General features: G+C 36.5%; 2 protein-coding genes and 1 long non-coding RNA gene across 3 annotated transcripts; 2 read left to right on the forward strand and 1 right to left on the reverse strand.

Moving 5' to 3' along the window:
* The first annotated feature begins 1,679 nt into the window (after nucleotides 1–1,679).
* On the forward strand, nucleotides 1,680–5,517 carry LOC145563942 (uncharacterized). Its single transcript, XR_014094690.1, has 2 exons — nucleotides 1,680–1,959; nucleotides 5,314–5,517. It is a non-coding gene; the product is annotated as an uncharacterized LOC145563942 (long non-coding RNA).
* A 6,250-nt stretch (nucleotides 5,518–11,767) lies between these two features.
* Nucleotides 11,768–16,809, forward strand: LOC145563943 (uncharacterized). Its single transcript, XM_081624327.1, has 4 exons — nucleotides 11,768–12,285; nucleotides 15,491–16,202; nucleotides 16,286–16,377; nucleotides 16,483–16,809. The coding sequence occupies exons 1-2, from the start codon at nucleotides 11,933–11,935 to the stop codon at nucleotides 16,053–16,055; spliced, it is 918 nt and encodes a 305-aa protein (XP_081480453.1). The 5' UTR covers nucleotides 11,768–11,932; the 3' UTR covers nucleotides 16,056–16,202; nucleotides 16,286–16,377; nucleotides 16,483–16,809.
* Nucleotides 16,810–51,420: 34,611 nt separating this feature from the next.
* On the reverse strand, nucleotides 51,421–52,310 carry LOC145565210 (uncharacterized). The gene is made up of 2 exons (XM_081625282.1): nucleotides 51,724–52,310; nucleotides 51,421–51,577 (listed from the first exon to the last, which is right to left on the reverse strand). Exons 1-2 carry the CDS (start codon nucleotides 52,308–52,310, stop codon nucleotides 51,421–51,423), a joined length of 744 nt encoding a protein of 247 aa, XP_081481408.1.
* Nucleotides 52,311–72,089: the final 19,779 nt, after the last annotated feature.

The raw sequence follows: 72,089 nt of genomic DNA on the forward strand, positions 1-72,089 counted from the left end.
ACATACAATCAATATATTAATCCTAAACCTGTTTAATCTATGTTGGTTGAATATTAATGCACAAACAAATCTATTATTGGTGATCACTTGAATCAAAATCATGTTAGCCTAAACAAGATTATCAATTATCTTATTAAGCGTGATTACAAGTACAAATTCCCTTTAATCCTGCAAGAGAGGGCGTGATCAAGCAATAACAATAATATATCAAGCAAACATAATAAGAACAACAACAATCATCATAACAATCAATCTCAATCTCATCAAAGCATAACAATAGCAAGATCCTAGGCATGATACTAACAAGATTAATAACAAACCCTAGCATGTCACTAAACATTAAAGATCAAATCTTTAGCCCTAACTTGATACTAACATGATAGAAGAAATAGTAACTAACCTAATCATGATACTAGAAAGCAATAAAGACATCCTAACATGATACTAGGAATTAATATAATCTAAGCATGATTTCTATATCAAAAGAATAATTAAGCAATTAAATTACTTACTTCGATGTCTCGTATCTCTTTCTATCAAAACAATACACACGTTAGTAACTTCAAGGAAAATATTAAATCAAATAATTAATTTAAATAATTGAAATAGGGATTTGGGACCAAACCCTCAGAAATTATCAACCTCTCACGTCTAGGGCGAAGACAACTTCGAGCTTGGCTAGGTGTGTCTAGAACTTGTGAATGCGGTATTATATTTGAAAAGGGAAGGCTTAGAAAAAGGGAGAAAGAATAAGCTTCTATCTTGAGAGAAAAGAGAATAGAATTAGATGATTGTTGATGATTTAAAAACGGATAATATCAACCCTATTTATAGAGAAAATAGCCCGAAAACGATCAGAAAAAGACCAAATCCTATTAGGAGTAAAACTGCCTCTGTCGCAGAACGACAGAGTCCAGTGAGATGCGACAGACCTGTCGCTGTGTGACAGGCTTGTCGTTCAGCGCCAGCTTTGTCGTTCCATGTTGATTCACGCGTTTTCTAAAAACTTGTACGGAATCCTTAATCTAATTAAATTCGATTAACAACGTTCATACTTATCTTTAAAAACCAGATTTAATCTTTTTAAAACACATTTGTTTTAATCCAAATAGAATTCTTATTTCCTAAAAGATATAATTATTATTCCTAATCCCATTAGAACTCAAAACAACCTCCTAGATTATTCAAGAAGATCAAAATCAATCCTAAAAAATTTAGGAATATTAATTAATGGATCATCCACTAGATCATTGGGCCATAAAACCATTTCAGGTCCAATTTAGTATTTTGGCCATAACTTCCTCATTATTCATCGAAATTGAGCTTATAATATATTGTTGGAAAGCTCTTTTCGAGCCTAATCCAACTACACTAATATTGGACATTTATCATAGACCAAACTAAATTGGACTGGACATTTTCATAAATAGAGTTCATTTTTAAAAACAGAAAAAAGAGTTATTTTTAATAAAAACAACTGCATCACAAGACTTTTCACACTTTCATTTCGTTCGAATAATCAAATGGCGTGAAAGATACTCATCACTACTTTTAATTTTGGGGAGACACATAGGTGTCTAGTAGAGCACTCGTCACTTTCGTTAGAATTTCTTCAATTTGGTTGAATTTGCCTCCCAAAACCACATAAAAATTCAGCGAATCGGGCTACAATTGTGGTAATATCCTTCCTCTACTCGTTGCTATTATCTTCTTGATCTTTATCATAATTTTGTTGCATTTTCCCATTTTGCTAATATATCATTCGAATTTCTCTACTATGTCTTAATCATCAGCTTTTTCTTTGATTTTTTTTTCTATAATTGTTCTTTGAATTTTGCTTCCATTTCCTCTTTCTTTTTCATCTTTCTGCTTCCAGATCTACCACAAATTAGGGGGAAAAAATTTGATGATTTTTCCAATTACCTATCTCAATTCTTTCGGCAATCTAAGCATTAAAAGGTATATTCTTTTCTTTTAAGTTTCCATACTTGCAAGTTGCAATTACCCAATTTTACTTATTTCAAAACCCTAGGTTATAGATCGATCTTGTTGAATTTCTATTCTTCAATTAAATCTCCTAGTTTCTACATATTTTTTTTATACATTAGTGGATTGCAAATTTCATTTGTTTAGATCAATTTCATTATGGTATAAAAAACTTGACATTGAAATTTTTTGCCTATTAGAGTTTAAAAAAAACATTACTCTTAGATGTCAAAGCGTCCATTGTTAAGGTCTCACATAAAACAACTAATTTAATTTATATATAACAAGAATTTGATATGAATATTATCCATTTAATAAGCTACACTCTAGAGTATTTTCAACTAATTACTGGTGAATTTTAGTAGCATTAGTGATTAACCTTTGTAGCCTGGTTTCTATTCATTCATGATTGTTATACTTGGTGTTTGTAATCAATTTACTGTCAAATGTCATTTCTCACTATTTTTTAATTGGTGTTACTCGTCTTTATTTTGTTTTTCTCGAAGCTCTAGCATTTTATTGTGGTTAATTATTGTTAGAAAAATTAACTGATCTTTTTTTCAAAAGAGCCAATGCCTATTAACTCAAATACAACTTAGCTTTAAGTAAACAAGCTCTTGATGACTTTTTATGCTTCATAGCCGAGAAAAAAAGCTTTCTCTAATTCATTGGGTTTAAGGTTGATTTTATCCTATTCCTATCACTCTATTAGCTATACCTTTGTACGTAGTTAGTTCCATGTTTCAATATTAATATAAATAAGAGAGAAAACGTTTGTTTAATGTTGAGTTATACTCTGAAGTTGCAATGAGTTAGCTTAAATTGAACTTTGTGACACACTATTATAATTTGTACTCTTCAACTGAATTTTGAGACTGTTTTGCTAGAGGTGTATGCTGAAACAATTTTGTGTGGGCCTTATTTTTGAGTGTCTTTATAATTGTACATATTGAATATCATGAATGTCAGTCTATGTTGTGACTTTAAAAGTTATGTTTTATAATAGAATGGATAATTTAGAAGGGTGTCTATCTCAGCACATTTGTCAATAAGGTAATTTTAATTAATATTTTATGTGAAAAGTTTGGTCTTTGATATGAAAAGCCGGTTTCAGTATTTTTTTTCCTGTTGTTGCCAGGTCTCTTCTCTGCCAATTCTCTCTTGGGTAATTTTTCCCTCAAAAGTTGGTTTTTCATGCTAATATTGGACTAATTGTTTCTTGGATCTTCAATTTTTCTTGAAAGTTAAAATTACCTGGATATTGGACTCTGTCCAGCTCCTCTCCTTAAATTGACATGTAATGTTAGTGATATTTTGTGAGATATCTTAACTTAGAGTGTTGAATATAAAAGTTTGGAATTATATGCTTGAGCTTGCATGACAATTGTGTAGGTAATGACTCCAGTGTATGTCGTCCTGAGGCTATAGAGTCATCTTAGTGTAAAAGCGATCATATGTTGAATTATATTTTCTAGTATAAATTCAAACTCATGACATTTGTTGTTGGGTAGTTGATTAAAATTTTATGAAACCTTAATTAACTGTGTACAACATGTGAAATGCATATGCTATAGAAGTTGTAGAACATAACTGTTGTTTTAAAACACTGATTTCTTGTTTACAATCTAGTTTAAGAGGGGCAGCAACTCTGAAGGCAAAGACATGTAGTCGTTTTCAGCCCCTAGTCCCTTCATGAAAATTATAGGTCTCAAAAAGTTATCCAATCTAGGCTCAAGAATTTCTCAATTTGGAATTTTTTGCTAGGAGTTATGCCTTCTGGAAATTTCACTGGTATGCTGGCTTAATTCTATTGCAGCGGGGCTAATTTTTGTACTTGACGCTTGTTTGGGTTGTTGTGTTGAGTTGGGTAGGCTTTAGACCTGGCAAATGGGTCATTTGGGTCGGGTCACTTTCGGGTCGGGTCATATTCGGGTCGGGTCGATTTGAGTTTCGGGTCAACATCGGGTCAGGAATCGGGTCTAGTTCGGGTCGGGTATGCTCACGTCGAGTCAATTTCGGGTTAAGTATGTTCGGGTCAGGTCAAAATCTGGTCGGGTCATGTTCTGGTTGTTTAATTTGTAAATCAAGCTCAAATCAATAATATTATACACAGTATATATTTTGTTATTGTTATAACAAACACTACCAATTCAGTTTATGAGTTTATCTACGATTAAAGATGAACAATTTGAGTTATTTTTGGTACAAGACATTTTAACTTCAATTATAAGGTAATTTTAGTTCAGGACATTTCGGGTATCGGGTTTGTTCGGGTCAATTTCGGGTATCGGGTCTGTTCGAGTCAAACAATTCGGGTCAATTTCGGGTTGGGTCAGTTCAGGTGTCGGGTCAGGATCGGGTCAACTCCATTTTCGGGTCGATTCGGGTCAATTTTGGGTTTCGGGTCAATGATTTTGGGTCAATTTCGGGTCATGGGTTAGGTCATTCTGGTCGGGTCATCAGGTTTGGGTCAGGATTTCCAGGTCTAGTAGGCTTGTTGTAATGAATACTCTAGCTTTTCGTATTTCTTTTAGTCTTTTTCCTCCAATTAATTTTATATGGTTGTGTTCTTGCATTGTAAACAAATGCTTGATGATTTTTTGTGCTTTACTGAATATTAAGTGACTGGCAATAGGGGAAGGATTTGTTTGTTCGTTACATTTTATACTGAGGTAAGAGTTTTATCAGTAAGAGGTAAGAGGAATTTTTTTCAGCAAGAGGTCAAAACAACAAGTGTTGGCTGCTTACTTGGGTTCTTCACAGGTTTTCAATCCTAGCCAGTAATAATTGTTTTATATAAAATCATATTATTATAAACAATTGCAGGTTTCTGTTAATCAATTTATGTTCCTAAATATACACTCATATGTATAAGCTCACTATACCTTCCACAACTTCAAATAAAACTAGTTCTCTATTGAACACACACCAACAAGGTAAAGGTAGTAAGGTACTAGTTTTTCCATGCATATCCTTATGAATTACTATTAAAATATCTTTGTTAATTTGAATGAATGATTTATATCTATGTTTAGTTGAGAATAAACATGTTAATTTTTCTTTTATGGTTTAGTACCTATTTTGAAGCTTTGAATTTGGTAGTATAATTATTTAATATATATAATCGTAGAGGATAAATTGTTGTTCAGCTGGGTTGCAATCTATTAACTATCTTTTAAGCTCTGATTTTTTTAGTGTAGTATATAATGTATAACTGTTGTTCTGTTAGGGACTATAATCTACTAGCTAATTACATGTTTTACTCAACTAGCAAAAATATATAGCAAATTTTAACTTCAAGCTTTGACATGCTTGTTATTGGTGCAGGATATGATGTGGTTATTTTATATGTCCTAGTCTACGTCAAAGTTATTAATCAAGCGGTTCTATGAAGACATTTTAGTAGTTCCAAACTCGATTTTGAGAAGTTGCAATTTTTTCAATATAGGTGGAGAATGGCAATTAAACATTTTTATTTAATTTTAGCTACTGTTTAAGATATTATGCGTTATACATAAAAAGTTTTTGTACTTTTCTTTTATTATTCTAGCTTAGATCAATAATGGTAGAATATATTGGTTTTTGCTTTTTGGCACTATATATTGTACATATACTAAATTATTCTCTTCTTTGATTATGAATAAAATAATTATATTTGAGTAAACTTTTCTTTTAATTCTTTTAAATACTTTGATAGAATATCTTTACTACTGAATTAAATTTTATTTTTGTTGGAAAACTAATGTCCACACTAGATATATTTACAAATAGGGACTATAAAAAGCGTCGCCATATTTGAAAATAAGGACAGAAAAAGCGTCGACAATTGAACTAAACTAAATTCAACTGAACTGAACTTATTGGAGCTAAATTGAATTGAATTGAACTGAATATTTTATAAGAGAAAGAAATTCAGATAATTAAACTGAACTGAACTTATTGGAGCTGAACTAAACTTATTGGAACTGAACTGAATTGAATATTTTATGAGAGAAGGAAATTAAGATAAGAACTGAACTGAAGTGAACTTATTGGAGCTGAACTGAAAATAAGCTGAAGAGAATAGGCCCTTAATTACAAGTTTGTCACTTGATATACAATCGATGTTATTAAGGATGTCAAAAATTTATTCCACTCGAAAAATTTATTTGAAACTAAATTTTTTTTTGAACTTATTTGACCTAAATGTTAAATTTTGGGAAAACTCCTCAATATATGGTATAAACTATTGATCATTATATATAGTGTTTACAAGACAAGCCCTAATTACGTTAGGAAACCTAGTGCGATAAGGATGCAAAATATATCCTAGATCTATGACAGATTTTATTATAATATAATATCTATCACACACCCGCAGTCATAACGGGAGAAGGTCACACGCTAAGAGTGGATCTCAATCTAGAAAAAAGTCTCGTGGAAGGCCATTTGTGAAAATGTTTGCAAACTGATACTATAAGGAGGGTGTACCCATCGTAGGGGAACTTCTCCTTATATGCCCATGGCCCTTTAAAAGCCTAGGACTTTACACTTATTAGGGTGTATTAGGATTTGAATTCCTGACCGTTTGGGGGACCTTGAATTAGAGTTGATCCAATCATTATGCTTTTTATAAGAAACTAGTAAGGAGTCGCCAATGAGTTTTAGGAAAACTCATAAACCTCGTTCATGCCTTTCTCCCAAGTAGAGTTCAAGGGATATTTAGCACGAATCGTAAGTTTACCCATGCCCAAATTGGTCTACTTATACCAGAAATGAGTTCGGGAGCGAGGGTACTAAAATAACGTTTCCTTTAGGGGGGAATCGTTATTCTAGCCCTAGTGCGGCCTCTACTAGCTCTTCCTTTTTTACAATTTCATCACCAAACAATATATGCAACATGATATCTAAAAACTAAGTTAGTTGATTTTATTTACAAGCATTTAATCATGTAGGAATTACATTGCAAAGTCGTTATTCTTTATTTAATTAATATTCGTGAAAAGAACGATAAATAAACAATATTCGCCTTGTCTTAAGTGATCAAACAACAATTAATCATTCAATTCTATTCTTTATTTAACTCAAGATACTATGTGAAATTAATTAATTAAAATTTTGTTTAAAGTGGTCAAACAACACTAATTAATCAATTAAAGGTTTGTTTAAACAAAAAAAAGAAAAGACAATTGATCTAAGTGCTCGGGAATTACCACTTTTCCTTGCTAGATCTTTGTTTAGAATAACTATGGACTCCTTCTTGTTCGGGAACCTCCACCGTAGTAACAAGTAATAAAGGGGGTGAGTGTTTAGGACAAGAGGGTTGAGAGTACACAATTTCACAAAGTTTCTGCCAGAGTTTCGGGTTATTTTCTGTCTGTTTAAGCCTCGTACTAAGCCTCTATTTATAAGGAATGGGTGCATTTAGGGTTTCGAGTGTTCTGCCACAACAAGTGTCATGCGCATCTGAATGGGTTGCGCGCGACTGCCCATCACAAGTGATTTGGATGCGCTGCTAAGGGCAGCGCAACTGAATGTCTTGTGCGCGGTATTATGGTAAGATTCGATTTTATATTTTTATGAAATTCTGAATCTTCTGCGAGCGCATCACTAGAGGTTGCGCTGGGTGTCACTCGCAACTTTGTGAGTTGCGCGCGCCAGACCAGCGCGACTCATTGAGATGCGCGCGGATTTTTCTGCGGTAGCTTTTATTTTTAACCTAGGCGCCTCTAGATCCGTCAAAATTAGGTTTGAACCTCAGATTTAAGCCTAATTATGATCGGGCTTAGTTAATTTGGACTTTAATTTATTTTGTTTTGGGTTAGGCTTGTCATTTTGTATTCTTGTGACTTAATCAGTTGTCCATAAGTATTCTTCACATTGATCCAACACAAAGATTGTTTTATTTATTGTCATAGCACTTCCTGTCGGGACAAGTGGCCAAAAGTAGATGTCTACAGATACCCAGTAGGAACATGTAGAACTCAAATATGACCCAAAGTAACCTTTTCTTGAACAAAATGAATATCCATCTCCATATGTTTGGTGCAGTTGTGTTGAACTGGATTGTTAGAAAGATAGATAGTGCCTGACATTATCACAAATAAACTATAGTAGCCTAACAAAGAGGACAATATAGCTCAAGTAAGAAATTAGGAAGCCAACAAGCCTTAGCGGCTCTCTCTCCAAAAGCCCTCACCGCCTCACTCTCTATCGCCCTCCCTTCCCCGTTTTCTCGCCAGCGACCATCGTTTCTTCTCTTAGCTATCGCCGGCAAGGCCTATTATCTTTGCTCTCTGTTTTTGTTGTTTCTCTTTGCCTTTTTCAAGTTACGGCTGACGAGGGAGATTGATTTGGAGCTGTGATGATGACAAATTCATTTCTAGGTGTTTTGTTCCTGCTTTCCATACCTCATATCACCGCTGTGGTATCTTTCCTTTTTCAGTTATTAATCATAGTAGTAAAAATTGTAGACACCTGATTGTGTCTCCCCAAAAACCAAATCCAATGATGAGTACTTTTCACGTCTTTGATTATTGAGTTAGGTGAACAGTTGAACAGTCTCGTGAATTTCCCCTTTTCTAACCTTTCTTTAATTGTTTTAAAAACAAAATAATTCATTTCATGTCCTTCAAATCATTTATTTCATGTCCTTTTTATAAAATCGTCCAAACCAGTTGATTTTGGTCCATAATCTGGGTCCAATAATTGTGTAGTTGGATGGAGTTTGAAAATCTTTCTAACGATATATTATAAGCCCAAATCCTAGTTATAATGAGGAAGTTATGGCTAAAATACTAAACTAGGCCCAAACCGAGTCTTGCCTACGGACCCAATGATCATGTGGAGGGTCTATTAACCTTAACCTTATTCCTAAATTCATTAGAATTTATTACAAGCTTCTAGAACTATCTAAAAGATTGTTTTGAGTCCTAAATCCATTAGGATTGATTATTATCTTCTAGAATCTTCTAGAAGGTTCTATTTTATCCTCTTCTAAAAAGATAAAAACTAAGGATTTTATATCGGATAAAATACTTGTTTTTAATAGATTTAATTATGATAAAATAAGGATAAGTACGGATATACAACTAACCAAATTTGATTGGAAGTCGAAATGTGTATGGATCTTATCTTCTGAAAAACATCGCGCAGCTCATCACACAACGATGCTAATATCACGCAGCGATATAAGCATCGCGTCGTGATGTAACCATCACCACGCGATGAAAGTTGGTCTCCAGGGGGAGTATATCCTTGAGAGACATGTGTGTTTCGGTGGGGTTAGTCATCGACGACCCTTTGACCGTCTCTGGGGCCTCATAGCCGGCGTCCGCATGGTTTAAGGTTAGGGATGTCAATGGGTCGGGTCCACCCAGACCCAGACCCGAAATTTTGGAGGTTGACCAAGATCCGACCTAGACCCACTGGGTCCTATAAAATTAGACCCAGATCCAGATCCATCGAGTCTAGCAGGTCTCGGGTCTAAAACAGGTTCAAAATAGGTCTAACTATAATTTTTATTAATTTTTTATAATCTTTTATAAATGTATTATAAATTTATAACTATACTAATACTTGAAAATAATTAAAGATACTAAAAAGATTTGTTCATAATTTTGACACACAAATAATTTGTTCTTTAAAAAGTAAAGACAATGCATGAAATTTTTATTTTAAAAACTAAATTTCTTGGCTTTACCGACTTTCTCTAAAGTCTATTATCTCATCCTCTAATTACGCAGTATATTATTAAAGTATATCTGATTAAGTGGTTTTTTTTAATAATAATATATCTGAATATATTATTATTTATTAAAAAAATAAAAAATATAAAAAAACGGGTCCATGGGTTGGATTTGGGTCTACTTTGTTGGACCTAGACCGAGACTCGACCCATTAAACTTAGACCCAGACCCATCGGGTCTAAAATTTAAGGAAATAGATCCTAAAATATGGATAGGGTCCAACCAGGTCTGGGTCGGGTCTAGGACCCATTCCCATCCCTATTAAAGGTTGACTCTTCAGAGCCAAACTGACAGGCAGCCGCTTCGCCGCCTTATTCAAATTCCTCTAATGAACCAGAGATAAAGGCGACCTCTTCACCGTCTCCATGGTCTGACTCATTTAAAATCCTATCACTGGGAGTGGAGGGTGAGCCCTGAGAGGACTTCGACTCTTGCTCATCCGGCGCATCATATTCCCCATCTGGCGTAATTTCATCCGTCAGCACTTCCAAAGTGCGCCTTCTTCTCTTTGGCTATGTAGCCCTTTGTTTCACCCTCACCATTGTGTCCTGTATAGACATAGAGACGGTGGGATTTGGGGATAAGCAAGGCAGATCCAAACACCTAGAGACAACACCCCCAGTCCTAGACTCAGCCGTACCAGGAGACCGGCTGATTGCTAACCTAGGTTGTGCCGTGTGTGTTGATGGTGAATCCATTTAATATATATATATATATATATATATACATATATATATATATATATATATATATATATATAAAAATGGAAAAAAGTTTAAAAGAGCTGAGAAGAGGAGAGGCGGTTACCATTATGTAGTTTGCTGAAACAAGTCTCGAACGGTGACCGGCTATGTCAACAAAAAAGCAGACGAAGTTTTTCACGAAAGCTTCTATAGGCGGTGATCAGAGTCTCTCTCTAGAAATTTCTCTCTTTCACTCTCTCTCGAGACTTATGTAAATGTCAAAGATGAGAGAGGATGGAGGGGAGGGGGGTAAAAGCTTATTTATAGAGGGGTAAAACGGGGGGCATCCCCGTACTTTCCTTAGAAGGTGAACAGTAATAACTGTTCACCAATCCCAGAGTGACGCGTGTCACAGGTGCCACGTGGCACGCCACGTCACCCCTGTGAGGGGTAAATGTTTTGGGTAAAAATACCCTTGCTACGTGGCCCAATTAGAGAGGGACATGTGTCATCCCAAGATAGGTCCAACATGGACCACTCACCGGTTGACACGTGGCACCCTCAGATGGCAAAGGAAATTGTGGCCTTTAGGGACCAATTCCCAAGAACGCCGCAAAATGTTGCAGCCCATTAGGTCAGGGTGACCTAATAAAGGGCACATTTTCCAACGACCTTATAAATAGGGAGATTTCCCCCATTTTTGGGACACATTCATTCACATCATTTATTACCACACCTGAATTCTCTCACATCAGAGAAAACATTTGATCTCGGAATCTAAGAAGATCTCACTTTTACCTTTTCCACACCTTTTTACATTCTCCGAACACATTCTAACTTGATCGTCAGATCCAACCACCCGGAGTCTCCGTTATTTTGAGGGTACATACAACAGAATTCCAGTCTTGGCGATGTAACTCTCCCGAGGGACTAGAAAAACCCCAAAACAGGGGTAGTGAAGGGGGATTGTTGTTCGGCAGAAAGGAGGGTTGCTCTGGCAGTGGAGGGGGTTGCTTCGATTGGTGTTAGTTTGGAGTGGGATCGGTGAAGGAGGGGTTGGATTGCTAATTGTTATTTTTATTTTTTATTAATTAAAATTTAAAAACCCAATCAAAAGATGACACGTGGCTAGTAACTTTCTCTAATAGATTACCGACTTAATTATCCGGTTAAAAGCCTGTTTTGAGAAGATGGTGTTAAAAGGTGATATTGTTTCCAGATTTTTAAAAGATGGGCTTTTTTGAACAACATAGACAAAGGTGAGATTATTAGTTTCCATTTTTTTTTCCAAAAGAATCCATGATAATGTTAGACTTTCTCGTATTAATATCTATTATGCACTCAAAACCAAAAAAAACTTCAACCAAAATGTCCAACACTCCCAAAAACCCCAACGACCAAGAACACAACAACAACAATCCTACAAATTCCAATCCAAAACCTCCATCAATCTACTACGACATACACATACCATTGCAAGAATCCTCCTCAACCTTCAACCTCCAAAACGCAGTTTGCAGCCATGGCCTCTTCCTCATGGCACCCAACCATTGGGACCCACTTACTAAATCCCTATTCCGACCCCTCCATCTTTCTCTCTCCCCCTCTAACGCTGCCACTGCCTCCGTCCTCGTCCGCATATCCTCCGGGCAGTGCCGTGACACGGTCCTCGTCCGCGTCTACGGCGTGCCGTGTCTCTCTCTAGAAGAAAAGGAAGCTGTTGTGTGTCAAGTGCAGAGAATGCTGAGATTGTCGGAGAAAGAAGAGAGGAAAGTGAGGGAATTCCATGAATTGCATTGTGAAGCTAAGATGGTGGGTTTTGGTAGGGTTTTTAGGTCACCCACTTTGTTTGAAGATATGGTTAAGGCCATTCTCTTTTGCAATTGTCAGTATGTTTCTTTCTTCTCTCTTAATTTTTATTTTTTACAATCAAATTTTTTTCGTAAATATATTGCATAGTTTTTCTCATATTGAAAATTGAAATCATAGTGTTAGGAAAAGTTGTTCTGGTCTTCAATTCTATATATGAACTATTTTGTAGCTTGTGAAATGGTGTGTGATCATTTGCTATTAACCAACTTCACTGACTGCGGCGCCGCGGTTGTTTGAACATCATTTGGATTCCATGTGTGTTTCCTCTGTTTTAAAACTTTTGAACTTGGGGTCGGATTTAAAAGAGGATGAAAAATTGAAAAGCCACACAATGTGCACTTGGTATAATCATATTGATCATCAACATGCTTTTTCCATTAGTTTTCTGTTTTACTTTCACTAACCTGCCACATATGATATTAACAACAACCTTATGAATCCTTCCATTGTATATTTGTTTTCTTGTTTTGTATTGTTTTTTCTTTTTTTTTTTTTTTTTTGGCCTTCCTTTCTTGTCATTCCTTCTTGTTAAAATTATCAATGTTACTTGTGTAGCGTAGTTCTCCATCTTGGATTTGATTGTATCGATTAAACAATGAAAATGTGTGACTATCTCTGGTTTTTTGTTTATAATCAAGTTTTTCCATCTGATGCTTAGTGTGCCTAGAACCTTGTGGTTTGTCATCTTTTTCAAGTGATCAATCATTTGAGTAGCATTTTGGCTCCATGCTTATTGTAGCCATCTAAGTCTTCAGTGATAGCTTTTTTAAAGTTCATGCTGATTTGTGATTTAGAAACTTTAAACACACTATCCAACCTTGTATCAATACTGTCACCCTACATATTAGCTATTTTGTTTAGATTACACCAAGATATTACATTAACAAGCCAGCCATTTTGTATAGGAAAGATATTTTATTATTGGTAATGCTTTGGAGATAGATGTGTCACTACTCCATGGTGAAGTTTTAGATGGTTAGAATTGTGTATTAAATAATTGGCAACATATGAGTTTAAGATTGAAAAGAGAATTATAGCCTGTACTCTGTAGCCCTGTAATATTTTTTAGTGCTCTGAGTTTTAGAACCAACTGTGTTGGCTGTAGTGTTGTTTGCCAAAAGTAGCAAGTTCATTTTCAAAGAACAAATTTTCTCTGTGTCCTAAATTATAAGTAGTGGAAATGAGGGCAGCAAATCGGGTGGCCACATGGGAAGGTTGTAGTTAGGGGTGTTGTTAAGCTGTGCCGAGACTGAGCCTAGGTGTAGGCTCGGCTCGAGCTAAGCTTCAATCTTGATTTTTCAGGCTTTTAGGCTCAACAACCTTCGTCGAGACTCCTAAAGGCTCGACTTGGCTCGATTCTATTCCATTCGGCTCAAAGTTCGATCAAGGCTTGTCAAGCTCAACAAAATTTAGATAAAGTTATTTTTTTTTTATTATTTTTTTATTTATTTATTTTTTAATATCATAATACAACTAGACTTTAGTATTTAGTCCATTTAACCAAGGTCCAAATGGTGCCCATAGTCATTAACTCTAAGACAATCAAAGTTTCTTTTTATAACTCTCATATTATATCATTTGCTCCTATCTTTCAATGAGGGACTACTTGTTTTCCCTCCTTTTTTTTTTTGGGTTCTCCTATATAAACAACCAAAATCATCAACGGAAGCTCCAACACTTAGCTCCAACACTAAAGTTTTGAAGATTAATTTGAGTCCCTAAGTCTTAAAAATGATGAAAAGTTTATGCTAATAATTACTTTATTACAAAAAATAATATTACGTCCTTTGTTTTTTTTAATATTGACCATATAGTTTAGGCACACTTTTTTTATAGTGTAAAAAAAGAAGAGTGAGAGGGGTAAAAGCACAAAAGTATCCATATGATGTAAACATAAACTATAGAATCAAGTGTTAAAAGTTAGGGTATATTGGGTATTTGCAGTGTGAACACATATATTTTATTTCCTAAAATAGATATGGTGCAATATTTGTGAAACTTCTATAAAAGGTAAATGGTGTAATAATTAAAAAACGGAGGAAGTATACAAAAAATAAAAAACTAGAGCTTGCTCAGGAGCTTTCGAGCCCAAATTGTGCCCAAGCTCAAGTCAAGCCTATGCAGAGCTTTGATCAAGTCGAGTCTCGAGTAGTTCACGAGCAGGCATAGGTCGTTAACACCCCTAGTTGTAGTAGTCTGATTCATTGCACCCATCTAATCGTGCTTAGATGCTTCTAATTATGAGCAAGGTGAAAAGGTAAATTAGAGGGCCAAGAAGTGGGGATATGTGTGTTAAGAAATCTCAGTGAGGTTTAGCTAAATTTCAGTGTATGCAGATGTGATTGATTAAATTTTTTTGGTTCATTTCCTATGAAGTGAACCAAATAAATTTTGATTGCAAGTTCAAATAGGAATTGGGCCAATGATTGGAGATATATGGTCCATTTTCTTGCTAAATGCCTGCAGAGTTATTCCGTCTGTGGCTGAAAATTTGACTCACTTTCCATTTTAAGGTGTTTTAGATAGGTTGACTCAATGTTGTGTTATTCCATTTTTTGTTAATTGTGGAGTATTTATTTAACTATTGCACTAATGTCAAGGGAATTCCACATAATTGTTTGGAACTCAGGCAAAGTTATAGCATAGTAAAATTTGTGAAAGATGATCGATCATATTTAAATGCATTTAAGTAAAGTGGACTACAAATTGGACAAAGCAAATTAGTATAAAGTGAGTATTATCATTCAATTTACGAGTGAACTGACTATTTGCTCTTAGTGGCTAACTCGTTTTTAATTATGATCTAGCAGAACTGACCCAGCCCATCTAATAACCAAGCTTATTTTCTATAAATGATTCTGTGTTTTTTTTTTTTTTTACTTTTTTTAAATTGATACTCCATTTTTGCAAGGCATTGACTGTATCTTCTTTTGAGCCGTTATCTGATCATAGGCTTCGTAGCCCCTGTGTTTTGCAGAGCTACTGAAAACTAAAGCTCAGTTATGCTGCTACCATGAAATGAAGTACAGTAGCATATTGAGATTTCCCAATAAATACTCCATGCTGATACAGAATGTGACTGACACCTTATCATAGAATTATCTACATTCTGTATTTCTGTTCTCTTGAAATCAAATATCAGTGTGACAGATGTCTGTTAGTATATCTTGTTTTTATTGAGAGTTATTTACATTTTACATTAAGCTTCCCTACTCCTTGTAGGTGGCCTAGAACCCTAAGCATGGCTAAAGCTCTTTGTGATCTTCAGCTGGAACTGCAGCGTTGTTCATCCACAGTATCTGTGAATTTTGGTGATACAAAATCAGAAGTTGCTACAAACAGGCCTGAAGGCTTTGCTCCAGGAACACCAGCAGTAAAAGAGTCAGTGAGAAAGCGCAAAATGAATGAAATTGTAAGCAAGGAAAATGCAGGTGCTGTGTATGATTCCAATGATTCTGTAACTGCAAAGGTAAATGCTGCCCATACAGCAAATGGGATTCAGGTTGAGGGAATTGTGGTAACAACTCTTGGTTCATCAACTAGAGATGAGATTAATGAGTCGTCTACTCTTGGTCTTGGTCTTATTGAAAGTTCTGGAGTTGCTTCTGAAGAAATAGTGATGTCCATAGGAAACTTTCCTAGCCCAATAGAATTAGCTTGCTTAGATGAGAAGTATCTAGCAAAGCGTTGTGGTCTCGGGTACAGAGCTGGTCGTGTAGTAAAACTTGCACAGGGTGTTATTGAGGGCAGGATCCAACTTGACCAACTTGAAGAGCTCTGCGAGTAGGCTAGCTTGTCCAACTACAGTAAAGTGGATGAGAAGCTGAAAGAGATTGAGGGTTATGGTCCATTTACACGTGCGAATGTGCTGATGTGCTTAGGGTTTTATAATGTTGTACCGAGTGATTCTGAAACTATTAGGCATCTGAAACAGGCACAGCTCCTTTAATTTCTACTCACCTATTCCTGCTGTTGATTTACAGGTATCCATTAATCTCAACTTTTTCTTTACTGCAGGTTCATGGGAAAACCACCACTGTCCAGAACATTCAAAAAGTTGTTGAAGAGATGTATAGAAGATACGAGCCATATCAATTCTTGGCATACTGGTACTCATTCTTTTTCCCAATCGAGGGATTTTAGTTTTCTTATTCCCAAGCGGGTGTTCAAAGACACTGATTGGAATTGTTTCTTTCGTGTGCTGCTGTTATCAGGTGGGAAATTTGGAATTTCTATGAGCGACGCTTTGGTAAATTCAGTGAAATGCCATCCTCTGACTACAAGCTTATAACAGCAAGTAACATGAAGGTTAAGAAAACAAAGCAAAAAGCTGCGTGATATCTTTTGATTAGGAATAGTTTCTGATACAGTGACTATTTTAGGATAAGAAAATTCTAACCTGTAAAATTTATCTATATTTTTTGACTCGCACAACACAACAATAAGCCATTTTTGGGTTCCTCGCAAGTTTTATCTGTATAAAGTAATGTACTATTGGTCTATTGCCCCAATTAGGCTTGAATTATGGCTTAATCTTCCTGATTGATATAACTGTTCACTTGATGTGCAGTCTTAGAATAGAATAAGTTGCTTAGAGGTTGCAATTAGGTCATTTGGATTAGATTTTAGTTGAGTCATGTTTGGATGAACATTTATGTTCAATTTGGTTTTGGATAGAATATATCCGATTTTTTTTTTTTTTTTTTTTTTTTTTTTTTTTTTTTTTTTTTTAATTATTATTTTTTTTGACAACGGACAGAAAAGGAGGCTAGATTCCAATAGACTCGAGATTACAAGATAAACAAGAAGAGAGTTTAGCTCTCTTTACTAAACTAACACAAGAACTATACCAGGGAGAGGGGATACATCTTTTATAACTTGCTGAACGATATAAATACGAACAATTCCTTTTGCATGGCTCCGGCTTACAATAAATTTATTGTAAATCGGCGGCGGCGCACGTGAGAAGTAATTTACACTTTTTTTTTCCCATAACAAAACACGCGAAATGTGAGACCTTAAAGTTACAAATCGCAGAACAACAATAGAGGAGAAAGAAAGTGAGAAAACGCAGAGAGAAAACGCGAAAACGAGTACCTTGAGGATTCGATCATCAATGGAGAATTCGTTATCGAACTTCAATACCTCACATTGCAGTAATCTTATCCACGAATTGCTACAAAAACAGAGGCAAATTGAAACTCCATTGTTAGGTGATTTTGAGAACTCGAATTCTTATGTTGAAATGGATTTAAATCGATCGATTATAGAAGAAGAAGAAATAAAGAGTTTTGGAGATGAATTTGTTCCAATTTTTGACGATAATAACAATCCTGACACTGGAGGTATTCAAATTTTTGGAGGTAATCAAATTGACGATGTAGAAGAAGCAATTGACAATGCAGAAAATCAGGTGGTTCCTTGTAAATCAATTGATTCAAATTCAGAACAAACATCCAAATCAAATGCAACTGTAGGTAATTTCTATACACGATCTATAATTGTTATTTTTTATATGAACTTATGTTACCTATATGAATGCAACATTGATAAAAATTATCACGAATTAGTCTTGAGAAAATTCAGATTGTATGCAAAAAGTAACCCTTTGATCGAATGCACAAATGTTACCCTTTTCATGCATAAAAGTGACCCTATCTACGCACAAATGTTACCCTTTTGTATGCACGGATATTACCCTTTGTATGCAAAAACGTAACCCTTTGAATGCACAAATGTTACCCTTTTCATGCATAAAAGTGACCCTATTTACGCACAAATGTTACCCTTTTGTATGCACAGATGTTACCCTTTGTATGCAAAAACGTAACCCTTTGTATGAACAGATGTTACCCTTTTTATGCATAAAAGTGACCCATATAAAACATAGTATTACTCCCCTCCAATTTGAATGATATGCTGCCTCTAGTTATCTGATATGTCTGTATTAAATCACAGAAGCAAATCCAATTGATGCTTCTGGTTTAGATCTTAGAGGATCATTTGTTGGTGTGGTAAGAGAAACTTTTGAAGAAATTTTGGAATTGTATGAAAAACATGCTGCTATACTGGGGTTTTCAATAAGAAAGCATACAACTAGATACATCACAAACACAAAAATATTGAGTGAGAAAAATTATGTGTGTTATGCTGAAGGAAAGAGAAATTCGGGTGACAAGAAAACAAAGTTAGTTGAAATGGTTGATGAAGAGAATGTAAATGTAAAAACAAGAAATCCAAGACAAGTAGCCATTACAAGATCGAATTGCAAGGCATGCATAAGAGCAAAAGTGAATAAAGGACAGTTTGAGGTGGTGGCTCATGTTATTCAGCATAACCACAAGCTAACAAGGTCACAGTGGCATTATTTGCATCGTTCTAAAAGAAAAATGACAGAAGAAATAGTTGAAGCAATCAAAACAATGAAATCTTCAGGTCTAACTACAATGGACACTTTCAATTACATGGCTACAGAAGCGGGAGGAGAACATAATGTAGGTCATAGTGTTGTAGATCACCTGAATTTCTTCTCAAGGTTAAGAATGGAACAAATTGAGGCTGGAGATGCTCAAACTTTAGTGAACATTTTAAATCAGGAACAATCAGAGGATTCAAACTTTTTTTTTAGAGTGAAGTTTGACAATGAAGGAAGAACTTTCAATATCTTTTGGAGGGGTTCAATGATGCTAGAAGACTATAGGTTATATGGAGATGTGCTTGTCTTTGATACAACATACAGAACCAACAGATATAATCACTGGCATAATTGTATGTTTGCATGTGCTTTTATTGGGGATGAAAAAACAGAATCGTTTGTGTGGATAAAGGGGTTGAAACTTTTCCAAAACGTTGTTTCCACCCAAAATTCACTATTTTTGGGCGAAATTCTGGTTTCGGGAGCCAAAATTCTAATTAAAACTAGAATAAAATTAATAAAACCGAGCTACTAATCTAATTAGCAACTAAAACTAGAAATTAAAGCCATTTTAACACCTTGAAAATATTAGTTACAAAAAATAAATGAGCAAGGCTTCGATACCGCTGTTGGGTTTTGGAAAGTCCGACTTTTCGCCGAAACAAAACCCGACCCCAAGAACCACCCACAATTAATATAACTAATAAGCATAATTAACAAGACAAGGAGAAAGACAATATTACCCTTGGCACGTGCTTCGCTCACTTTAACGAGCTCTTACTTTAAAAGCCGAGTCCCGCAAGCGCGTAGACCTCCCTCGGAAATCCACCCGCAACAACGACCCGAATGGTCTCTACTCGGAGTTTAGCCGAGATAGAACAAAAATCAACTACTCGAGTTTTATGTGAACTTAAAGGTTTTCTCATTTTTTAGGAGATGCCTTATTGGGTTCCAACTCAAGTGAAATTCTCAAATCCCAAGAATGGTATTTATAGAGAATTTCATATGAGCACTCCACTCTCCTGTCAATGTGTCAAGCAAAGTAATAATTAATCAATAAGTGTAAAGCAAGGAGGGAGAGAGTAGGTAAGGACCACAAGGGGGGGGGGGGGGGGGGAGGACCAAAGCCTTGCCCCCCAAGGATCCTTAAACCGCCTCCAACAAGCTCTCACCCGGAGCCACTAAGCGCGCGCAGCTGGCTTACTGGCCCCTTGGATGGGCCTAGTAGCTGGTCGCAAGGGCCAGCAGCACGCACCAGTATTCCTCGTAATGATGCGGGCTGCTGGGCACTGCTGCTAGCATCTCTCGCACGCTAGCCCACCAAGCAAAGCTTGCTCCTTGCTGTTGGGCGTGGTGCCTTATGATGATGCGCCCCGTGCTAGCTAACCATCGATCCTAACATCGCTGTTGGCTAGTGATGCTAGCACACGCATGCTAGCACGCTGCGCACTTCGCACCAGCCTAGTGTTGCGAGCACCCTTGGCTTGGTGCGGTGCACATGCTAGCTTCTATGCTAGCACCATTGCCCCTAGCACTCGGTTTGCTCGGGGCATTCCGATGCTAGGGGTATTTTGGTACTTTGTTGATTAATTGATTTTTACCGTCTCGTCGTCTTATTAATTCGACTCGACTTGCAACGCTCGGTCTCGACGCTCCTAGCTCGATATCCGACGTCTATGCTCATAATACTCGAGTGACTCATTAATTCCTTTCGGATTAATTCGTCGTGACGGATCGTCTGTGTTGCTTGGGTGTGACCTGAAGGGTTCAGTCAAGATTAAGCTGTAATATAAAATATTAATAATATATTAATATTACTGATAGGAAGCGGCCTCCAACTAGGCATTCCGATCACTTGACCTCACTGAATAATAAGCTTTCTAATAATTCCGAACCCTCTATCGGAATAATACACTTGTTCGAAGGACACCATTCCTATGAAAAATTTCAACACTAACTTGTGTAAACTTTGAAAAATTACATTTTCTAATATGAAGAGTAATCAAATTTCAATCACAAGTTTGAACCTTTAAGACTTTAATCAACTTGAAAAATGATTAAATAAAAAATAGTTCAATTATGGAATCTAGAAAGTTAAGATCCAACCAAATAAATAATTAAAGATCAGATCTTTAAAACTTTAGGGGCTTCAAAAATACAAAATCACCATAAACATTCACACTTGAAGCAATTAATTTGCAGAAATGTGAAATTGCAAGTTTATGTTAAAAAGAGCCAACTAAATTAAGCACCTATTATAACTTATAATCATGCTTAAAAGGGGTTATAATTGTAGTAGATTAATGATGTAAGTATGTAATCATACACATAAACTAACATTAACATGCAATAATTAATCAAGGTTTAAAGATTTAAAATTTTTCGTCAAAAACGAAAAACTCCTCGAAAAATATGTTTCTGGGTGGATTTTGGCTTCTAGACAACCATCAAAGAAGAGGATCAAAACTGATTTAAAACATCGATTCCACCCAAAATTCACTAGTTTTGGGTCGAAATCTGGGTTCTTGAGCCAAAATTAGCATTACAACGAGATTAAACCTAATTAAAACGAGCTTCTAATCTAATTGGCAAGCATAACCAGAAATTTAAATCCATTTTAAATCACCTAAATTAATTATTAGTTACAATAATTAAATGAGCGTGGCTCCGATACTACTATTGGGTTTTGTGATGTTCGACATCACGCGGAACAAAACCTTCCCAAATCCGCACACAAATTAAAGTAACTTATAAGAGTATTAATTAACAATAACCATATAATTAATTAACTAAGAGAGAGAAAAAGGAAAGACGATTATACCTTTGACGCGTGGTTCGCTCTTTCTAAGAGCTTTTACTTGAAAGCCTAAAGCTCCGACATGCGCAAGCCTCCAACGGCTCTCACCCTCGAGACCCAACCTAAACGGCCCCTACCTCGAAGCTTAGTTGGGGTTAGACCAAAAGTACTTAGAGAATTAGAACGAAAGTGTTCTCGCTTGTGGAGATCCTTTCAAGTTCACAACTCAAGTGCCCTTTCCCAATGCCAAGTGATTGGTATTTATAGGGAAAGGTGCCCCTTGAATTCCAATCTCCCATCAATGTGGGAGAGTTGGTAAAAGGCATTTTATAAATTAATTTAAATTAAAAATCAAATTAAAAAGCAAATGAATCAACAAACAAGTGTCAAGTGGTGAGCAAGGGGTTAGGTGAGGACCAAAAAGGGGGGACCACCCACCCCTTTCTCCCCAAGCAAATCCCCTTGACACAAACCGGCTCCCACGCGGCCTACTCACAGCGCGCCAGCTGGCTGCCCAGCCTTAGGCACCAAGGCGCGCCACGCTAGCGGCCTGGTGCTCGGTTGGGCCTGCCAGTGAGCCCGCGCATGCTCGCGGCCCAGCAAGCGATATATGCTTGCTCATTGCGGGCTGCTGGGCGCGAAGCGCTAGCAGCAGCATGCGAGGCCCAGCGAGCTGTTAGCTGCTGGCCTTGCTAAGTTGCTAGTGCTGCTAGCTTGCTAACACTCTAGCACGCCTCGCTCGCCAGCATGGCTGGCCATGCCACACCAGCTAGCTAGCCAGCGCTGCTAGCTTGGCATGGTGCGGTTTCCATGGCTAGCTATGTATGGCCTTTAGCCCTCGGATTGCTCGGGGTATTCCGAGGCTGGGGCTATATTTGCGACTTGTTGTTTGCTTGATTTTTTGTTTTGTCGATTCCTAAATTCGACTCGACTTGCGACGCTCGGTTTGACGTTCTAAGCTCGGAATTCGACATCTTTGTTCGCAATACTTTAATGACTCATTTAATCCTTCGGATTAATTCGTCGTTTCAGTTCGGATACTTGATTGGGTGTGACCCGAAGGGTTCAGTCAAGATTAAGCTGTAATATTAATTATGCATTAATATTACTAATAGGAAGCGGCCTTCAGCTAGGCATTCCGATCACTTGACCTCACTGAATAATTAGCTTTCTAATAATTCCTAACCCTCTATCGGAATAATACATTTGTTCGAAGGATACCATTCCTTTCAGCAATAATTGAAATACTAACTTCCGTTAATTGTTATCTACAACATTGGGGGTATTATTTATCAGATATAAAATATTCCAAAGTTGCATATAACAATTAACGGAGGTAGTAACTAGTTTTTGGGCCTAGGCGATGCCCCAATTTATTAGATGTATTATAGTTATTGTGAATGGCATCAAAGATATATATTAAGACATGTTTTACAATACGGAGTAGTAATTTTTTTTGGCTATTAAAGACACATATGAAGACATAGTTCAATGGTTAACTTCCTACCAGAGTTCGACCCTTATGTAAATCATGTTTCTAAATTTTTTTAATTTGTGTATTATACATGGAATGATAGCCAATAAATAAAGTCATGAAAGTGCCACGTGACATGTAATCTTGATTCGAAACACTTTTGAGAGTGCCACATGGCGTGTCGACTTGATTAGAAACACCTTTTAATATATATTGTGTATGTAGTATAGATTATATTAAAACCAAATTCTAATTCGGAAACCCTAAGTTGCAAAATTCTAAAGCCCTTAAACTACATTATATCTAAAAGAAATCATTACATCAATACAAATTATCACCTAATTTTGGAAACCGATACAAAATCATGAAACAATAAAACTACATTGCATCTAATTTCTTACTTTTTAACCAAAATTTGCAAGTACAACCAAGCTCAACCATTTATCTTCAATACGAAAAATTATCTACATGTATGCTCGTCCTAATTTAGTAACTCTAACTTCGATATAAATTTTTTTTTTCAAATAATCCAATTTAGAAACACTAGAAATTTAATTTAATTAATTAACACTTCAATTGATACTAACAAAAACACCACTTAAATTAACATAACATTACCTAATTTTAATTGGCTGTTTTTGAGTTTAGTAAAAATTTTAGGAGCTTAGTGGAATTTTTAGTTGAGCATCTTTCTCTGGATTTTTTTGAATTGTTGAATTATTTTCAGAACGTTCACTTTCCTCCTTTTCTATCAAACTAGTTGTGGCCCCGCGAGCTGTGTGCGCGGTCCCTCATTGGCGGTGATAAGTGTCTGTAAATTATGTATACGTTGGTATTGTTACATGTTAATTATATTTACAAAGTGTCTAAATTTTTTATGCATTTAAATTATTACAGCTAATGTAATAGGGAAACATTGAAATCTAAATTATCATATTAGAAATATGTAACTTAAATCATCAAATTAGAAAGAACATAAATCATCATATTAGAAAAAGTGACCTAAATCATGCTAAATTTGATTTTGTTATTTGTTTGTCACGAATTATGAAGTTATGTGTTGTTATTCATTTATGCTTTAGTCTTCTTAGACTTGTTTGTGTTTGTTTTAATAAATGGGCTTGACCCTCATTTGCATAAAAAAAAAATCATTTATGCTTTAGTCCTTAGACTTGTTTAATATTACACGTCAAATAGTAATAAAAGAGGTTAAAAAACTTATAGCTATTCTTTCAAAAAAATTTATAGCTAGTAATTTTAAATACATACATTGACTAAGATTTTTAATATGGAATAAAAGGTTGATACAATTTCTCTAATACATAGTATTTACAATGAGAACTATAAATAGTTATAATTCTTCTATTATTTATATTGATTAAAAAGTAATGATCTAAGGACATAATAAAATTTCAATGAAAATTTCTATTACAATAGTTTCGTTGAAATATGGTCATTTCATATTAGAGTGGAGGGCCCCTCAAAAAAATAATTGGAGTGGAGGGAGCTCTATATAGAAATTTTGTTAGGGAAATTTCTATTCAAATATTACTCTTCATTCAATTGAAAACAATATTGCAGATGTATTGGAAAGAGATATCAAACAAATCCAACATTTCAGCAAACTTGAACATCAATTTCTTCCAATAATCTTTTTCTTTGCCTTCTCCTTGAAAGCTTTTTCCTCAGTTCAACAAACTTGAACATCAGTTTCTTCCAAAAAAAAAAAAAAACTTGAACATTAGTTTATAACACTACAACAGGGATACTTATGAAAAATGTTACACATTCAAAACCCGATACAAACTACCATAATCACACCAATTTGGATCAAAATTGTGTTTCCTCATTGTCATCATCATCATCATCATCATCATCATCATCATCATCATCATCATCATCATCATCATACTAGTCAACATTCTCGTTGCGTAACTTCTGCATGTTCATCAATTCTTCCCTAAAGTCCTGGTAGACCCTATAATGCTGAAAACTATTGGTTTCGGAAGAGGTAGAAGAAAAATAGGAGTAAATGGCAAAGGATGACTTACCTACATGGAACTCATCATTTTTTTCCATTTCAGCCTCTTTTTCTAGGCTGAATGTTTATTCCTGAAACCGTTTCCTATACAGAAGTTTATAAAGATTCAAACAGTCTAAATATGTGCAAATGATGTTAAAACTATTAGCACGGTTAAATTTAGTGCAATAAGCTTGGTTTTGCTATGAATTTGTTCTTTGAGTTCTCTCTTCTATTTTTTTTAGTTATTTTGTAGGTGGGTGTGACATTTGAGTCTCCTATAATCATTTTTTTTTTGCCATCAAGGGCACCGGTTCTGAACAGGAACCGGTGCCAATAACCCCTTAAAAAAAGTGGTAAGGTTTTTTTAACCGGTGCCAATTTAAGAAATTGCCATCGGTTTTGAACCGGTGGCATTTTTTTGATAAAATGGCATCCCTCAAATACTCAACGGTTCAAAACCGGTGCCATAAGGAGGTTTTGAATTGGTGCCATTCTATATTTTTCTACTAGTGTTAATTTTACTAATGAAACATCTCACAATTCGTATAAAACACCCTAAAATCTGAGAAAGGAAGGGCCAAAAATTTATATGGCAAATCAACATAGTAGTTGTATTTCGTGAAGACTACTCTGAGAAAAAAGGAACTACCTACTTAAACAACCCACATTTTAAATGAACTCCCTTAGCCTTTCTTCTCTTCGTACTTTTTCCTTTCCCTTTCTGTTTTCCCCTCCTCGACCCCCTACTTGCTCCTTCCACAATTTTAAAGAACCCCAAAGCAAACTTACTCTTCTAACTTGCTCCTTCCCAAAGCAAAACTACTCTTCTAACTTGCTCCTTCCCCCTCCCCCTCTCTCTAGCTCTCCTTCTTTTCCCTGTCATTTCTTTGCTTCTCCCTAAACATAAGAACTATCATTTATTAGTTAAATTTATCTCTGTAAACTTAGAAATACAACTTTATAGTCCTAAATCCTAATATAAAAAATTGCATTAACCCCATGTCTAGTGTAATTTAGCATTATAGAATCCCTAAATTGTAAAAAAATCAAGCGTTAAAATCAAGCATTATTAAACCTAATTACCATTTGTTTCCCTAATGTCTAGTCCTCTATGGCAAACAAAACTGTTCAAACTTTTTTTACAAAAATCCTAGAATAATGTACAAGTAAAAACAAAACCTCACAAATAATCTAAAATCATTTAAAAAAAAAACAATACTTCCATCCAGAAAACATGAGATTAACACAATTTTACAGGTATTTCTTGTTCTAAGCAGAGCCATAAAACAATTCTTCGTGTCCAGGTTGTAATCAACTCATTTTTTGGTGTATGAGAAGTAAATGGACACATCAAGGGTGAGACTATGCAGAATTTGGGATCAAAGGCATCAATTCCATTGACCACTCAAAACAATCCCGGAAGAGTGAATGCCACGTGAGACTCATATTGTCCTAGCTACTTTGTTCTTACTATGAAAAAAAAAATATGGATGTTATGATCTAGATTAATATAAACTTTGATACAAAAAAAAAATGCTCAGATATGCAAGAAATGAGAGCATTATAATCAAAACTTTTAATTTCATAAAAAAGGACATCCAGTTACAAATAATCATATGGTATGGTACTTTTGTCAGAAAGCCAACAAACATCTTCAATACTTTGTCTAAAGTGACAGCAGTAACAAGGTGTTGACTGAGAAATTAATCATAGCATAAAAATAATAAGAATGCCAAGCTTTAAATTTCTACGTATGAAAGCAGAGACAATTCGTTCTAAATTTTCTGAAATTAAACTCTGACTAGTTTGACGGGTTCCACACTTAGGTCTTGATGGAACTCAAGTGGCTACTACATCTAAATCTAACGCCCAGTGGTGGAACCTTACCACAATATATACAGGTGATATTGTTAGCATTACCATGGTTAAAAGCACTCTCGTTAATTCCAAATTTCCAAGCAGTTGTTTCAGGTTCTTCCTCTGCCCAAGCACTAGAAACAACATCCTGACCGCAAAGCAAGCATAAATAATTCAAGCTAATTGATAGAAAAAACTGAATATAATCTGATGCAAAATCAATAGGAGACACAACATTAGCGAGCTAATGGAAATTCAATACAACTCATTCACATACTCATATACTTCCTCTGTTCCAATAATATTGCAACAAGGATGAAATTACGCATCCCAAAACACAATTAATATGTTAAATATCTATAATTATATAAGAGTAAATTTTATAAAAAGTTGATATTGTATAAGTATTTTACGAGACAAATCTAACAAGATCCCACATGATCTTTATCTCTTACCCTATTTCACTTTTGATGTAGATTTTTAAAAGTGCTCTCACTTTCTCTAATTCTCTTACTATCTACATTCTTCCTTTTTTTTTTTTAATTAATATGCAAATATCATAGTCAATTCATACTTGCATATTCCTAATTACCTCTCATTCTCCCCCTTTTTTTTTTATGTTTTTGGAATTTTATTAAAAGTCTATAAAAGAGTACTTTATTTCTTTCTAATAATTTAAAGTGATCTTTTATCTTTCTCTTTATCTCTTCCTTTTCCAGTACAACGTATACATTCTCTCTTGTGTCCTCCCTATTGTTTAAGCTTTCTTTCCTATACCTTTTCCCTTACTCCTCTTTTTCTCATCTTCCCCCTTCCCCCCTTCCCAAATCCTTTCTCTCTTTATATTTTTATTTTATAATTATGTGCGTCTAAGAAAGTCTTTTTCCATTTTTGCTTATTTCATAGTCTTATACCTTAAAATTATTAGAAGTATCTTTTTCGTATCTTTCTTACCTAACATTGTCTTATCTCCATCCTTCTTGCTTGCTCTCTCTCCTACCTTACCTTTCTTGCTAACTTCTAATCCAACTTTTACGACTTATAGAAATCCACTTCCAACATGACTTTGAGTTTCCATAAAATTAACTACACTCATTACCATTCTTGTTCAACTAAAAATATGTAAAAGAAGCACTTATTGCACACTTAATATAACAGAAAAGTTAAATGGTTAATTAATGTGCAACAACAACAATAAGAAAATCTACACTGAGAATAAAACTGATTAAAGAAATAAAATGATTTTTAATGCACTATCGATGAAGAGCAAGATGCTTGCATCGTTTACCTCGACTATTTAGTAGATGATGCTATTCCGGTAGCACGCTTTTGAATCTTGGCAAGGATTTAGACAATGGTTAAAAGCTAAAAACATCCCCCTACATGAAAAACTATGTTCAATAGTCAATAACTTGATTGCCCTAACTAAATATGACCGGGCAGATGTTATCTTGATTTCATCATCGATAGCTCATTAAAAGAAATTAATTGATTTATTATATGGGGAAATTATGCGATGAGACTGATGACACAGTTTGGTTAAAGTTAAGAAAAATAAGTACGGAATATGAAGTAATGTTGGTAGATTTATTATTTTTAACAAGTGAATACAATTAACATAATGGCTCAACTTCAGATTAAAGGCAATGCCCAATTTACAATAGTAGTTCAATTCAACCAAAAAAGTTACAAAAAAATGTAGGCATGTATCTTGATACTGTGCAAAAAAGAGTCACTCTACCACCATAAAGAAGGCAGAAGTTTCTTAGCTCAAGCAACAATTTTTAGGACAATAACCACGGGGATAAAGTATTCAACACCTAGTTTAATGGTATCAAAGGTGATAGGACTTAAAATGGTCAATATTCACTGTAAAAATCTGTCAATTTGATTTTTAAGTTACTAAAGTGGACATTTTAACATTTAGTTTGCTACACAAACACTTGCAACTGCATACTACTTAGGATTTCATCCAGCAGAAGAGGTTATTTTTAAGGCGATCATCCACATTCCCCTGTTAAAAGTAGTAATCTAGCTACTCAAGATGCAAATGACCACTAATAATGCACCTAATTTTTATATTAATGACCTAGGTAGGTACATTTTATAGTAGCAATACTCAGACTATGTATCTAAAGGAATTAAATTTCAACATACTTGGTTGGACATGGAGACTAAAAGGGCCTCCCAAGCTCCTAGCTATATATGAGACCGGAGAAAAAATCATCTTTTTCTTCCCAAATATGAAGATGAGATACTTCTATCTTGATGTAATTGTCCACAACCTATTACCTTCTCACATCTATAATCCAATGCAGCTAATAGTATTGCACCAGTTATAATTTCTAAACAGATAAGTTGGACACAAAGTTACAATCAATAGAACTATCCTACAAGCTTCATGCAATGAAGTCCATTGATCTAGTAGAGAAGCCATTTAATACAAGAAAGATTGTAAAGACTATAAGCAAAGAAGTATGAAACTCTAGGGATTATTAAATATGAATAAAAAATTACTTTTAGAATAGAAGGTTCTGGCAATAGGCAGTGTAGGAGTCTATCATTGTCAAGTGGCTCAACAGGTTTAAATTCTACACCTGCATTTATACCATGAGCAACAGCTGGCTGCGCAACCTCAGCCCCCATGTGCTCTAGAATCGGAGCTAAGACCTCCCTTAAATCCTATGCCATTTACCTGAGAAATTGCAAAAATAAAATCACAATCAGTAATCAGCAGTCATTGAATTTTGACAATTAACTACAAACAACATGAACTTGAAGAGCAGTAACAATGAAGCACACGTACCAATCCTTGGCAAAAACACAATAAAAGCAGTATCTAGCCATGATTAAAGATGACCAAATAATGATTTTGGACACAAATTTGGATACTGTATGACTCAATGATTTAAAAAGAAAATAATAAAATATATGACTAAACCTAACAACATATCTCTAGAAAACTTGAGACACAAAAACCAAGCAAACGGACTAATTATGTCATGTTGCTATTGGTACTAAAGCTAAGCTTCACCTTTCTCAATCACAAACCATATAAGCTAATAAAAAAAAGCATAAAACAGGAAACTTCGATGCAATACTACCTCCGTAAAATATTAGTTGCAACTTTGGGGTATTATTTGTGAGATATAAAATAGGAAAAAATTGAAATTAAATAATCCCACCTTTGGCTCATATTCTCAAAATAATCCCACCTTTGCATATTCCAGAAATAATCCCACCTTTATACCTCATATTCTCAAAATGAAACTTTTTACCTTCAACCTGTTTTACAGGTTAATTTTTTATTTTTATTTTTATTTTTAATCTTTCTTCTTCTACCGCATCCCCTTCATCCATGTCAACCACCATGACCATCCTTGCCGCCGCAGCAACCCCAGTCTCGCCCTTGCCGCCCTGAGACACCCTACCTAAATTTCAAAACCTCCTGAACAGCCACTATTCCCACCCCTTACTTGATATATCCCATCCCAAAATCCACTAAACCCAACCCTTCACCAAGCACCATAGCCACCCACGAAACCCCTCCCACCTAACTTTGCTTCCCTCAAGCAATTACATTTCATTAATGTATTCAATTGATGAACAACCACCTGATTCGAACACATTGAGGGGTATCAACGGAGAGAACGAAGCGATGGAGACTGGAAAAGGAAAGCGATGGTTGGAGAGAGAAAATTGGGCTGCGAAGGTTTGTGAGGGAGGTGTTAGCTGATTTTTGGGCTAAGCACTAAGTTGGTTGATTTCCGATAGTGAGTGAGGGAAGTGTTGTGGTCGTGGCTCAGTGTTTGAATGGTGTCCGGGCGGGTGGGGTTTCATTTGTGGTGGTGGCCTAGCTAGGTCGAATGGTGTCCGATTTGTGGTAGTTGGGTTTTGGGTCTTGTGGTAGCTTGGTACCATGGCTGCCACCTGCAAGCAACCTGAAGATGGTTGTTTTTTTTGTTTTCTTTTTCTAGGTGTAAGGGTGGTTGGATGTGGTGGTGGTGAATTGGGTGACGTAAGAGGGAATTAAGGAGGGCGACTGGGTCTGGATTTTCCGATGGACGGCTGGGATGTGCTGGTCGGCGGCGACTGATCCGGCCAGGGAGGGGGCTCCGGCAAGGGGAGGAAGAAGATGGGTTATTGGTTTTTTTTTTTTAATTCCTTTATTTTTTTTTTAAAAAAACCAATTAGAAGATAACACGTGGCAAAATACCTTTCAAACAGGTTACAAATTTCACTAACAGGTAAAAGGCTCGTTTTGAGAATATAGGGTATAAAGGTGGGATTATTTATGGAATACGCAAAGGTGGGATTGTTTTGAGAAGATGAACCAAAGGTGGGATTATTGTTGGGTTTCGATGAGTCTAAATCACCGCGGAAATCAAACCCAAGCCCAAGGAATACTCATAATTAATATAACTAAACGACATAAATGACAAGATAAGGGAAAAGACCAAATTACCCTTGATGCGTGCTTCGCTCAACCTACAGAGCTCTTACTTGAGAAATCCAAGTCTTGCAAGTGCAACGACCTCTGACGGTATCCACCCACAACTCGACCCGAACGGTCTCTTACTCGGAGTTCAGCCGAGTCGGACCAAAAACAACTACCCGAGTAATTAATGAACATAAAGGTTTTCTCTCAAGTGGAGATGCCTTTTTGAGTTCTTACTCAAGTGAGTTTTCCCAATTCCTAAGGGAGATATTCATAGGGAAACTCAAGTGAGGATTCCACTCTCACATCAATGTGGGAGAGTTGGTAAAATCAATTTTTTAATTTATTTTTAAATCAAAAATAAAAGAAAATATCAAACAAGTAATTAATCAAAAAGTGGCAACATGGAGGGAGAGGGTAGGTGAGGACCACAAGGAAGGGGGGACCAAGCCTTGATCCCCAAGCTTCCCAAATCGCCCCTCACTCTCTTATTCGGCTTCAATGGGCTGCCGCCACATGGTAGGCCTTGCCTTGGGCGCCAAGCAGCCTTGCTGGCGCTCGGTGCCCTCGGCTGGGCCTGCTGTCGGGTGCCAGCTCGTGCGCCATAGCTGCTGTTGCTGTGCGCGCCACACTTCTAGCAGCACTAGCATGCAAGTGCGCTACTAGCTAGCTAGCGCTGCTAGCTTGCTGCTGTGAGTGCATGCTAGCACTGCTTGCTAGTGGTGCGCTAGCATGCCGCGCCACGCACCAGCCAGCCTAGGCTTGGTGCGATGCGCATGCTAGCCACCATGCTATCCCAAGTGCCCCTAGCACTCGGTTTGCTCGGGGCATTCCGAGGCTAGGGGTATTATTGATTTTACCGTCTCATCTTTTATTAGTTCGACTCGACTTGTGACGCTCGATCTCGACGCTCCTAGCTCGATTTTCGACGTCTAAGTTCATATTACTCGAGCAACTCCTTATTTCCTTCTAGATTAATTCGTCGTGTCAGATCGTTAGTTGCTTGGGTGACCCGAAGGATTCAGTTAAGATTAAGTTGTAATATTAATTATACATTAATAATACTGATCGGAAGCGGCCTCCAACTAGGCATTCCGATCACTTAACCTCACTGAATAATTAGCTTTCTAATAATTCTGAACCCTCTATCAAAATAATACACTTGTTCGAAGGACACCATTCCTATCAATCTCCTACTTGTCATTCCGGACAAGTGTGCTTTTAGTGTATAGCCTTTTTCCAATGTCACTAAATGTCTCTTCATGAACTATAAGGTAAGATTATTCGTCATCCTTATTACGTCTAGAAGCGTTTCTCAAAATGCGAGTTTGACTGTCAATAAACAGATGATTTCTAAAATTCATCCGAGCACGACCATGCATTTTCATAGTCTCGCTCTTTGAAAGGCCTTGTAAACAACAAAGACATGTTCCCTATTGTAGACACCCAAATGTGTCTCCCCAAAACCAAACCCAGTGATGAATACCTTTTGCGTCGAATGATAATCAAATGAGGTGAAAGTGTGAAAAGTCAAGTGTTGCGGTTGGTTTTTATTAAAATTCTTTCTCTCTGTTTTCGAAAACAACTCTATTTTATGAAAACAGCCAATCCAGGTTAGTTTGGTCCACGACAAGGGTCCAATAATGGTGTAGTTGGATGGGACTTGCAAAGAGCTTTCCAACGATATATTATAAGCCCAATTTCGATGAATAATGAGGAAGTTGTGGCTAAAGTACTAAACTGGGCCCGGTTTGATCTTTACATGCGGCCCAATGATCTAGGGGAGGGCCCAATGTTAATTATTATTCCTAAAGTTATTAGAATTAATTATAGTCTTCTAGAATTCTCTAGAAGGTTCTCTTTAGTCCTAATAGAATTAGAATTAATAATTAGATTTTGATAAGTTTTATTTGGAATAAAATATTATTTTATGAAAAATACGATTTCAGTTTTCATACGGACTTTACAAATCGATTTTGATTCATAAGTGGACTCCGTGTTTGAAAGTGCGTAGGAATCCAGGCTATCGCCAAACGACAGGCCTGTCGCCACGCGACAAAGCTTGTCACCAAACGACAGGATTGTCGCCAAGCGACAAAGTCGGTTTTGCAGCGACAGCGTGGAGTTTTATTCCTTATCAAATTCTACCTATTTCCAGACTGTTTTCTTATAAATAGGGTCCTGAACCTCCGTTTTTATTCATCATCAATTATCATCAACAATCAACAATCATCAATTCTCAATCTACAACAATCATCTTTCTCTCTCTAAAGCTAGAAGCTTTCCTTCTCTCTATTGTTTTTCTAAACCTTCCCTCTTACACAATTCCTCATACATTAGCACTAGACACACTTAGTCAAGTTCGAAGTTGTCTTCGCCCTAGACGTGAAAGGTTATAATTTCTGAGGGTTTGGTCCCAAATCTCTATTTTAATTATTTAATTTAATTGTTTTATTTTATATTTTCCTTGAAGTTACTAACGCGTGTATTTTGTTATTAGAAAGAGATACGAGGCATCAAAGTATGTAATCTTATTGCTCTATTCTTGTGGAAAGCATGTTTAAATTTGTTTAATTCCTAGTATCATGTTAGGATGTCTTTATTGCTTTCTAGTATCATGTTTAGGGTGCTTCCTATGCTTTCTAATATCATATCAATATCATGTTAGTATCATGTTAGGGCTAAAGCTTTGATTTTTATTGTTTAGTGACATGCTAGGGTTTGTTATTAATCTTGTTAGTATCATGCCTAGGATCTTGCTATTAATATTATGCTTTAACATGATTATGATAATTATGATTATTATGATTGTTATTATGATTATGATTATGATTATAAATGTGATGATTGTTATTATGTTGCTTGATGATTATTATTGTTATTGCTTATCACGCCTTTTATGCATGCCTAAAGGGAATTTGTACTTGTAATTACGCTTAATAAGATAAGTAATAATCTTGTTTAGGCTAATATGATTATAATTCAAGTGATCACCAATAATAGTTTTATTTGTGCATTAAGTTCAACCAACATAGATAAACAGGTTTAGGGTTAATCTGTTGATTGCATGTTAGTTAGAAAGCGCACATGAATACGAGAAGAATAAAGTAGAGGCCTATTATTAGGGCAGGTTCAATCTCTTTTAGGTTGGATTTGTACCTTCATTCCCGTACCCTATTTGGTTCAAGACCTATTGGAGTTGACGATCTCCTGGATCGTTAAGGGGTGTAATCTTCACCTTGTGAACGGTTTACAAGTTCCTAAAACTTGTTGGCGACTCTTTTGCTCTAGCTTCCTTCCCTTTGGACGCCACCATACTTAAGTGTATGATCACAGTGGGGTTCAAGTTTGGGGTAATGCTTGAAATATTCCCTACACCTATTGTAAGTAGGGGGACATTCCCGGTCTTGTAATGTCAGCTTCTCTTATTAAGAGGACCTAGCCGCCCGATAGTTGCCGTTATAATCCCCATGTACGGCAGAAGTTTGACTAACATCAAAACGGAATAGTACTCAAACAAGAGAACTCACAATACTCATGGTCGAGGAAAGAGGTTCCGATAGCCATAATGACAAATATACTTATGACGATTTTAAATCTCTTAAAGTATTCTCATAGCTCGATCCGGTATGGTTCTAAACCACTACCCTTGCAAATGATTTATGACAATCATGTCCTTGTAGCACAAGAAACGGTGCTATAAATCATACTACACACTAATCTCAAGTGGTCATTGATCGTCCATCATTTAAATGACCTTTATTAGGGATAATTTTCGATTAAAATATTCAACGTTCACTTAATAGGTGTTTCTTTATCCAAGACATTGTCTTGATACCCTATTTTGAATATTCTCAAAAATCGAATGGACTCAATATTTAATTCTAAACCACAATTAAATAGTTTTGTGGAATATTTAGAAAAATTTTATTCCGCTACTAAACTTTACAATGTTTCATCTTGTGATAAATGGTTTTCCCAAATGTTTAAGAGTAATACTTTTCATAAAACATTTATAGATATCACACCCATATTTGACATGCTTGATTTCTTTCATGCAATTGTGAATGTTGTCGTTCACTTATCGCATAGGTTTAGTTATGATTACTTTGCAAATCTTAGCATCTTCATTATCTACCACTTTCATAATAAGATGATAAAATACGAGTGTTATGGATTATATGTGATTTAGGATTTATTTTCCAAGTGATGGCTCCCACTCATTTTCATGTTTGAGATCTTCAACTTGACAACCTACAATCATCAACATTCAATAACGAACTTTCCATTTAACATCTTCCTTATTATTGCCTTTAAGGTAACAATATTCTCAACATATATTTTAGTAAACTTCCTGATGATGCTTTGCTTGGGTTTCACTCCAAACGGCTCACAACGATTTGGGATACCCTAATAACTTGTGATCATGGAAATTTACCTTAAATTTCCGCACATTATACATGGATGCATATCCATGTTACCATTCTCAAGCCACAACACTTCTTAGCTTGTGCTTATAAATGACTTCCTTGTTAAGGATCTGATCCTTGTTAAGGTTTGTGCTTGCAACATCAATGCTTAAATTATATTTGCCTCCATACCTCAAGAACTCATCCTCTTAGTTATTCAAGTAATTTGGATGTTCTTGATCATAATCTAACTTAGATTCAAGGTGATTGGTACTTCACATGCTCTAAGCAAGTAAGTCGTGTGATGATTCCATATTGTAGCATACATGAGGATTTAATTGTAGAATGATTCTCAATCTTATTCCATCCATGTGACATTTTAGCTCATCCAGTTTCACTAATTCTTGCTAAACTGTTTGCTATGTGATACGGTTGAAAGTTTCTACTAGAGTGTTTCTCGTTTGACTTAGTATTTAGCCTAGCTTATACTTAGTTCAAACATTTACTTAGTTTTATACATATGGGTCGAAAGACTTTCAAAGTGCTTCATGTTTAACATGGTAAATTTCTTTACTCGTTTTAAACATTTAATTAAGTCTATACCGTAGATCTTAATTCCCAATATGTACTAAGTATCGTCTTTAGCTTGCTCTATTGTCGAAAATACTTTCAAATCTAAGCATTTAGTATTTGATAGTTATTTCACAATAGAGTTTGTAAACTTCTTATTGGACCTTACAAGATTGACTCTTGCTCCCACTAAACTTCTTATTAATAAGTATTTCTATGTTTCTCCATAAGCTAATCCTTTTATTAACTTTATGAGAAAACATGTTCCAATTCCTATATGCAATGCTTCCTTTAATTCCATAATGGATTTCTTGAGCCTGCTTTCAAATATACCATTATTTAGATTTTCAAAACCCTTAGACTATTTTTATAGTCACTTCCAAAATCCTATTTTAGGAAGGCGGTTTTGGTATCTATTATTCCATATTTTATACATGCAATTTTGCTAGAATAATCACGAAAAGATTTAAGCATTCTGATTGGTGAATAGGTTATTATTAAAACCAACTCCGTGAATTTAATTGTATCCTTTTCAACCAATCTAGCTATGTATGCCTATACATTTCCACATTTGTTAGTTTTCTCCTTGAAAACTTATTTGCAATCGGGTCTTTCACCCCTTCATGCAAATTAATCAAGTTTTAAATATGATTTTCAAACATGGAGTCTATTTATTTCGGATTTTTATGGCCTCTAACCATTATTCGGAATTTGGATTTATCGTAGCTAATTTACAAGACACTATTCTCTTACCATCTAATAGTAAATAGTATGCTTGTAAGTCTTAGGTTTATTCTAACTTAATAGAAATTTATAGGATTCAATCCAAACATTTGGTGAATTCTATACCTATACGGGTTAATTGCATCAAACACTGAGTTTCAAGGCGCTTTCAAAGCCCTTTGATTATGTTAATCTTACTCCAACATTTCTGATGTTTTGTGGGTAATGAATTCTCTTTTAAGACACTTATTGAGCCATTAAGCTCCCACTGAGCCACCTAGCTCTTGTTGAGCCGATGAGCTCCCACTGAACCACTTAGCTCCCACTGAGCCAGTGAGCTCCCACTGAGGCTAAGAGTCTTAGACATATACTTGAAAATATGTTTAGAAGTTATTTCTATCCATAACTTAAGATGGCGTCCTTTCTTAGCTTCGACATTTTATTTTGTGAAACAATAGTCATTTGTGCAAATCTTTAAAAACTTTTTAGGAAGGGATGTGATCCATCATCGTTCAAGTCATTTCAAATAGCATCGAGGTCTCCGTGAAGACATACTATGTTCTTTGTGGAGTTGTTTATGAAAATTTCCATTCATAACTTTGAGATGGTCACGCTTGGCTCAAGCAAACATCGCTCGATCTAATCTAGACGTTTTGATATCTTACCAAGTCGATTCTGTACTTCACTGAACTCTTGACCTACTCAAGTCAAGTTTGTTCACATTTGATGAATATAGCCATATTCTTTCAAATTCTTTGTGAAACGTTGAAGTAACTAAATCCTCTTTAGCTTTCGGAGTCAATTGTCTATACCAAGAACAATAGCTCTTTGCTTTGTCGGTTTCAACAACTAAGACTTGCTTGCCTTAGAACGATTCCGAATTGATCTTAGAACGATTCCAAATCGATCAACTATCAAGAGCCTATCTAATAGAGCCTTGAGTATGTTCTTGTCGATGTGACATTGCTAAAGATGTTCGGAACACAAATCATGCCCATGACTTGAACTTTGTGAGTTTATCATGTTAGGGAAATGTTTGTTTATAATCAAGCATTCTTGACTCATGGATTAGATAACCATGCCATCCAAATAAATTCGCAAATATTGCTATTTACTTTGAATGTGAGTCTTTCCGTGTGTAAACGGATCATTTGCTGATTATGGAACATAATAATAACCATTGATCGTTTCAGCCTTAGCTTAAAAGGTCTTTAAACAAAACATGTGACCTTACAACTGATGTAGCTCTCCTCGCTTCATTCTAAGCTTGTAAGTCAATAACTTAGCTTATTTTCAATGGTTTGAGGTCACTTTCAAAGTGGAACACTCAAGCAGTATCCGATACTTGTGAAGATAACGAGTTGCTAAGTTAACTACAATAACATTAACTCTTTAGTAGAAATGGATTCTTATTCCTTTTCTTTGTTCCTCTTTTTCTATATTTCTAAGCATTATCTCATAATCTTTCAGAATCATTTCTTTAAGAGTTTTGACTTTTATACTTTGTTAGGCATAATTAAGCATCTAGTGCGCCGTAAAACAAAGTTCCATCTTTTCCTTTAATTCATGCTTGAATTACTACATTAATGAGTCCTACTCATCTATGTATGAAGAGAAAAAATATGTTGGTTGTCAAAACTGACAATTTGAGTTTACAACTCAATATTTCATGTTTATCAAAACTACCTAGTATTTTGAATACATGATGTGCAACCGTCCTTTCGGTCTTAGTTATAAAAGTCATTTATGATAATTGTATTTTAGAAATGCCTTTCCTTTCTTTGAGAACCACCCTCAAAGATTTCCTTTACCAATCATGGAAAACAATATAATTTGATTTAGAATACTACAAATATAAGTGCAAAGTATAACCATTTATCAAGATAATAACATAATAAGTTCGAAATTTAAAGCATTCATGCAAATTTCAAGCTTATTTAACGTCTTATCCCAAGATCCAAAGAATAAGGTGATTCTAAGATCCAAAGAATCAATAAGTAGTTAGGCATGCTTTGTCTTGTACTAACACTTATTACCCCAAGGTAAGCAACTCTTTGCTAATGGCTCCAAGCCATTCTTGGTTAGATAATCGTCGCATCTAATGCTCTCATGACGATTTATCTCTTTTGCCACGACATGTTAGGATTCCATCACTCATATCGTTGAATCTAACCAAAACCAACATGTATATGATGTCTTGCTTTAGCAAACCCATCAACATACCTTACGTTCCTAGGAATAACAGTGATGCCTCGCTTTGGCGTAGCCCATCACTACTCTTGTTCGGTTGGTAAGTGCTGTTTTGGAATGGCAAGTTTTACTCAATATTCTTAAGGACTTAGGGTTTCTATGTTTGTTGATTTAAGCGAACTTAATTAATCATCGCAACATATTGAAATCCTGAACATGCATCTAACATATCATTTATATATATAAGCACAAGCATAAATATATATTGAAAACATAAGTAAATGATGCATTTGGCAACTAGCATGACCCCTTGAGTCTTCAAATCTTCAAGGGTCTTCACTTGCAACTTCATGGCTTCGTCTTCCAAGAACCTCCGTCTTCAAGACTTAACCAAAATCATGCAACTTTTAGAATCTACGATTAGGCCTAATCTAAATATTAAGGTACAAAAATACTCAATGATTCATAGACCGTATTTAGATTTACAAAAGTACATCACGGAACGTAGTCCATATTTTCTATCCTAATCGGGCCCCACTAGTTTCCATTTCATAAAACCTGTGAGAAAATAAACATTCCATTCATCCATTCACTATTTGTGAATGGCCCATGCATTTTACAACGAAAAACAAGTAGCAATGCATCAACACGTGTAACTAGTAACTAACTTAGGTGGTTAATCCGATTAACATGACTAATTATAACTGTATAGGGTAGTTCCTGCTGAACTATCTCCCGCTCTCAGCCCCTCTAGGGATGGAGCATCTCGAGTACTATTTTAAGCCCGTTAAGTCGGTCACAGGCTCCCGGCTGCCAGCCTGACCAGGGTGAGTTGGCTCAAGGCTCCTGGCTGCTAGCCCGACCAGGGTGAGTCAGCTTCAGGCTTCCGACTGCCAGCCCGACTAGGGTGAGTCAGTCACAGGCTCCCGATTGCCAGCCCAACTAGGGTGCGTCGGCTCCAGGCTCTCGGCTACCAGCCTAAATATAGTAAGTTGGTCACAAGCTCCCAGCTGCCAGCTTGACCAGAGTAAGTCGGCTACAGGCTGACCATTGAAATGAGGGTTATCATACACTATAAATACCCCCACATATGCCACATAAAGGGGGTTGATAAATCTCTCTCTCTCTCTTTCTAAGCATATTAAGCTTTATACTCTCCCAAAAGGCAAACACTTACTTAGCCATCGGAGGGGGGTTCCTCGAAACCACCCCCGAGGGCAGTTTACGTTCTCTCTCTTGTAGGTCCTCCAATGGTGCTGACGGAGTTTCCCGCGGTCCAACCAGAGACCCCCCCAGCAGGCAACCCGAGACTCCAGAATGGTTCGGATATTCCTAAGAAATCTAACTCCGTACTAGCAAGAAGAGAGTAATGCAACTCCAGGCTGCCGCGAATCATCAATCTCCTTTAAGTCTTAGAACCGCCATAGCATCTCTAAGACTTGGGGGGCTAGAGGTAGGGGAGAAACTCTACAATGCTCCATATTCTAGGGGTTTTGTTATGTGGAATGATTCCCTCCGAGTCATATCACTAACAAATTCGGTTCTTATAACAATCGATCCTGCTCTAAAACACTGCTTCTGCTCCAAAAAAGAACAGCTTAAGCTATACAAAACTGCTTCTTCCCTTAAAAGTTCCTTCAAAGAGGAGCTCATCGACCTCTCTATAATTTATTTACACTAATGCTCTTTTATGCCAAATATTTGTGTATAACAGATATAACGGATTACTGGGTGACATAGTGCAGAAAAGAGCACCAAGTCAAGTGACAATTGATATGGAACCCTACACATCAAAGTGAGAAACATGATATCAATTCTTACTCATCAAAGTGGGATCCAAATAATTTCCAGCTTAATATGAGGCTAAAAATGAAGAAAGTATCCAAGACTTGGCCTTAACCAAGTCCAGCATGAGCATGTCAATATTCAACCAAGACATGGTCTTACCCAGGTCACACTGAAAGCAGCAGCCAAAACCTGGTCTTAACCAGGTCCAGCTGAATGATTAAAATCTACAACAACAAGCAGCAACAATTCCTCACTGTTCTTGCTTCTGTAAAGGGGACGATTAACATATTCTAGAGCTGACAATAGTGTCGTGTCGTGTTGTGTCGTGTCAATTCATACTCGTGTTTTTCGTGACTGGGTCATATCTTGTTGTCATGTCTCATTAGTTCCGTCATCTCTAGTTCAAAGTTCGCTCCCTAAACTAAGTATGAGCAGGAGGATAGTTGTTCAGTCACGCATCGCAGAGAATCAGTGAGGGGTACCAAGGATCTTTTAGATACTTCTCTTTGACACTCTTGCAAGCAAAAAGGATAGAGTTGAATGGCACCAAGGCACTCTTGGTTCTGCTCCACTTGATTCCTCAGCATGTAAGCCATCACCATTCTAAGTGAAAGGCACAAAAATAAGCCATCACCATTCTAAGTGGGCGGCATAAAATAAGCCCTCACCATTCTAAGTGAGCGGCATAAAACAAGCCCTCACCATTCAAAGTGAGTGGCATAAAGATAAGCCCTCACTCAGCACGTTAAATGGTAAAACGATAAACACTCACTCAGTATGAAGAGCAGAAAAAGAATAAGCCCTCACTCAACAAAGTGAATGGTTAGAGAATGACAAATTACCAAAAGTGTGAGTAAGTGGCAAAATAAGCACACTTATATAGACCTGGCAATGGATCGGAGATGGATCGGATGGAGCTCAATCCGCCTCCATCCATTAGCACTCCACCCATCACCCGACCCATCCGTCATCCGTCAAATCCGTCATCCAGATCCGATCCATCCGTCATCCGCGGGTGAAGCGGATGGATCGGATTTTTAGCGGATTGCATCATAATTTGTATGGATTTTCACATGAAAAGCAACTTTGTACAACTCAAATATTCATACGATAAAACGATATTGTTTGTGACTATTATAAGCCATTCAATACTCGTACAAGCCGTCGCCCAATCATGCCTAAACTAAATGAAAGAAATGGCCAATGGCCAAAGTCCAAAAAGGGCAACTTGAAAGCCTAAAAGTTTACATAATATTACATAATGATGTTGAGCAAGTTCAAAGCTTGTCTCAAAATTAAAGTTTAAACGTAAAAAACTCAAAGTTCATACATAAAAAACTCAATAGTTCAAACTTCAAACTCCAAACAAAGTACAAATATGAAATACAAGTATGAAACATAACAAAGTACACAACAATACAACATCCATCAAGTCATCTCCATTAAGTATTTAAGTAGAGAACATCATATCTCCATGTCTTCTCCATCCTACAATATATGAAAATGTAAGAGTTAATATATTATTTTATGAAAGTACATAATATGAAACATAGAAATATTAGTATGGGATTACCGAATTAACATCAATTACTTCACTTGTAGAAGTAGTCCCATTCCCTTCATCTCCCACGTCAACATCTTCTAGGATAGTTGCACAAGCTTGAGAGTTTTTCAAAGAATTTTCTTTAAAAAATAGAAAACAATATAAATCATTAATTAACATATATTTAAATAAATATTGAACTACAAATAAAAATTTAATGAGAGTATATATTACACTATTACCTGAATATTCTCCAAGAATCCAATTTTGCATACACATAAGTGCTTCAATTGTGTTGGCATGAAGGCTTGATCGTTGTGGACTCACAACCCTACCACCTATGCTAAAAGCACTCTCGGAAGCTACCGTTGAAGCAGGGATAGCTAAAATATCCTTTGCAATTTTTCTCAATGTTGGATATTTTAAATCCGTTTTCCAAAAGTTAAGGACATCAAACTCACTACTCTCGGGAAGTGTCTCGTCCTCAAGGTAGTGATCAAACTCACACCTTACATTTGCTTTTCTTTTCTTAGTCTTTTTCATCTGACTCCATTTATCAGTACCGGTAGAAGAAGAAGAAGAAGAAGAAGTTCGTTTCCCAAGAGTAGTACCAATATAAGTAGAAGTAGTAGAAGTAGAAGCAAAGGTGGAGCCATCTTTTCCAGATTTATCATGGTATTCGTTCAACAAATCATACAACAATCCCTTTATCCTATCCACCTCAACATGACATCTTTCACCATATATTTCACTAAAATAAAATTCCACACATTCCAACTTATCCCTAGGATCCAATATTGCAGCAACGGCTAGAATTCCATTAATATTTGACCAATATTTGTCAAATTTTTCCATCATTGTTGTTGCCATATCCCTAATAACTTGTTCCACATCTTTCTCCCACTCTAACAAAGCCAATTTTATCTCACAAACTTGACGAAAGAATAAGTTAGCAGTAGGGTACTTTCTACCAGAAAATAATTCAGTTGCCTCATGAAATTTCACTAACTTTTCACATATCATTTCAGCTAATTCCCAATCACGTTGATTTGGAAGCACAAACTTGAACTTTGGATTTTGAGTTTTCAAACTAGCAAACACATTCTTATAAGGTAAAGCACTTTGTAACATTAAAAAAGTGGAATTCCATCTCGTCTTACAATCAAGAGACAACTTCTTAGAACAATCAACCTTAGATGCCCTAGCCTTATCCTCAAATTTTTCAATTCTTTTTGCACTTCCACACCAAAATGCAATACAATTCCGAATTCTCTCAATCCCGGGACCAATCACATCTAAACCATCTTGTACTATTAAATTCAATATGTGAGCACAACAACGAACATGAAAAAATTCACCAGAACACAACAATGCATCATAATCAAATTTATCTTGCAAAATTTCAACCATGGCATCATTTGTAGAACAATTATCAAGAACAACTGAAGAAATTTTCTCCGCAATATTATACATGTTCATGGTATCCACAAGTACTTGAGCTAGCATTATTGCGGTGTGAGGATGTGGAACATAAACAAACCTATTAAGAATGCAAAATGTAATAAATTAAACAAACATTCAAGCAATTGAAGTTAGCTACTAACACAAATAAAGTGTTTAAGAAAAATATTACCTTAAGGTTTTGTTTCGTAAAACCCAATATTCATCAATGAAGTGTGATGTGATAGCCATATACCCCTTCTTTTGATGAGTTGCCGTCCACATGTCCGTAGTAATTGCTACCCTTCCAACATGATCATCAAACAATTTCTTCAAATTCACCTTCTCACTCGCAAACATTCTCAATATGTCACTCTTTAAAGTGTTGCGACTCATAATCTTGAAGTTTGGATTCAAACTATTAACAAATGTCCGAAATCCAATATGTTCAACTATGGACAATGGATACTCATGAAGAATAACCATGTTTGATAGCTCTTTACGAGACACCTCTTGACTAAAGTTATAATTCTCCAACCTTGTACTTGAATCTTGTTTGCGATTAAAAGACAACAATTGTTGACGAACATCAATTTTGACATTCTTCTTAGTGCACCTAAGTTCCAAATGGTCTTTCAAATGAGAGGTCCCATTCTTGCTATTGCCAGAAAAAAGATGACTACAATGTAGACACTTGGCCTTTTGCTCACCATTAATAGTCAACTTTTCAAAGTGATTCCACACTTCCGACTTCATTCGTCTAGTAGATCGTGGAGGATGTGGTGGAGGTGGAGGCATATCTCCCTCATGTTCATGGACATTAGCATTGGTTTGATCATTAGGAGTTGAATTTTCAGGAGTAATGGGAGATGGTGAGAAAGAGCATGACTTAGATCCGGCACTACTTGCTCCATCCATTATTCCATTTCTAAAACAATTTAAGTAATTAACACATTAACATAAATTTTGATAAAAATAAAAAATACATAAAGTAACAAGTAACACACTAACACTGTAACAGTTTCATGCTACAAATAAACAATTTTGATATAAACCCTATATTGTTAATTTGTTAATGAATTAGATTAAAAATATCAAATTAAAGTAACAAGTAACTTATTTTTTATAGATTAATCAGAGAATCAAACCTCATAGAACAACAAACATTAATTTTCATTCAAATAATTCATTTACAATGACAAAAAACAGTAAATCAAGAATAATTATACATATTACAGTCATAAACTCATAATCATTCAAATAAGTGAAATAATCACTTTGAAACAAGCTATTAATTGTTCATATAAAAAACCCTAAAACCCTAAGTAATATGAGATTAGAAATTTACAAGTCATAAGAACAATTAATCTACTAAAACAAGTAATTTATATCAATATTCAACAAACAATCCTAAAGAACAAGAGGAAATCGCAAAAATTTCTGATTTACAGCAAAAAAAAAAAAATACCTCAGGAAATCGCTGCTGGTCGCCGGAGGAGCACTGGAGCAGCCTGGTCGCCGGTGTCGCGGCTCGCGGAGGTCCGTCGCAGCAGGGCAGTGCAGGGCAGCAGGCGTCGCAGCAGGGCAGTGACTCCAGACCTCCAGTGAAGGCAGTGAGCAGCGAGAGAGAGAAGAAATGAGGGGTTGAGGGCTTGACTGCTTGAGGCCTTGAGGGCTTTGCAAATTCAGATTTGGGAATTGAGATGAGTAGTTGGGTAATGGGTACTTGGGTTTGGGTAGTTTACTTAGGGTTTAATAAATTAAAATTACAAAAATAACCTTAATTTTTTAGAAATATAAGGAAAAAAAACATATATATATATATTAGATGGATGGATGGATGGGTCGGGTGGTGGGTCGGGTGGTGGGTTGGATGAAGCTCAACCCGAATCCGACCCGATCCACCACCCGACCCACCCGCCACCCGTTTAACATCCGCGTTTTTTCGGATTTTCGTCCATTAAATCGGGTCGGGTGGATCGGATGTCCGTTGGGTTAGGGTGAAATTGCCAGGTCTACACTTATAGTCTACAAAGTTAAAACATGCTGAGCTAGAACAAGGAGAGCAACAAAAGTGAATTTTTCAGAGGGTGATCAAAATTCCTCGCATAAGCTCAGGTCATAATATTTCAGCCTGTAGCAGGGAGTAATCAAAATTCCTCACCTGAGCCCATATCGTAATTTTTCAGCATGCAGCTGGGAATGATAAAAATTTCTCGCCCAAGCTCAGCTCGTAATTTTTCAGCATGCAGCGGGGAATGATAAAAATTTCTCGCTCAAGCTCAGCTCGTCATTTTTAAGCATTCAGCGGGGAGTTATAAAAATTTCTCACTCAAGCTCAGGTCGTAATTTTTCACCATGCAACAGGGAATGATAAAAATTTCTCGCTCAAGCTCAGCTCGTAATTTTTAAGCATTCAGCGTGGAGTTATAAAAATTTCTCGCTCAAGCTCAGGTCGTAATTTTTCAGCATGCAGTGGGGAGAGATAAAAATTCCTCGCCCAAGCTCAGCTTGTAATTTTTTAGCATTCAGTAGGGAGTGATTTAAATTCCTCGCCTATGTTCAGCTCGTAATCTTTCATCCTGTAGCAGGGAGTGATCAAAATTTCTCGCTCAAGCTCAACTCGTAAGTTTTCAACATTCAGCGGGGAGTGATCAAAATTCCTCACCTAAGCTCAGCTCGTAATTTTTCAGCGTTCAGCGTGGAGTGATCAAAATTCCTCGCCTAAGCTCAACTCGTAATTTTTTCAGCATTCAGCGGGGAGTGATCAAAATTCCTCTCTTAAGCTCAGCTCGTAATTTTTCAGCATTCATTGGGGAATAATCAAAATTCTTCGCTCAAGTTCAAATCGTAATTTTTCAGCATTTAGCGGGGAGTAATCAAAATTCCTCGCCCAAGCTCAAATCATAATTTTTCAGCATGCAGCGGGGAGTGATCAAAATTCCTCACCTAAGCTCAGCTCGTAATTTTTCAGCATTCAGTAGGGAGTGATAAAAATTCCTCGCCTAAGTTCAGCTCGTAATTTTTCAGTATTTAGCAGTGAGTGATAAAAATTCCTCGCTTAAGTTTAGCTCGTAATTTTTCAGCGTGTAGCAAGGAGTGATCGAAATTCCTTGCTCAAGCTCATAATTTCTCAAACTTCAGCGGGAGTAATCGAAATTCCTGGCCCAAGCCCATAATTTCTCAAAATTCAGCGGGAGTAATCAAAATTCCTTGCCCAAGCCCATAATATCTCAAACTTCAGCCGGAGTAATCGAAATTCCTTGCCCAAGCTCATAATTTCTCAAACTTCAGCGGGAGTAATAGAAATTCCTCGCTTAAGCTCGTAATTTCTTAAACTTCAGTGGGAGTAATTAAAGCTCCTTGATTCAGCCCATAACTTCTTGGTTTTCAATGGGAGTAACAGAAATTCCTTGCTCAAGCTCGTAATTACAGTTCTTTGCGTAAACAACGACAACTTTATCATTTGGCAACACATCTCTCTAAGTCTTAGAACCGTGGAAGCACTCCTAAGACTTAGGGGCCTAGTTGTATCGGAGGACCTATGACAGACGACCTATTGAGTAATTACCGATAAGGTTACAACCTCAAAAAAGCTGGCATGAGTAACCTCATACCACCACTTGGGGGGCTAGTTGTACGGGATAGCTCCTGCTGAGCTATTCCTTTGCTTCCGGCCTCACTCAAGGGGTGGGGGACGACCAAAAGAGTTGGCATGAGTCACCTCATACCATCTCTTGGGGAGCTAGTTGTATAAGGTAGTTCCTGCTAAACTATCTCCCGCTCTCAGCCCCTCTATGGATAGCGTACCTCGAGTACTATTTTGAGCCCGTTGAGTCAATCACAGGCTCCCGGCTACCAGCTCGACCAGGGTGAGTCGGCTCCAGGCTCCCGGCTTCCAGCCCGACCAGGGTGAGTCAGCTCCAGGCTCCCGGCTGCCAGCCTTCAGAGTAAGTCGGCTCCAAGCTCCAGGCTGCCAGCCCGACCAGGGTGAGTCGGCTCTAGGCTCCCGGCTGCCAGCCTAAAGAGAGTAAGTCGGTAACCGACTTCCTGCTGCCAACCCGACTAGAGTAAGTCGGCCATAGGCTGACCACTGAAATGAGGGTTATCATACACTATAAATACCCCCACATATGCCACATAAAGGGGGTTGATCAATCTCTCTCTCTCTCTCTCTCTCTCTCTAAGCATATTAAGCTTTATACTCTCCCAAAAGGCAAACACTTACTTAGCCATCGGAAGGGGGTTCCTCAAAACCACCCCCGAGGGCAGTTTACGTTCTCTCTCTTATAGGTCCTCCAGTGGTGCTGACGGAGTTTCCCGTGGTCCAGCCCGAGACCTTTGCAAGTAGCCCGAGACCCCGCCCCCAGGAGATAGCCCGAGACTCCAGAAGTGTAGTAAGTGGTTCAGATATTCATATCGGAGTACACCTGAAACAATAACTAGTCAAAGTTGTTTAACCGATTATGTGATTAAGCGCAATTAAAATAGCTCAAATAAATAATGAAGCTTCCACTAAATTCCGCATACAACTTAATGAATCCGATTAATTAAGCCGGTAAACCCAAAATTTTACCAAAATTAAATTTTGCAAGTGCTGCTCAAAATCGAGGCCTAGCCTCAAAATTTTAATTAAAATAAGTAACCATAATTAAAATAATTAAAATCTGCAAAATGCAAAAATAACATAGCCCTAAAACCCCAAAGTGCCTAACTTTAAGCCTTTTGGCTTGGTGTGCTAGGCACCGGGGCATGGGTGCCTCGTGGGGGGTCGCGCGCACAGCCATGGCCCGTGCCAAGCGTCACACCCGTAGCCTAAAGCATTGCAAACGCGTTAGGCTCCCTACAGGGCGTGCTCGCAACACATGGCCATGAAGGCCTTTCGAGCTTGATGTTGTGCGTGTACCATGCTGCCTTCCAGCAACACACCGCACACACACACAACCCATCCAGGCGCACCAAGCATCGCACACACACGCATAGCCCACACACGCAGCACGCATGGCGAGAACAGCATGCGGCTGCTGCTACGCCAACTGCTGCCTTGCGAGCACCAGCCACGCATTTGAGTGGCGCACGCACCAAGCACAGCCAGCCCTTGGCAGCCACATGTGGGCTGATGTGCAGCCCGGCTAGCCAAAGGGTGGCTTTTGCCTTGGTTTGTGTGCTCGACCCTCGGGATTTATTCCCGAATTTTTGCGTGACTTACTCTAGACACCTAATTGTGTCTCCCCAAAAACCAAACCCAGTGATGAATATATTTCGCGTCATTGATTATCGAACGAAGTGAAAGTGTGAAAAGTCTTGTGATGCGGTGGTTTTAATAAAAATATCTTTTCTTTCTATTTTCGAAAATGAACTCTATTTATGAAAATGTCCAGTCCAATTTAATTTGGTCCATGATAAGGGTCCAATAATAGTGTAGTTGGATTGAGCTCAAAAAAAGCTTTCCAACGATATATTATAAGCCCAATTCCGATGAATAATGAGGAAGTTATGGCCAAAATACTAAATTGGGCCTAAAATGGTTTTATGGCCCAATGATCTAGTGGAGGCCCATTAATTAATATTCCTAAAGTTATTAGGATTGATTTTAATCTTCTAGAATAATATAGAAGGTTATTTTGAATTCTAATGGGATTAGAAATAATAATTATATCTTTTATGAAAATAAAGAATTCTATTTGGATTAAAACAAGTGTTTTAAAAATATTAAATCCGATTTTAAAAGATAAGTACGGACTTTAATTAATCGAATTTAATTAGATTAAGGATTCTGTACGAATGTTAGAAAACGTGTTCTCCATCGCGAAACGACGGGACCCTGTCGCGCGGCGACGGGCCTTGTTTCTAGCCTAGCCTTTTCAAATAAAATACCGCATTCACGAGTTCTAGACACACCTAACCAAGCTCGAAGTTGCCTTCGCCCTATACGTGAAAGGTAGATAATTTATAAGTGTTTGGTCCCAAATCCCTATTTCAATTATTTAAATTAATTGTTAGATTTAATATTTTCCTTGAAGTTACTAACATGTATATTGTTTTGATAGAAAGAGATATGAGGTAACAAAGTAAGTTGTTTTATTGTTATATATCTTTAGAAAGCATGCTTAGATTATATTAATTCCTAGTATCATGTTAGGATGTTATTTATTGCTTTCTAGTATCATGTTTAGGTTGCTTCCTATTTTCTCTATCATGTTAGTATCATGTTAGGGCTAAAGCTTTGACCTTTATTATTTAGTGACATGCTAGGATTTATTATTAATCTTGTTAATATCATGCCTAGGATCTTGCTAATAATAATATTATGCTTTGATGAGATTGAGAATATTATAATGATGATTTGTTGTATCAATATATATATACATATACATATATATATATATATATATATATATATATATATATATATATATATATATATATATATATATATATATATATATATATATATAACGTTGCTTGCTATTATTATTGTTATTGCTTGATCACGCCCTCTCTTGCAGGTTTAAGTGGAATTTGTACTTGTAATCACGCTTAATAAGATAATTAATAATCTTGTTTAGGCTAATATGGTTATAATTCAAGTGATCGTCAATAATAGATTTGTTTGTGGATTAATATTCAACCAACATATATTAAACATGTTTAGGGTTAATATATTGATTGTATGTTAGTCAGAAAGCGCACATGAATATGAGAAGAATAAAGTAGGGGGCCTATTTTTAGGGCAGGTTCAATCTCTTTTAGGTTGGATTTGTACCTTCATCCCCGAATATCCAGTCATGGTTCCAGACCACTATGGAGTTAGCGATCTCATGGATCGTGAAGGGGTGTAACCTTCACCCTGTGAACGGTTTACAAGTTTCTAAAACTTGTTGGCGACTCTTTTGCTGTACCTTCCCTCCCTTTGGACTCCATCATACTTAAGTGTATGATCACGGTGGGGCTTAAGTGTAGGATGCTTGAAATATTCCCTACACTTATGCAATTAATTTTTAATTAATTTTAGAATCAATTTAATGAGCAAAATGAAAATTATAACAAGTCCAACTTAATAAATTCATTCAAGTGCACCAAACCAAAATTATTTTCAAGAACTATTCTTTAATAAAATTGGTTCAACTTGATGCAACAAAATGAATAAGGGCTATTCTCACTATAATTTAACCAACATAAATTAATTATGAGATTTGACAAAATTAAAAGGGAGTTGTAATTATGAACATAAACATTCAAATAAAGATTCCAACTTTAACTTGTGAATCCTTGAAAAATTATATCTTTCAATATGAAGATTAATGAAATTTCTATCACAAGTTTGAAATTTTATGACTTTCATCAACTTAATAATGATTAAATCAAAAAGTTCAACAAAATCATGGAATTTAGTAACTCAAAGTTCCAACCACTTAAAATAATCAAAGATTGGATTGTTAGGTTTTTTTTTTTTTTTTTTTTTGAAGCAAGCAGGAAAATATATTAATTCAAATCAAAATCCGCCAAGGTTTTGAGTCCTTGAGGGAAGTCGTTCACACAAACTAACTCCGAATTACTACTAGTGTTCCATCTCGCAACAAGATGTGCCACAGTATTTCCTGCTATACGAACATGAGAAATTTTAAACAAATCAAAGCCTCTAGCAATTAAAGCAATGTCATCATAATTAGCCAAGAAGGTGAGCAACCAGGCGTGCAATTCCGGACATTCTTGATTCCCGAAAGCGAGTCTCCTTCAATTCATACCGATCTAAAGCCCAAACGCCTTGCCATTTGACACCCTAACCGCACAGCAGCAACCTCTGCATCCTCAACACTACAACTTGCGTGGATTCTTTTGACTACAGCCCATAGCAGAGCCCCACAATGGCCCCTTGCTACTGCGCCTAGGCAACCAAAATTACCCACTCCCACATGAGCATCAACGTTGACTTTAATCATATCAGGTGAAGGAGGAGACCAGGTTCTAGCAGATGGGAAATGGTTCAGAGTGGGGGAGCAGAACACTTTCTTCGCATATGAGCTGTAGTGATTCACCAATTTCAGGAAACCCGAAACAATGAAGCTCAATTCATGTGCCACATTCTCATGTATGCGCTTGTTCCTCCAAAACCAAATTGCCCATGCTACAGTCAGCAAATCACGCAAATCAGAGCCTTCCACTTTGTGAGCAAACCAATTGAACCTGTCAGAAAAAACATCAATATGTTGTGTGTCTTTTATTAACTCCCCAAAGTCACCCAATTGCCAAACATGTTGTACATTTATGCAATCAAACAAAGCATGATTGATTGACTCCTCCTCTGTACCGCAGCTATCACAAAGACCATTAGTCGATATGTGTCTTCTGTGAAGCTCCTTTTTTACAGCCATACTCCCTTTGCAAGCTTGCCAAACAAAGTGCCTGAGTTTTGGGGGACCCCCTTAGTTCCATACCCGTTTCCAAACATCACAGCTTGTGTCATTGTGCCCAGTGGAACTGCAGTGTACGACCCCCAAGATACCCAACCAATACCCCGATTTAACACTATATTCACCATCCTTAGCTAGCTACCAGTAGCGAAAATCATCAGGTAATGAACATGAAAGGGGGAGCTACTATATAATCGCACAAACCTCCGAGGAAAAATGTTGTTGAAGAAGCTCCACCTTCCACTCACTACATTCGAAATCTATCAGATCAGCCACACGAAGATCAGGGTCATAAACAATCCATGTTTAGGAATAACATTATTAGGGAGCCAATTATCCAACCTTACTTTGACATTGTAACCATTTACAATTCTCCACCTCAACCCATCCAAAAGCAACGACTTCGAACCCCACAAACTTCTCCAAGAATAGCTCGGGTCGTGCCCTCTACTAGCCTCCAAAATAGAGTCATGTTTAAAGTATCGAGCTTTAAGCATTGCGTGCAGCAGAGGGTTTGGGTTGTTGTGTAGGCGCCATAATTGCTTTGCTAGCAATGCTTGGTTGAAAACTTTAAGATCCCGGAATCCTATTCCTCCCATCGACTTGGGTTTACATAAAGAGGACCAACAATGCCAATGCATTTCATCTTTCTATTCATCTCATTTGATCCCCACCAAAATCGAGCCAAGAGGGCATGAATTTCATCAATCAAACGTTCCGGCACCTTAAAAATACTCATCATGTAAGTCGGAATCGCCTGAGCCATAGCCTTAATTAAAGTCTCTTTCCTGGGACGAGATAGAGATTTTTCTTTCCACCATATCCTTTCCTTCAAACTTGCAAAAATCACCTTCTTAGATCAGCCAATAATCGTCGGTAATCCCAAGTATTTCTCATGTCTTTCAACTTCTTTCACCCCCAGAATATTAACAATTTCTTGACGTCGATTCACATCCACACATCTGCTAAATACCACATCTGTTTTAATCAGATTGACACTTTGACCTGATGCTCTTTCATACTTGCTGATTATATCAGCTATCACTGAGCACTCTCTAACAGTAGCCTAAGCAAATAAAATGCTATCATAGGCAAAAAATAAATGTGAAATTCTGGGGGCACCCCTACAAATTTTTTCCCATGAATCAGATTGTCCTTGGCGGCTTTGCACAGAAGAGTCGAGAAAGCATCTGCAACAATAAAAAACAAATAGGGAGACATCGGGTCACCCTGTCTCGGACCCCTAGAAGGACTAACTGATCCCGAAATCGCCCCATTTATTTTAAAAGCAAGAGAAACACTTGACAAGTAATCCAGAATTTTCCGAAACCAACTATCACAGAAGCGCATGTTGTACATTACCCTCTCTAGAAACGGCCATTTAACTCGATCATATGCTTTACTCATGTCCAGTTTTAGAGCAATCGTACCATAAGTACCCTCCCCTTTTCTCTTCATAGCATGGAAAATCTCAAAAGCGATTAGAGCATTATCTGTGATTAATCTTTTCGGAATAAAAGAGCACTCTGATTAATAGAGATAATTTTATCCAAAAAAGGCTTCAATTTGTTTGCTAGCGTTTTTGAGATGATTTTGTACAGCACATTACAACAACTAATAGGTCGGAATACCGAAACATATTGAGGGTTGTCACATTTCAGAATTAAACCACACATGTTTTATTTACAACATTCAATTGAGTGTCACCCCTTCACCAACTCCTCACAAAACAAATAATATCACGCCCAACAATATGCCAAAATTTTTGGAAAAAAGGGCGTGCATACCGTTGGGGCCTGGAGCCTTATTTGGGTGCATTTGAAATAGTGCTGCTTTAATATCCTCTGCTATAGGTTCCATGCAAAGAGCCTCATTCATTTCATCCGAGACCACTCTTTCAATACCGGACATAGCATCATCAAAATTAGAGGGTGACCCTGACTTGAATAAAGTATGAAAATAACTGGCCACTGTCTCCTCAATTCCCACCTTATCCCCCCTCCACAATCCATCATCATTATACAGCCCATTAATCCTATTCATCACACGCCTTCTATTATTAGCTTTTTGATGAAAATAAGAAGTGTTCTTATCTCCATCCTTTAGCTCATTTGATCTAGCTCTAGTATGCCAATAGGATTCTTCTAAACGATGGAGGTCATCAAGTTGTATAGATAAAGACTTACATTGCTCAAGCATTGCCGCATCCGGAAAGCACCTTGCGCAACCCGAAGTTTCTCTTCTGTTTGCTTAATTTTCTTCTTCACGCTGCCAAAAGTTTTAGAATCCCATAATGAGAGATACTCTGCACAGTTAGCTAGCCTTTGCGCTACTTGTAACCCCGAGCTGTTATCCCACGCCTCTTGTACAACCTTCCCACAGTCGTCGTTTGAAAGCCATAGTGCTTCAAACCTTAAGGCTTTCTCCACCGTCCCTCTCTCATAATAATTACTAGCACTCAAAACAACGGGAGCGTGGTCCGACTGGTATATAGGGAAATTGCGAACTTCAAAATACGGGAATAGATTACACCACTCCCCATCCGCTAAGAAACGATCTAATTGTTCCCTTTTGAATGTACTCGGGTTATTGCCTTTCTTCCATGTGAAAATACTACCTTTGAAGCCCATATCTCTCATCCCACAATCATCGACTGCATTTCGGAAAGCATCCATCAAAACCTCACTTCTCGGAACCCCACCTTCCTTCTCATCAAGACTCATGACCTCATTAAAGTCACCAAATATCACACAAGGTAAAGTGGTATCGGATTTAGGCCCTATTCTTTTGAGCTTTTGGGCAGAACAGAGCAGATTTCATTATTATTATTATTATTATTATTATTATTATTATTATAAATTATTAACAAAACCTACAAAGTTAATCAATTTACAAGAAATTATTATTATTATTATTATTATTATTATTATTATTAGTATTAATAATATTATTATTTTTACTATTACTATTACTATTATTACTATTATAAAAATATCAAAAATACCTACAAAGTCAATTAATTTACAAGAAATTGATGGGGAGCCGAGATACAATCTGGGCTCCCACCCCTCTAGCTATAGTGAACCTGATCCTGCTGAAGATGTGAGCAGCTGCACGAGCACCAATATCCTGAGTCTTAGCGAACGCCTGAACCCGCTTCAGCAACACAATAACATCTTTCTCTAATTCCCCCAATGAAGAAAAGGAGAAAGGAAGAAAACCATAACCAATAATCCTGCAACGCGCCCCATATTTGTCCCGCTTCCGCTAAGCCGCCGCCGACACAACACGACCAGGAACGAAGTTAGACAACCCCGATTGTGTCAAAGGTGAAGACCCCGTCAAGTCAACACATACATCAAGGCCTCTATCCTAGAAATAAAGCAACACATCTGCTGGTTGAAGAGCCCCATCGTTCCCTCCAGTTAACCCAACGTTAACCTCCTTTCGAGCAGAAATCCCAGACCGAAAACAAATATCAACCAGGATGTCACGAACAATGTTGTGCCGATGTTTGATACCCACCATCCCAACACAAGACACTGCATGATCCCCATAAATATTCCCATCAAAAACCCTTGAGCAAGCAGAACACGGTGTTGAAACGGAGAACAAAGGAACACCCAACTGGTAGCAAAGAATACAACGGTAAGTCTTACCATTCATAGTCTGACCCAAACCCGATATCGGGACTGTCCGCAACCAGACCGAAGAGTGATCCTCCTGTTGGGACTTCCATAAGGCAACCTAACGCAGAGATAAGGAGAAAGTGGAATCCGTAGATGCAATGACCTTCGTGAAATATATATCTGCCAGTTTTTTCATGAGTCTGGGGGCAGCGATCTCACTAAGGTTACTCATAAGGTCAGTCTCCACAGTCTTGTTAAAAAGAATAAGAGCACTATCAAAGGCCAGTCCCAGACCAACAATACCAGAATTGGGAAGAAGCTTAGCCTGAAGACCAGAAGACTGTAGACGCGACGTAAGGAAAGCATAGTGCCGAACATCACCCGCCGAATAGACACCCAACCCACCATAAGCAAAAGGTAAGGTGGCAAGTCTCCATTGCCAATCACCAAAACCAAGCCCCGAAACAGTTACAATGCGCTCCAAAGAAGCCCGAGGGGCCACGTCAAAAGAAATCTGTGTCGTTTCAAAAAGACGGGGAGGACAAGTGCGCACAGCAAAGTAGAGTTTCGAAACCACAGTACACGCACAAAGAAGCAACAAATCGCATTGGGGATCATCGAGCTTAGCAACACCATCCATTAGCACAATGGTTTTCGTGACTCTCTACAAAACAAGCTCACCACAGAAAGAGGAATCAGCACTGACAGGACCACCCAGCAACTTAACATCATGCATAGGAGGACCAATATCTGGAGGAAAGACACCGACGAGACGGCTACGAGGGTCCTCCGAGGGCCAGAATACTTCCGTTTTTTCAACGTTAACATGGAGACTGAGACAAGGTCCCTCCGCCAAAATCAACTCCAAAACCTTTCCTACCACTATGGTATCACCAATAATAGTGCCATCATCTAAATACCATGCTTGCAAACATAAGACAAAAGAATCCCTGATTTGGCACACTAACGGATGAAGAACCAAAGCAAAAAGCAAAGGGCCTAGAGGATCACCCTGTTGCACTCCCTGACATGGCCATAAGATATGCTCTCCGTAAAACAGTCTGGCTGGAGTAGAGTAATAGAATTCAACCCATCGCGAGAGAGCTGGATAACGGAGACGAACCTCACGCAACAAAGCCGAACGGTCTACCAAATTAAAGGCATTTTGGAAATCCACTAGCAACATGGAGAGGCCAACATCACCACCACGTGCCTCAACCAAACGATTAACAGCATGAAGAATAGCCTCACCACCCGCCAGCACCCCAACACCAAACTGAAGACCTCCTAGATAGCTTCCCAGACGCGGACCAATCAAAGTAACCCTAACTTTTGAAACCAGATGCCTCCAAACGGTACCCACCGCAATACCGGCTTAACAAGTGGCGTAAGAGGAGCACTAGCAATGTATTCTCCCAACTCAGCAGGACATTTCCCAGCGAGAAAAAAATTAACCACCTGCGTAATAGAGGCCACCAACTCATCAGAAAGAGCAACTGCAGCGCCACTCAAACAATCCATAAGGTGTTGAGCACGCAAGCCGTCTCTACCGCATGACGCACCTCGCAGAAAACCCCCAATCTTATCCAAAACAACAGCAGAAGTAGCAATAAGGTGCTGATCAACGAGAATATCCGGTAAGATAGGAGCCGGAAAGAAAGGGTGCTTAGCTTGCAAATCTGCAAGAGTAACATTATTGTAAGGGGCAAGACCAGAAAGAGAAAGAACCCTAACCGCAGTAGTGTAATGTCCGTCAGAAATCTTTCTCTTAAACTGTTTAATATTACGCTCGGACAAATCATGGTCCTCACCAGCATCCAACAAAGGTGGAGACACATCAACCAACGTGTCTCGCACAAGCTACACAGAACCACCAGGCTCACACCAAGAACGAATAGCAGCGGTGATACTCTCTTCGTGTCGTTGTCGACTAACACCCGAGGAACACTCTCGACTACTCCTCGGAGAAAAGGTTTTAAGGACACAGAGAGGCAACACAAGCAATTGAACACAATAAGAGATGTCATCTTACTATTATTATTAACCTTATCAAGGGCCCCTTTGAAAACCCGCAAAAAACCCAAGCGACACTTAGGAGGGATAGATTTCATCTTACTATTATTATTATTATTATTAAATATTAATTATTATTATTATTAAATGTTGTTTAATTATTATTATTATTATTATTATTATTATTATTAAAAATTAATAATTATTATTATCAATAAATATTAGTTATTATCTTTAAATATTAAGTTTTATTATAAAAAATCAATTATTATTATTATTATTATTATTATTACTACTATTATTATTAATTATTATTATTATTATTATAATTATTAAATATTAATTATTTATTATTTTTATTAAATATTTATTATTATCATTATAATTCAATATTAGTTATTATTATAATTATTAAATATTAATTATTTATTATTATTATTATTAAATATTAATTTTTAATAATATTATTATTATTAAATATTAATTTTTTTTTTTATTATTATTATGAAATATTAATTATTTATTATTATTATTATTAAATATTAATTTTTAATATTATTATTATTAAATATTAATTATTATTATGATTAAATATTAATTATTTTTTATTATTATTAAATATTAATTATTATTATAATAATTCATTATTATTTTTAAGCAGAGCAGAACAGAGCAGGGCAGAGTAGAGTAGAGCAGAGCAGGGCAAAGCAGATTACAGCAGAGCAGAGCAAATTACAGCAGAGCAGAGCAGACTACAGCAGAGCAGATTACAGCAGAGCAGAGCAGCTCTAAAAAACGGGCCGGGGCCTTAATCCGTCTAAGCATAGCCCATGTGAGGTGCTTGTTTTCTTGCTCCGGCCAACCATATATTCCAACCGATCTCCATATTGGACTTCCATTATGATCATAAATGTCAGCATTAAAATGGTGAGTGGAATAGGAACTAGTAGTCACAGTGATGTCTTTCCACCAAAAACCCATACCTCCAGTGTTACCCCTACTCACAAGACAAATCCCATTCACAAAGCCACAGTGGTTTCGAACTCTCTCCAAACTAGCAGCATCGATCATTGTTTCCATTAGGAAAACAATGTTGGGCCACTCTCTCCAACACCAATCTCGGAGAACTTTAACTGTCAAAGGTTTACCCAGCCCTTGAGAGTTCTAGCTAAATATTTTCATTGCTTTTCGAGGGGTCGTGTGCATCCGATCCCCTCTACTTGATTTGAGCCGTCTCCGGAAAAAGTATTAATGTCCACCTTCATTTTTTTGTCCCCTGCCATGACAAGGTCACCAGATTTCACCTCCAAAACATCCCCTATCGAGCGTTTTAATTATTTACACCCCTCATCACCCAACATAACAGTATCATCACTGTTGTCACGCAAGTTTGTGTCCACCCTTTTCCACGAACTGCTTTTTTTACACACTCCAGAAAGAGATTTTTGGGATTCAGTAGTATTTGTATTTATCTCCTTCCCCCTCGTGAGCTCAAAATGGTCAACTTGTAGGTTTCCTTGTTCCACAACACAACTGTTCGGAGTATGTGTATCCTCAACAGCATCAGCCAACATTCTTGGGCGGAGCACCTTAGAACTAACAGGATCAGTCACAGCTACCAGTCCAATCTCTTTACGTTTTATGTTCGAACTCTCACGTTTCTCCGATGGTGAGGCAAAGAGTAACTTTCGAGCAGCCCCTGGTGGTCCCAATTTTATTGTTCTGGGATCATTATAATTCTTCATTCGAGCAGAGCTCTTCGAGGGCAAAGGATTTAACCATTTTTTCTCCTCCTCACAATCAATACCAAGAGTTCTAGAGCGCTTTAAGGGCGACGGCTTTAACCATGGGCCATATTGGTATACCACTTCATCGGCTGAGTTAGCACATTCCTCCTTGGCATGACATTCACGTTCCGTGTGGTGTAGCTTGCCACAAAAGAAACAGAATTCAGCCAGTCTTTCATACTGTAAATCAATCCATTTCGAAGATGAACTACCTGTTGCTATGAACATTCCCCTTCTCATCGGTTCATTTATGTCCATGTTTACTTTAATTCTCATGAATTCCCCCCATCCCAAAGGATCAGTGTCATCAGCTCCAAGAATCCCCCAAGAACCTCCCCAATATCCTTCATCACAGCAGCATTAAGTCGATTGAACGGAACATCCCTCAATCGAATCCACATTGGACAGTGAGTAAATTGAACTTCTGACTGTTGCTCTCCACCCTCCAGTTCCTTCAATACCAACAATTTATCATCGAAAAACCAAGGGCAACCTTCAATTACCCTATCCTTATCATCAGTGCAGAAAAATTGAAAGACGAACAGATTCGATTCGACCATTCGAATGGCAACACCCTCCTTCAATCTCCAGACATTCAACAGAGTACGCTTCATGGCTTCAACATTGAACGGTTTGACCGTCCATAGTTTCCCGATTAAGGTCAGTTTGAATTGATTATTTGCAGTTTCATCGGTTTCATTAAGGTATCCCCAACAACAACTCCCTCCTCTTCCGTCAATTGGAATTTCTCAAACTCTTTGATTAAATTTGTCTCCATAATCACAGAAACAGAGATCGGAATTGAAGAAAAGATTGATGAATCAGGCTAAACGCACTACAGAATCGCCAACTACGACCCTTAGACAAGGACTCATTAACCCTAGTCGAGGGACTTTAGTACTTCAAGCCTTAAAAACACAAACTTTTCACACTTAAAGCAATAGATTTGCAATTATGTGAAAATTGAGCCAACCTTTTAAGCACTAATTACTACAAATTAACCATGCTTAAAGAGGTCCAAAAATGCAGAAACATAAAAGAAAGAATCAAATACGTAATCACCATAAATATGCCATTAAAATTCAAGGTTTAAAAGACTTAAATTTTTTGTCAAAAACGAAAAACCCTCGAAAAAAGGCATTTCTTGTCAGATTTTGGCTTTTCACAATTCTAAAAGGGTTGAGGCATTTCTAGAACGCTGTTTCCACCCAAAATTCACTATTTTTGGGCGAAAATATGGGTTCAGGGCTAAATTCTCATAAAATTGGGATTAAAATTAATAAAACTGAGCTACTAATCTAATTAGTAACACAAAACCAGAAAAATACAACCATAAAACACCTTGAAAATTTTTAGTTACAAAAATAAATGAGCAAGGCTCCGATACCGCTGTTGGGTTTCGATGAGTCTAGCTCACCGCGGAAATAAAACCCGAGCCCAAGGAATACTCATAATTAATATAACTAAAAGACATAAATAACAAGATAAGGGAAAAGACCAAATTACCCTTGATGCGTGTTTCGCTCAACCTACGGAGCTCTTACTTGAGAAAGCCGAGTCTTTAAAGTGCAACAACCTCCGACGGTATCCTCCCACAACTCGACCCGAACGGTCTCTTACTCGAAATTTAGCCGAGTCGAACCAAAAACAACTATCCGAGTAATTAATGAACTTAAAGGTTTTCTCCCAAGTGGAGCTGCCTTTTTGAGTTCTTATTCAAGTGAGTTTTCTCAATTTCCAAGGGGGATATTTATAGGGAAACTCAAGTAAGGATTCCACTCTCCCATCAATTTGGAAGAGTTGGTAAAATCAATTTTCTAATTTATTTTTAAATCAAAAATAAAAGAAAATATCAAACAAGTAATTAATCAACAAGTGGCAACATGGAGGGAGAGGGTAGGTGAGGACCACAAGGGAAAGGGGGGACCAAGCCTTGATCCCCAAGCTTCCCAAACCGCCCCTCATTCTCTTACTCGGCTCCAACGGGCTGCTGCCACATGGCAGGCCTTGCCTTGGGCGCCAAGCAACCTTGCTGGCGCTCAGTGCCCTCTGTTGGGCCTGCTGCTGGGTGCCAGCTCGCGCGCCATAGCTGCTGCTGTTGTGCACGCCGCACTGCTAGCACGCTAGTGCGCTGCTAGCTTGCTGCTGCTGCTGTGCATGCATGCATGCTAGCACTGCTTGCTAGCCATACACTAGCAGCGATGCTAGCAGTGGTGCGCTAGCATGTCGCGCCACGCACCAGCCAGCCTAGGCTTGGTGCGATGCGCATGCTAGCCACCATGTTATCCTAAGTGCCCCTAGCACTCGGTTTTCTTGGGGCATTCCGATGCTAGGGGTATTTTGGTAATTGTTGATTAATTATTGATTTTACCGTCTCGTCTTTTATTAATTCGACTCGACTTGCGACACTCGGTCTCGACGCTCCAAGCTCGATTTTCGACGTCTAAGTTCATATTACTCGAGCGACTCATTAATTCCTTCTAGTTAATTCGTCGTGTCGGATCGTTAGTTGCTTAGGTGTGATCCGAAGGGTTCAGTCAAGATTAAGCTGTAATATTAATTATACATTAATATTACTGATGGGAAGCGGCCTCCAACTAGGCATTCCGATCACTTGACCTCACTGAATAATTAGCTTTCTAATAATTCCGAACCCTCTGTCGGAATAATATACTTGTTCGAAGGACACTATTCCTATCAATTATTTGTTTCAATTTTTCCTATAAAATATTCCAAATTTGCAACTAATATTTTTCAGAGGTAGTACTTCACATGAAAATCCTAAACAATGCAAACTCAAACTGGAGAATAAGAAAGAGATACACAAAATACAACAAACCATATTTACATGCAAATCTTACAAGGTACACCTATGATATACACTACAACGAAACAAAACAAAACAAAAATCCCAAAAAAAAAGTAATAGATAGATTTAACACAATTAGCAACCACAACAGTAACCTCGAATAGCTACTAATTGTTGTATCTCAAAATTAAATCAAACCGGGAAACATAACAACCATCAATCTCACAAACAATAATTAGAATTCAAAGATCTACAAAGCAATTATTTAAATCAAACACAAAATACCCTCTAATTGTTGTATCTCAAGATCAAATCAAATCTGATAATGAAAAACCAAAAAATACAACCAAATTCTCAAAATTTAAGGTGTTTGAAATTGGAAATGGAAATGGATCAGCGGGAAATTCCAACGAATGTAGTACCAATTAAGGTTGAACCAGATCCGCCAAAGAAGGAACGTGTCCCTAGGGCTAGATGCGACAGTGGGACCAAAGGTCAAAAGATTCAACTGCTTAGTAATCACTTCCAAGTCAATATTACTAATGTGGATGGCCATTTCTTTCACTGCAACATATGTTTCTGTCTCCTATTTGCTAATAAAAGGGTAGTAATGTCTGTCTCAAAGTGTCAATTTTACTTCTAAATAACTTACAAAACTCAATCTCATATTCTCATGTACAGGGATGGTCGCCCTGTTGAGAGGAAAGGCGTTGGAAAAAAAAGTGCTCGACAGAGTGCAAGAAACATAGGATACCGAGTTGGCAGGAAAACAATTCACCTATGATAGTGAATAGGGTATGTTCTTGGGAAAAAAAGATGGAATTGACTATTGTTCTTGAAAATGTTACTTTTGCAAGGTAAAGAGTGATTAATTGCTATAACTTATTTGGAGTATAACATTTCACCTACGACAGTGAATAGGGTCTGTTCACTTTTTGGGTACTCCTTAAGAAAAAAAGATGGAATTGACGGTTGTTCTTAAAAGTGCTACTTCCGCTAGGTAAAGAGTGATTAATTACTATAACTTATTTGGAGTATGGAGAGAAACTATGACAAGGCCAGTTCTTGTAAGTTGTTTAAAGATGTTACTTAAGCTAGGTAAACTGTTTGGAGTATGGAGATAAACCATGACAAGGCCCATATTCTAATCCCTCTGTTAGAAATCATATCAATCTAAGCACATGGTTATCTGTTCACAGCTCACCTATCGTCTCAACTGCTTGTTCTCCTGTTATATCAACCTATGTACTAAAATTTTGTTGGGAAAATTCCTTGTTGACACACCTTTTTTTGTCATGTTAACTACCTCTAATTATCTTGTTTATTGCTACTTCCTACTCTTATTATTTTTGTTTTTGGCCATAAAATATTTACTTTAAATAAGACACCTCAATTCACCAATAAGCCATCTATACACTCCAAAAAAAATAACGTTTAGAATTACAGTTGCAGCTTCATGTAAGATAAGATTATTTCTCTTTAGCATAATCTGTACAACAAAATAAGCCATTTCAAATTACCAAAAATCTATACATCCAGAGCCTAAAATATTGCCTATCATGAAAATAACTAATCTTCAAAATTTTAAAAACCTATAAGTTGTTGAGATATTGCCTAGAATGAAAAGAACTAATCCTTAAAAGACCTAAAACATAATTCACCTCAGATAACATACTATATACAACTTAAACCTCCTGTTTACAACCATCACTACTTAAATCGAACAAAACCTGTACAAAATAACAATTTAAAGCCATCAATCAAGTATAAACACTATCAATAGTTAGTGAACTAAATACCTTGAAAGCAGATACAACGAACTCACTAACAACTTCATCAAAGCCAACACGCTCAACTGCATGCAACAAAAAACACAATTATCACAAGCGAGTGCAAACATGATTTCTAAACAACAACACAAGATACGTACGCTTATATAACAAAACACAATTTTTGAATTTATATATAAAAATCTTCACTAAAACCCTTAAATAGATAATTGACGAAGAACCCAACAAAATCGAAATCAGTAAGTGATCGAAGTAGCTCAGCCAAAAGTAAGAACGAAAATAACTCGTAATCAGTAAATGGTCGAAGTAGCTGAGCTAAAAGTAAGAACCAACATAAAAAACGCAAAATTACTAATTACTAAATCATCAAAGGTCAGATTATTAGCTCAACCAAAAGAAAGAACAAAAACCAAGAGTTAATAGGAATTTATGATCTGCGCAATTAGGAAATCCAAAAATTCACACTCAATAAGTAAATAATAACAAAAATTACCTCGACTACAATGGAACAAAGGCAGCTCAGAACACGCTTCAACGGAACAAATCTTCTCGGGCTTCTATAAAAGTTTTTTGACAAACGAGAACTATATTTGGGAACAAAGAAAGTAGAAAAAGCGGTCCTGATTTATGCAAGTGTTAAGTTTATCATACCCTTGCCACTTGCTCCCCCTACTGCCTCTATTTTCCTTTTTCTCTTCTTGTTTCTATCACTCGATCAACTTTTTATGATTTTGCAAATTTTTATAATCTTCAAGTACTTTTCTTTATTTCTTCCTCATGTTAAAATTTACCACTTCTAATGCTCTTGATCTCTTTCTTCTATCCTTCTAATTCTAACACATTTTCACTGTTACAATTTCCCTGTCTCCCTCTGCTCTTTTCGTTCTCTCATCTACACCCTTCATATTAGTCCCTCTCTTTCATTTTCCTATAGTTATGGTCTTGAAATTTCGCTTATCTTACTTGTTCTATCCCTTGCACTTTGTCTAATTTTTTCAATCCTTCCTCTCATTTATCTTATATAGTCATGTGTAGTTGCGATTTTTTTTTCTATGTCACTACTTTTTTCAATTCTTCCTCTCATTTATTTTATATAGTCATGTGTAGTTGCGATTTTTTTAATAGTTAATTTATTTTACGCCATCAAACAAATATGTTATTCTATAATGGTCTCCTCAAAGAGCTTTAATCTTCATGTCTCCTCACTGACCTCTATCACATTTCTTTATCATCTTCACACTCGCCTAGACACCTTTTTAAATCCCTCTTCCTCATCTCCTTCTCACTCCCTCGTTCTCTCCTTTTCCCCCCTCTCTTGCTCCCTATTTTCTCTCCATATCTCTTTTCTTTTATGAATTTAATCTTTTTAGTCAGCTTAGTCCTACATGCTCCATTCGATTATTGGAAATGACCAGAGATAAAATTAGAATACCTTAAGAAAGAACCCACCAAGAACATAGGGCATATTGTAAATCTTATCAACAGTAGTCTCCTGTTGCCTTTCCCACATTTCCTCTTGCTTCTTTGCATCTTTCACAAACCCGCTTGAACTTGAAATATCTAATTCCCACAAATAATCACTAAAAAAAAAAATAGGATTAGACCCATTTATTTAAACCCACCAAAGATTGAAAAAAAATCACCAAAAAAGAAAACTTACTTTTATTATCACATGTTATTCTTTCATATGGTCCCTTAAAATTGTTCTCTGCTTCCTACTCTCATCCTATCTCTTTCTCTCACTTTCCCTTGTTTTTGAAATCACAAACAATAAGTAAAATCCCTTTCACATATGATCAAAACTATTTAATGATGCAAAAATCAACATGTTTAAAGCTAAATCAATTAAATGATGAAAAAAAAAATTCCAATTGATAGTAAAGCTAGAGATATGTCAAGAAGAATAATGCTTCCTGAACAAACAGAGATAATCAATTATATTAAATAACTAAATTCCATCCTTGTATCTCGAAGATGTAAACATAAGTACCATGCATGACTTTTTATTTATAATTGATCTATGTTGTTTCCTTTTAGCTTCCAGCAACAGACAATAAAATTGGTCCTACAGAAAAAGATGAGTTTTCTAATCAATTTAAATAGAAAAGAAAAGAAAAGAAAGATATTCAAAAATCAATCCTAACAACAGCCAAAATTTAAATTAAATACAACTATGGAATAATGTATAACTATAATTACTAATAGTTTTGACCGGAAAACATTATAATAAAATCTTTTTTCAAAAGTAAAAACCATACAATTTTTCCCATAAACCAATCAATTTATCAGCTTTTAAATTCAACCCACAATCCCACAAAACCCTAAAAGATCAGTTGAACCTCACTATCACTTAAACCTAAACCAAAAAAATTAAACCCAACAAAATCAATTTAATTTCCTGCCGAATAATCAAATGCAAACTATTAGGTGCGGACGCCCGCACCCAACAGTTTGTGCGTCTGTGCAAATTTCGGTCCATTTTAATACGCTTAGAAAAGGCCCAAATCAACTCTCAGTCCGCCATTTTCTACTCCTTTTTCTTATTCTAAAAAAACCGCCATTTCTACTTCTGCAATTTCAACTTTTGCAATTTCAAATTCTTTTCTTCTTTTCTTTGTCAATTTCTACATTTTATTGTTGTTCATTTATGCAAGATTTCTCAATTCAATACTTTCTTCAAAGAAAATCCTTAAACATGAGGTCGAAAAATACCAATCGTCCACCACTAAAAGATACGGAAGTATATGATGCTAAGTTAACTCTTTCAAACATTAGGTATTTAGTTTTTTTTCAAATTCTTAATTTCTTACTTTAAAATGTTTTGATTTAGGTTGTTCACTATTTTTTTTTTACTTTGATTCAATTTATTCTTTGTTCGTGTTTTATAAATTGAATTTTTGATTTTCAATATTTGGAATTGAATTTAATGTATCTGTTTATTATTTTTAGCATTTGTTTTTGTTTTCAGGTTTTGATGATTCCGTAATTTATTCAAAAAGCTCAATTAGGTTTTAATATTTGTGTTTGATGTTGTTTTTGATTATTTATTTTTATTTACAAAAGATCTAAAGTGCGAAAAGGAACTGCAAAAAGAAAAAATCAAACAGATTACAAGTATGATGTTTTACTTTTTTTAACTTTTGTGTTGCTTGATATTTTGATCATTTGAAATGTTTTATGAATTGGCTAATATATTTTTGGTATTGGCTTATAATCTTTTATATAATGTGATAAGATTTACTGTGATGACTTGTTTATGGTAATATTGATGGATGATATATGTACTTTATTGCCTTATATAAACATGTTCATGGCTTATATAATCTTTTTTATGAGTTGTTATACACTAATTGTTAGCCTATATGTTTTTAAGTTGGCTGATTTGTTATTTTAGTTAGCTTATGTGATTTATATGGTTGGCTGATATGTTATATATATTTGGTTTATATGTTCTATTTGGTCGTTTGAATACTTTTTCGTTTTATGAATTGACTGATATATTTTACTTGTTGGCTAATATGTTTCATGTGTTGGCTGATATGTTTCATATGTTGGATGAAATTTTTAATGAATTGGCTGATATATTTTTGGTATTGGCTTATATATCTTTTATACAATGTGATAAGATTTATTGTGATGGCTTGTTTATGGTGATATTGATGGATGATATATGTATTTTATTGGCTTATATAAACATATTTATGGCTTATATAATCTTTTTTATGAGCTGTTATACACTAATTGTTAGCCTATATGTTTTTAAGTTGGCTGATTTTTTTTATTTTAGTTAGCTTATGTGATATATTTGGTTGGCTGATATGTTATATATATTTGGTTTATATGTTCTATTTGGTCGTTTGAATACTTTTTCGTTTTATGAATTGACTGATATATTTTACTTGTTGGCTTATATGTTTCATGTGTTGGTTGATATGTTTCATATGTTGGATGATTTGGTTTTTGAGTTGGCTAATATATTCCTTTTGTTGACTGATATGTTTTTTTTTCGCTTTTGTTGGCTGATATTAGACAACATTTGGCTTTTATGCTTCTTTAGTTGACTGATATATTTATTTTGTTGGCTGATATTAGACAACATTTGGCTTTTATGCTTCTTTAGTTGACTGATATATTTATTTTGTTGGCTGATATGTATATTTTAATAATTTTCTTATATGTTACATTTTAGTAGCTGATATGTTTAAGTTGTTGGGTTGTGTAGACACCCAAATGTGTCTCCCCAAAAACCAAACCCAGTGATGAATACTTTTCACGTCATTGATTATTAAACGAAGTGAAAGTGTAAAAAGTCTAAGTGATGCGGTTGTTTTAATAAATATTCTTCTCTCTGAATATTACTCTATGAAAATAGTCAGTCCAGTTTAGTTTGATCCATAACAAGGGTCCAATAATAGTGTAGTTGGTTCGGGCTCGTAAAGAGTTTCCAATGATATATTATAAGTCCAATTTCGATGAACAATGAGGTAGTTATGGCCTAAATACTAAATTGGGCTTGAAATATTTTTATGGCCCAATGATCTAGTGGAGGGCCCATTAATTATTGTTCCTAAAGTTATTAGGATTGATTTTAATCTTCTAGAATAATCTAGAAGGTTCTTTTAAATTCTAATGGAATTAGGATTAATAATTATATTTTTGAAAAAATAATGAATTTGATTTGAAATAAAATAAGTGTTTTATTATGATAAATCCGTTTTTAAAACGAATAAACACGAAGTCTAATTACTTAATTATATTAGGAAAAGGATTCTGTACAAAAGCGCGTTTTATCTTTTAAACCTACGCCAAACGACAGCTTTGTCGCATGACGACAGAGCCTATTGCTATGCGTGATCCCTGTCGTTTCGCGCTGGGTTCTGTCGTTTGCGACAGGAGCTGTTTTATCTTGATTCAAATTTCTAACTCTTTTATATCGTTTTCAGACTACTTTCTCTATAAATAAGGTCGTATTTCCCCTTTTTTTAATCATCAACAAGCTTAATCATTGACAATCATCATCTAATTTTATTCTCTTTTCTCTCTTAAGCAATAGCTTTTCTTTCTCCCTCTTGCTTTCTAAGCCTTCCCTTTTCAAACAAAATACCGCATACATAAGATCTAGACACACCTAGCCAAGTTCGAAGTTCCCTTCGCCCTAGACGTGAAAGGTTGATAATTTCTGAGGGTTTGGTCCTAAATCCCTATTTCAATTATTTTAATTAATTGTTTGATTTAATATTTTTATTGAAGTTACTAACGTGTGTATTTTGTTATTAGAAAGAGATATGAGGCATCAAAGTAAGTAGTTTAATTATTCTTTTGATATAGAAATCATGCTTGGATTATTTTAATTCCTAATATCATGTTAGGATGTTATTCATTGCTTTCTAGTATCATGCTTAGGTTTCTTCCTATTTTCCTCTACCATGTTAGTATCATGTTAGGGATAAAGCTTTGATTTTTATTGCTTAGCGACATGCTAGCATTTGTTATTAATCTTGTTAGTATCATGCCTAGGATCTTACTAATATTATTATGCTTTGATGAGATTATTATGATTGTTATGATGGTGATGATTTGTTATATTATATATTGTTGCTTGATATTATTATTGTTATTGCTTGATCACGCCCTCTCTTACAGGTTTAAGGGGAATTTGTACTTGTAATCACGCTTAATAAGATAATTAATAATCTTGTTTAGGCTAATACGATTATAATTCAAGTGATCGCCAATAATAGATTTGTTTGTGCATTAATATTCAACCAACATAGATTTAACAGGTTGAAGGTTAATATATTGATTGTATGTTAGTCAGAAAGCGCACATGAATGTGAGAAGAATAAAGTAGAGGCCTATTTTTAGGGCAGGTTCAATCTCTTTTAGGTTGAATTTGTACCTTCATCCCTAAATATCCAATCATGGTTCCAGACCAATATGGAGTTAGCGATCTCGTGGATCGTGAAGGGGTGTAACCTTCACCCTGTGAACGGTTTACAAGTTCCTAAAACTTGTTGGCGACTCTTTTGCTCTAACTTCCTTCCCTTTGGACGCCACCATACTTCAGTGTATGATCACAGTGGGGCTCAAGTGTAGGTGTAGGCGTCGTTCGATGTGCGCCTATGTTAAAGCATGTTGTGAATATGCTTGGCACTCATAGGAAGTGGGAATTGACGTATACGATTAGGGACAAATAAAGTAGGGAGCCGCCAACAAGTTTTTAAGGAACTTGTAAACCGTTCACGGATCATAAAAGGCAACCACGATTAAGGGACACCTCATTCATAATCTATGAGATTACTAACTCCATATGGTTCGGAACCACGAAAGGAGGATCGGGGATGATGGTATGAAGTGAGTCATGGAGTCACATTCGCCAGTATTGGCCTCTACTCGATTCTCATAGCGAAAAGTGATTCCTGCGATCTCAAAGGCATACAAACAAAGATTCAATTTGCTCCAAACTATTAATGCAACACATAATTCTAAAATATCATGACCACTTGATATAATAACAAGATTAAAAAGGAACCTAAATTGGTCTAAATTATCTTATTAAGCGTGATTTTCAATTACATATTCCCTTTAAACATGCAATATTGTGATCAATAAATATATAATAGAATAAACATTAATATTAGAAGCAATTTAACAATAATAACGTTAGTCAAATCAAATAATAACAAACTCTAATCATGATACTAGCAATATAAAAATAAGTAATTAAATTAATTAATTACTCATATTATGCGCGTTCCTTTAAAATTCTCCCCACGGTGGGGAGAATTTTAAAATTCTTTACGCGCGTTCCTTTAAAATTCTCCCCACGTTTCTTCACGCATTTCATCATCGGGTTTGGTTTTGGGGAGACATTTTTAGGTGTCTACAGAAGCCCCCACTTTGACAGAGTTTGTAGAAACGTCAGTTTTGAAAATGATAGTCAAAGTAGTCGATAGGGACGGAGAATTATTTAAGACGTTCTGCGATCCTAAATCACTTTGTATATGTCGATACCTGCAGAAAAATGTTAGTTCCACAAATAAAAGAGTAAAGGGATAGAATGCTTATCTGACACCAGTGTATCGGTGGCAAACATGTTGGATAGTATCTGACACCAGTGTATCGGTGACAAATGAATTTGGTAGCTTTCTATGCTTGAAGAAATCTACCGGATGATATTTGTTAAGATACTTTCCATGCCTGAGAAAGTCGACAGATGATTTTGGCAGGTTTCTATGCTTGAAGAAATCCACCGGATGACACTTTTCATGCTTGAGGAAAGTTGACAGATGATTTTGGAAGGTTTCTATGCTTGAAGAAATCCACCGGATGACACTTTCCATGCTTGAGGAAAGTCGACATATGATTTTGGCAGTTTTCTATGCTTGAAGAAATCCACCGGATGATACTTTCCATGCTTGAGGAAAGTCGATAGATGATATAGTCGCTGACTTCTTCTCCTAGAGAGGTGGCAACGACCGACAATTTTCCATGCTTGAGGAAAAACTTGTCTTATGATGAGATTGCAAGTCTCTGTGTATCGAGAACCTTGCGTCGTGAATCATCTTCGCTTTGGAGATGATCACTAAAATGATGATGGTTCGATTTTCCCCGAACGTGGGTTGTAGATGGTCATCTTGTCCCCGAACGTGGGCTGTAAATGGTTCGCTTGTCCCCGAACGTGGGTTGTAGATGGTTCGCTTGTCCCCGAA

Source organism: Chenopodium album, chromosome 10 (genome assembly GCF_948465745.1).
Source record: "Chenopodium album chromosome 10, dcCheAlbu1.1, whole genome shotgun sequence".
NCBI classification, from domain to species: Eukaryota; Viridiplantae; Streptophyta; class Magnoliopsida; order Caryophyllales; family Amaranthaceae; genus Chenopodium; species Chenopodium album.

What these genes read in the sequence shown, in the direction of transcription:
- LOC145563943 (XM_081624327.1), top strand. Translation starts at nt 11,933, where the DNA reads ATGGCACCCAACCATTGGGACCCACTTACTAAATCCCTATTCCGACCC. An exon ending in ATTCTCTTTTGCAATTGTCA is followed by an intron (nt 12,286 to 15,490) that starts GTATGTTTCTTT and finishes TACTCCTTGTAG; the next exon opens with GTGGCCTAGAACCCTAAGCA.
- LOC145565210 (XM_081625282.1), bottom strand. Translation starts at nt 52,310, where the DNA reads ATGGCTGTAAAAAAGGAGCTTCACAGAAGACACATATCGACTAATGGT. An exon ending in GCAGAGGTTGCTGCTGTGCG is followed by an intron (nt 51,578 to 51,723) that starts GTTAGGGTGTCA and finishes TTTAATTGCTAG; the next exon opens with AGGCTTTGATTTGTTTAAAA.